This window comes from Akebia trifoliata, chromosome 12 (assembly GCF_017979445.1).
Source record: "Akebia trifoliata isolate Shusen 1 chromosome 12, ASM1797944v1, whole genome shotgun sequence".
NCBI lineage: Eukaryota > Viridiplantae > Streptophyta > Magnoliopsida > Ranunculales > Lardizabalaceae > Akebia > Akebia trifoliata.
The window spans coordinates 7,375,719-7,447,807 of record NC_141386.1 but is presented as its reverse complement, the minus strand read 5'-3'; the positions used below and the strand labels follow the sequence as shown (position 1 = coordinate 7,447,807).

At 34.6% G+C, this 72,089-nt stretch overlaps 1 protein-coding gene across 5 annotated transcripts; it reads right to left on the bottom strand.

Moving 5' to 3' along the window:
* Positions 1 to 27,799: 27,799 nt before the first annotated feature.
* Positions 27,800 to 64,045, bottom strand: CIP111 (Cam interacting protein 111). 5 transcript variants are annotated; one of them, XM_086419216.1, is made up of 11 exons: positions 63,605 to 63,743; positions 56,525 to 56,678; positions 47,748 to 48,628; positions 43,374 to 43,578; positions 36,378 to 36,585; positions 34,009 to 34,454; positions 32,339 to 32,765; positions 31,871 to 31,951; positions 29,379 to 29,569; positions 29,102 to 29,289; positions 27,800 to 28,997 (listed from the first exon to the last, which is right to left on the bottom strand). In XM_086419216.1, exons 2-11 carry the CDS (start codon positions 56,615 to 56,617, stop codon positions 28,967 to 28,969), a joined length of 2,751 nt encoding a protein of 916 aa, XP_086275342.1. In that variant the 5' UTR covers positions 56,618 to 56,678; positions 63,605 to 63,743; the 3' UTR covers positions 27,800 to 28,966. The 5 variants fall into 5 exon arrangements, 4 of the variants coding, with proteins under 4 accessions (XP_086275342.1, XP_086275341.1, XP_086275343.1 ...); XM_086419215.1 differs by having other exon boundaries at positions 27,804 to 28,997; positions 56,520 to 56,678; positions 63,605 to 64,043; XM_086419217.1 differs by lacking the exons at positions 27,800 to 28,997; positions 29,102 to 29,289 and adding an exon at positions 29,688 to 29,736 and having other exon boundaries at positions 29,426 to 29,569; positions 56,520 to 56,678; positions 63,605 to 64,045.
* Positions 64,046 to 72,089: the final 8,044 nt, after the last annotated feature.

Sequence of the window (72,089 nt, the reverse complement as noted above, 5' to 3'; positions counted from 1 at the left end):
AGCGCATCTCGAGAAAATTCATAGGTTAACAAATACGAGAAAAATTTTGAAGTTGTAATTTTTCAAAACCAATTACACCATTAGATCTGCACTAAAAAATTAACTGAAATAGACTATAAGATCGCGAAAATCAGAGTTTGGGACACATAATTTTTAATGAAAACAAAATAATGTAAATAATTACTATAACGTCCTTTAACATTATAAATACTACGACCCATGAAAATTTTAAAAATTCTTCATCTATTTTCCACGTCCTTTTCTCTTAAAGCAAAACCTTAACCCTAGCCTGCTTTCATTTCCATCAAGGTTTTCATGTATATAGAGATTTCGTTGGGCTTCGACATAGGAGAAGAAATTGATCGGTTCGTCGCAAGTTCCAAGGAGAAGAGAATAAGGAAACCTTTCGATAAAGTTGGGAGGTGAAACCTTCAAGCTTCAAACCTAGATCTAAAGTCATGGAACAAGAACAGTGAATCAATGAATAAGAGTAAATGCCTCATCTTCTCGAGAACTTCAAGTTGATCAAAGGAAATCACATTTTGCTAGAGAAAAATTTAAAGAGTAGACGATGATTATTACTTCAAGACGGATTGGAATCGATCTTTCGTAAAAGATGCGATTAGATAGGATGCCTTCCCTTCTACTTTCTAGTTATAAGAATTTTTGTAGAACTCCATCTTTAAATTATGATATTGATTACATTTTCAATTTATGATCATTCTCTAGAAATATCATACATGATTAGATGTTTTGATTTGTGAATTTTGGTTCAAACTTGTAGATCTTGTGTTTAATGGTATCAATTGAACAAGACCATGATTACAAAATAATGGGTAGAATTGTGGATGATTTTTGGACAAAAATTTGAATAATATTTTAAGAAAACTTGATTCTAATCGTATATTTTTGGAGACATCGACACCCCTTTTGGTGGCACCGAAAGAAATATATATTTGTCAACGAATTTTTGTGGCATCAATTGCCACCAATTCTATTTTTTCGATGATACCAAATATGTCACCGAAAAATCCCTTCATTCAGAATTTCAGTACTGAATTTTTCCTACAACTTATACACTCTCTGCATATCTTATTTCCATTAAAAAAATTTTAATGAAATATGAAATTAAGGAATTACCCTCCCATCAAAAAATAATGGGAATGATTTAAAAGTCTAAATCTTTACATATCAAAATCTAATTTTTGATTCTAAGAATAAAATGAAAATTACAGCATTTTTGTCAGATTTTCAAATCTTAATATCTTTTACGTTACTTTGAATTAAGCTATAAAAATTACTTAATGTTATTACATTTATTCAGAACTTTCATTCCCAAAAACCCATTTTACGTTTGGAGAACTTTGAAAAATCACATTTTCAAACACTTAGCCAAATTTTCATAACTTTTACTATTTATGATTTTATCACAATTTTTGAATATTTTCTACTCAACCAAGACCATCACAAGAGATTGGTTGATTAATTTGAAATCATATATATATATATATATATATATTTCGAAATCATATACTTTGAAAAATACTTATAACAATAAATGTTTATCGATTGATAGAGAGAACTTATGTTTTTAACTGATTGATGGTATAATACTTATAAATTTATGTAGTGACTGCCACATTATGTATGATAAATAGATAAATGGATATATATTTTACATTTCTACGACCACATGACATATTTTTTATGGACATATATATATATATATATATATATATATGCAATAAAATTATTTTTGTTTACTAGAAAATGGTCGTAAAAAATCTAGAAAAAGTGATATGTTGCTACATTTCTAGAAGCGACAGGTCAATTTAGGATATCACTTGACGTCCTATTTTCTTTGGTAGTATGGGATATCTTAAAGAGTAGTAAAGCTCGTAAGATCTAGGAAGTTTTCATTTTCTTTCCTAGGGAACAACTATGTGTGTAAAGACGATCTTTGTATAGTGTAAAGAAAGTCAAGGTTCATATGTATTGCCTTTTGATAGGTTTAGACATAAAGAGGTCGCTCTTAGGCTAGTTAGTAATTATTAAGAGTTTGTAGTCATCAAACGAATAATCAATGTAATTAGTTCAACCGTTTGAACATTGGTCAATAACTAATTCTGAGTCAAATAAATGATCACCCAAGCGTGGTAACACAACGACTGGCCACAAAAATCAAATGCTAACCATGAGATTACACATCAAAGAAAATTTAAAATATTTGATTAGCCATGCCGAAGCTGTTGTATCAACGTATTCATCAACATTCTTATTGATTACACTGTCGTGTTTGTATTATGTATCTTTTATTTGTATACTAATAGATAGATATTTACTTTGAAAGCATATTTGAACTGACAACGATATATTTGATAGAACTGATAGATTGATAATTATCTAAATTGTTTTATATTTTTTTTAATCCTTATTCGAATGTTATGTTATATCAAAGCTTGCATGATTTAAATTTTAATATGTTTATTCGTTGCATATTTTAACTAGTTGTTAGAATGGTAGATATCCTTCTGAGTAGTTCTCATTACTCACCTTACCATTCACATTTTTAGATCATATGACTTTAGATGAGTCAAGCTTTGAAGAAAAGATTTATGAGGAGGCACTAGAGATAGAGTATGTGAATGAATAATTGCCCCCGTTAATTTGAATAGTCTTAGAGTTTAGTAATTGTTTCAATTTTATGTTTCATTTTGAGAGATTTATGTCAAGCCACTGTGTGCCATTTTTTATTTCAGTATTACTTATTAACTATCTTTATATACCAATTTTAAAGTCATCAATTTATGATATCATCAGATTAAGGATTATGGATTATTATTCAATTGATAGCTTCCGCGAAACTCTTATATAATATTTTTAGTAATTATTCTGCTGCATTATAACTGTTAAATAAGATTTATTTTGTTATTATTGTATGTAATAATGGGATGGGTTAGTTAATCACACCTAGAGATTCTAACACTCTTTCATGGGGATTCGTGTTAGAATTTTGGGACGTGACACAACCTACGAACTCTCACTGCTTATTGGATTTGAAGTTGCCATTGAGCCAACCCCTCGGGGTTTGACCACATTCTTCTATAATAGAGTAATATGAAATGACCCAAACCTCGACCTTTAATCAAAAAATCCTAGATTTTTTTTTTCAAAAACCAGTCATCTTTTAGTTTATAAGATTGTATCTATGGCCTTCAATCGTCAATGTAAGATAAAATTTTGAAATGTAAAAAAATTAGAAAATTTTGGTTAGAAGAACTTAGGACTTTCTACAAAAGATTAAGACAACATTAAATAATTAAGGTTGATAGATTATAAATAATTCACTATAAAGAAGAGAGATAGTTATGAATGGAAGATTATGGTCAAGGGTTATGGGTGGTTATGTCATCAATTTTAATATATAGAGATATTTCAAGTATTCAACAAAATGTGGAGAGGGATGTCTAAATCACCATTTGTTTGATTGTGTGTGGAAAATGGACCAAAAAATGAATCTTTTAGAAAATATAATTTGATTATAGTCATAGATTATGTCATCAATTTTAATATCTAAAGATATTTTAAGTATTCAATAAAATGAGGAGAGGTATGTCTAAATCACGATCTGTTTGATTGCACATGGAGAATGGACCGAAAAAAGCAATCTTTTAAAAAGTATAATTTTTTAGTACTTGATTATTTATTTTTGTTAGAATTCAAATTTAGCACTATAAGTGATTTTTCCATCTTGGGAGGGAAAATGGATCCCTATCCCACTAAGGGAAATGAATTTTCTACTTCTTAATGTTATTCTCTTGAAATTATTTTCACCTCCATAACTAAAAACATAGATTTCAAATTCAAAATCTTTGACTTTGAATGTACATTGAGTCAAATCAAGTGGGCAATTGGCAAATTGATTTTAACAAGTTAAAAAAAATAAAATAATAATAATAATAAATAAAAAAATATTTTTATTATATTTTAAAGAATTATATTATTATTATTATTATTATTATTATTATATATAAAAATGAATAAGTTGATAGAATTTCAACTTGGCTGAGGTGAATTGTAGAAGTAACTTGATGAATGGCTAAATTGACTCATGCCTTAAGTTGGTTAGAGCAACTCCAATTGGTGTCTCTATTTTTTATCTCTATTTTGGCATATTCTCACATTTTAGAGATAATTCTCTTTTCGAAACCTAAATAGACTCCAATGGTCTCAACCTCTAAATCACTATTTACGTCTCTAATTCATTATTCACATAATAAAAAACAAAACAATAAACTTGCTATTGGCATCCTATCTTTACTTACTACACCCTAAATTAAATATATAAAATTTGTTATTCGCAAGTCAACTTTACTTGTTACACCCCAAGATAAATATTAGAAAACAAGAAAAAAATGCTATTTGCAACCTAACTTTACTTGCAAAATATAGATATATAGAGATTGGTTGAGTGGTTGGAGTTGCTCTTACATTGAATTTCGAAGCCAAGTCATCTCAAAACCCACTTAAATCAAGTTGACAAATTTTAAAATTATGTTAAAATTCAACAATTTTTTTTTTTTTTTTTATAATTATTTTCCCACGAACATTCTGTCAAGAAATTCATTCCCCCTTTACAGCGAATTTAATGTTCTTTTAAAGATGCCACGTCATCATAATAAATCTCGAAATAATAGTAGTTAGGGATATTATGCCACGTAACACTCTATGCCAAATTGAATCTGACAAAAGACAGCCGGCATGACAACTGTAATCCTTTAAGTGCCATTAGCAATTAGAAGCAACGAGACAAGAAAAAATGGGGCCCACGAACCCACCACAAGTTGCTCAGATTGGTTGTTATAGGTTGACCAAAGTAACCTGCAGAGTTGTTTAAAGCTTAAACTTTTAGATATCGGTTCAAAGAAAATTTAGAAAGGAATTCTAATTTAACTCTATTGTGGAAACCAAATATGAATGGACCTGGTCCAAACTTATATCAAAATGACCAAAATGTCCTCCATACTCCTCTCAATGGATTGGACCAGATCCAAAACCGATCCAAATTTCAGATGAGAAACTGGTTGATTAGTTAATGTTTGAATTCGATCTCTTATTGGATCGATTATGGATTAAAAATATTTCGATCGGATACGGACCTCATTTTATATCCATTTTTTTAATGTTATTTGCAATACCACCGTATGCCATGGATATTGTAAAATGGATGACATCTTGGTGGTGTAAAAAATATTGTATAAAAGTTGTCTGCTTCGATTCTAACTTATGACTTAAATCCAATGTCTAGCCCATTATAATCCCATTACCCATGTCCAAACCCTAAAAGTGATGGTCTTACATATTTTCTCAGAAAATAGACACATGTCACCTTCTAATTGGTTTAATTTTATATTATTTTTAAATTATTTATAAGAGAATCAAAGTCTACTTTGCACCTATCACATTACCTTTACAGATGTCATTCTCCCATCCTTCATCCCAAAAATATTTTTTTACATTTTTTTTATTTACTATTATTTTATGTGTTATTTACAAACGAAACAAGATCTACTATTTTACTCACTACATTACCTTTATGCATGTCACTCTCTCATTTACCCTTCAAAAAATATTTTTTGTTTCTTATATTTATTTACCAAAAAAATCAAAGGTCAAATAATATTTTAAGGTTTCACCTCCCAAATTCCACATCTACTCTCATGAAGATGAAAATTTTCAATAGAAACAACCAAAATCCCATGTCTTTTCTCTTTGATTTTAGGTTGAACCATTTTATATCAATTTTTTTTTTTTTTAATTCTATAAATATTCTTACTTTTTATGAGCAACTCATGTCCTAAAGCCCATCTCTCTCAACCTAAAACTCTAGAAAAATCTATACCCAGTACTTTCAACATTTTCTCAAGCTACCACTCAACTCAATAACCGTCAACCATCTTCTAATCTTCAACCCTCCATACAACAATTTTCAATCCCTTTACCATAAACCACATACTATTAACCCTCAACTTATCATCCACCTTAAAACTCAAGCTTAATTAAGAACTCAAGAAAGCATGTTAATGGACAATGTGGATTTAAGATGTAATTTGCTTTTAAATACTTGCATTCTTTCTTTTTCTAACCCTCTCTTTTATTTTCTTTGTAGAAAGTCCTACGATGTTATTAAACACCCTCTTCCATTCCTAATAAGTTAGACTTCAACCTTGGGCATATAAATCTTAAGACAGTTTGACCGAAAAGGGTGGGGGTCGATGGCTTTTTAGCTTATTTATCTCGCATGCATCATAATGTACACAATGCACATACCACACATGCTTAACTATGATGATGAAATGTGTCACCCTTTTGTTAGGATTGAAGCACTAAATTGTTATTCAAATATACATGCATCAAGGTCATGAGTCCAAGCGAATTCCGTCCATGGAATTCCCTCTTTCATATATTCGAGTCTTCCCATTATCTGACTTTCCTTCTTCCAACCTCTCTTTGTCCGATCTTATCAAGAAGTGAGATTTGATAGGTTGGATTCTTCTTGTGTTCTTGAGTATCAAGGTTCGACATTTTCTCTTTTATGATCCCAATGTGCCACATGTCTTTCTCTGATGTCATACGAAAAATATTCTCCATATATATATGAGAAGCGTCTGGAGGTCCTAAAGAGAGCCAAACATTTTTCGAAATAGGGGTTAGAAGTTTTGGAATGGGCTGATTTTTTGTGAGGATGATCTCTATGGTGAACATCATCCTCATAAAAAATTAGCTCATTCCGAAACTTCTAACCCCAGTTTACAAGTTAAAGAATCGTGACGTTTGATTTTTATAAACAACTTTTGATGGGGTTACAAGTTTCAAAATAGGCTGATTTTTGGTGAGGATGATCTCCTCATCAGAGATATCACCCTCACAAAAAATCAATCTATTCCAAAACCTTTAACCCATACATTGAAAAAAATGTTTGGCACAATGTTTGACTCTTTTTAAGGCCTCCGAACGCCACTCTATATATATATATATATATATATATATATATATATATATATATATATATATATATATATATGTTTGAGTTCAAGTCTTAAGATAATTTTTTTTCATGTACCAAAAAATCCTCTTATACGAGGGCATTCTTCATCGAATACTAGAAGTTGGAATGTGCAAATACACATGTATCAAAATGACTTATATGTAATTTAGAAATATTGATTAAGGAGTTCTTGAAGATTTTTTTTAAATACCTAAACTACCCTTTCAAATATTTGGGTTGCAAGAAGTCTTAACTTATTTTAGGTGCCCCTATGTTTTGGTGAATGTTTGTGCAACCCCTACTTTTAAAAATTGATGGCATGCACCTCGGCCTTGATCTTCTCTAATAGTTTTAAGGAAAATCACACAAATGGTCAAAAACCCGTTTTTTTTTTTTTTTTACTTTCCAAACCTAATCATTTCCAACCCACCAGGATGATGACATTGAAGATGGAAAGGCAAGGATGGGGGTGATCGTGAGGATGATCATAATCATAGTTACGATGATAATGACAATGACAATGATGATGGTGGTGGTAAATCTCTCTTCTTATAATGTTTGTCCATTATAGTCCATATTAGCTTTTGTTGTCATTGTCCCCTCCCTATGAAAAAAAATAAAAATAAAAAAATAAAGGATTTTACCTTAAAAGTTGGAAGACAATGGATTTTTAGAAAATGTGGAACGCGAGACTATTTTAGTTATTTTGTTTTGACTGAAAGACCAAAGTCAAGGTGTGTGTGTCCAATTTGAAAATATGGTACCTTCAAGTTTCATCAAAATCACAAGGGATTCTTCAAAATTACCCAATTGGTGTGCAATCAATGTATCTTAAGTTTGGGATGTATGATCAAACTAGAGTTGTGTGGCAATGTCACAGATCTTATTAAATATTAATTTAGATTTTTAATATATTTGGTGTATGTTAATAGTTGACTCATGTTTAATTCAACCGATTTATAGAAAGTTTATGGTCTTTAATTAATTTATGTATTTTTAGAAATATTATAGAGAAATTGAATATTTATTAATCTTAAATTTTCTTTTCTTAATTTTTTTATATATTTTATTTTAAGAACTGGTCACTCTATAATTTCATAACTTAGTTCTTAATTTAGAATAAGAGCTAGTCAGAAATAAAACAAAATGGTGAGATTTCCAAACTTAATTGAAACTTGGAGTTAACATACTCAGACAATCTTGTTTTTGTTGTGATTTCTAACAAATTTACATCCATTAAATACTCAAGCCATTTTCTTTCTCCAAGTGGAATTTTTTCTTTACATGGGAAACTTAGGTCCACTTGAATGTCCACAAAGAAGTAAGAACTTCATTTTTTTTTTCTGAGATATTTACGAAAAAGTGATCAACTTTTGATGAATTTACGATTCTGGCTCACGGTTCATATTAATTACCAAAATGTGAATGATAACCAATTCGGAGGTTTTTAAAGTGACTATTTTGCTTCACTTTGAACTTGCAAAATTGTCACTTTAAACCTGCGAAATAGTCACTTCGTTACCTAAAGTTGAAAAATCATTTTGGATTTATAACTTGAAATTCCTAGGCCAATGTGATCTAAAAAAACATCTTTACCTAAAGTTGTTTATACTCATAAATATTATTCTATGGGATAAAGGTAAAGGTGAGTAGATGAAGAAAAACATGGACTGAACAAATGGAGGGATTTATTTTTTATTTTATTTTGTAGTGAAGATGTGTATGTAATTCTTGTTTTTTTTTTTTTTCTTTTTTTTTAGGGTTAAATTGGTTAAATTAATTTTCTAGAATTTAAAGATTTAGGAGTCTGGAATCTTAAAACAATAAAAATGCACTTTCCATGGAAGAATGAATGGTAAATTAAAGTACTATGTAAATATTCTTTAAAGTTTAAAGTTAAATGAATGGAAATGCACTTTCCATTAATTTATATTTTTTAAAGTTTTTCCCGTGTGGACCCAAAATTAAAGTACTGTTTAAATATTCTCTTAAAAGTTGAAATAGCTTCTTCCAAACCTTACTTTTCTTTATTAATATATTATAATAATTATAGAAGGTTGAGTATTTTCAAACTAATGAGATACTCCCTTGATCTATGTCTTCTCTTATTATATACTAATGTTAAATGATTCAAGTATGAAATACCCTTATCTTTAAGCACTTTAAACTCTGCGGTAAGTTTTATATTTAACTTATTCAATCTCATCTTCAATTAATCATTTTTCAACTTCTCTTAAATCGTCGTAGAAAACTCTTGATGTTTCCAATTAAAATTTTAAATTTCTATCTTGCCTTGAGGTTTGAAGGTAAAAGTAGTAAGAATCTTATGATTGAAGATTATCAATTTTTGAAGATGAAAAATTAAGGGTTGAAGATTACTTGTTTTCGAAAAAAAAAAACAAGGAATTTTGGCCATAGGTTGAAGAATTAAATTATTTATATTAAGGAAAATACTGAAGTAACATTAAAATTGACATCGATTTTTACATTGTTGACATGGATGTATGTATAGAGCAATAGACACTTTTCATCGGGATACGAGTGAAAAGCAATTATGGTTGTGTGTGCACCTACACATCAGTAGTGTGAGAATCAATGTCAATTTTAATGTTACTCTAGCATGACTCTTATATTAATCTATCACAAAAGATCGAATGCAAGGGCGCTTACCATTCCTTTGAAAACATTGGGGGGATATCACGCCCTGAAATCCTAACACGAATCCCTTTGATTCATCAGTCAGAATATCAAGGTGTGAAGTAATCAATCACACAACCTGATTGAACATTCACAAATAATAATACTTATGAAAAAGAAAATATACGCAGCGAAACAAATATTGGACTAACATCTAAACAAGAGTCTAGAGTAAATGGTAACAGCCACTAAATATTTATATCATAAAAATCATCAATCTCATAATACATTAGATTTCAAAAAAATTCAAACTAATATAGTTCTTATCTACAAGCAAAAATTGCTAGGATTCTCTACTAATCTTCAAAGACACGGTGGTGGCAAAACATCAATCTAGTCTTCCTCAAAGAATGGTTCTTTAATAGTTGAATAATCTGAAAAGTAAATGATAGGGTAAGTAATAAGGAAATGTTACTCAGTAGGATGAACGTCATTCTAACAGCGAGTCATACATGCACGAGTAATCACCAGAACAATTAAATAATGTAAGTTTTTCATAATGTAACATACGATAAATATCTAATCATACTTAATAAACAATTATAAAAGTTTTCAATCTATCATTTCTATCATTTAAAGTAACGTGTGCATATTTCAAATGAAAACATCTATCAACATTACAAAAATTAAGAAAAGATACATAATAAGAATACAACAGCAGAAGAACACGCTGATATAACCGCCTCGACTATGGCAATTCGTTATTCTAGACTTCTAATCCGACGTAGAATCCCATTGTTGTAATCTGATTTTGTGGCCAGTCTAACATACCACAGTTGGATAACCATTAATCCGGCTCAGACTGGCCGTTGACCAATAACCCAATACTAACTTCAACTAACGGTGAAGTCGATCGTTTGACGACTACAGACTAACAGTGATCACTAACTAGCCCAAGAGACCTTTCGCATCGAAGCCTATCAAGAGGCAATATATGTGAACCCCGTCTATCTCTATACTATAAAGAAATCGTCTTTACATACAACATTTCCCAGGAAATAAGTAAGAGAAATTCTCAGATCTCATAAGTTGTAATATGCTTGAAGGTATCCCATACTACCGAATAGCATATGACATCTAACATTATTCTATATTGACTCACCACTTTTAGATACACAACAACACGTCACTCTTTGTGAGTTTTCTACTAATTTTTTTGGTAAACAAAATAGTTTATTTTGTATATAATATATCATTTCTTTTAATCGAAAATACAAATAAGGTCTAGTAGTGTCCTCTAGTGACAATCATCTATCATTTTCATCCATCAACCATCACATCCCTCTATCTATCTATCACGTTTTACGTGGTAGGACCATTAAGTAGAACTGGAAGCACTATCCCATTAATCAGTCGAGAACATACGTTCTCTCTATCGATCGATCAATCAAATCGATCAATCTATCATCTAATTTTCTATATATCTATTAAAGTAATATCACTTTTAAAGTAATTTGAAACTCATAAGATATCAACAAATTTCATTCGATTGCTTTGATTGAGTCAAAAGACTCAGAAAACACAATAAAATCATAAGACGTAAACGCTGAAAATCTATGAAAATTTGGCTAAGTATAAAAAAATGATTCTTTCAAAATTATCGAAATTGAAAATAGATTTTTGTACATGAAAACCCTCGATAACATGAAAAACACCATACATTTCTTTATTACTTAATTCAAAGGAACACTTAAGATTTCGCGTATTGAAAATCGAGAAAAAACGTCGAATTTTACGTTTTATTTTTTAAACCAAAAATCACATTTTGATACGATAAGATTTGAATCTTAAAACCATTCCCAACGTTTTAAAATGGGGCGTAAAACCTTAAAGAACTTAAAGTAATTGAAAATTACTTAATTGTTTTTAAAGAAATAAAAATAAAAAATAGATATACATACTATATAGAAGCAACATAAATAAAAATTGGAACTAAACTCAATATTTAGATTTATTTATTTATTTTTTAATTGTTGATTTTTCGTCAAAACTTGACAAAAATCGATACAAACCTTATACTACTCATAAAATGCATAAAATACATTAAATGAACTAAAATAAATAAAAAATAATCATGCAAACATGATCCAATACGTTCAAATATATATAAATATAATAAAACAATCGATCTATCGAAAATCACAATAATTTTCTATGAAATTATTGCATGACTAGAAGGTAGAAGGGAAGACAACCTACTTTCAGCTATATTTGACGGTTGAACTTCTAACCAATCTTCAAATTTTTTTTTGATAAAAATTGAATTTCTTTGCGTCCACGCATAGTCCTTGACGACGTGCACAACTTTCTTTCTTGCAACAAAGCTTAAATCATTCTAGTTCGACATAAATTTGAGTTGTAAATTTTAAAGAAAAATGGATGAGTTTTGTTTGGAGAGGATAATAAAAAAAATTAGATTTATCTAATAGAATTCAGATATTTATAACTTAAGTGGGACGTAAGCATCATTTTGGGAGTTATTTTTCCCTAATGTCGATTTAGATAATCTTATACTCTATTTTGGGTTATTTTTCGATATGAATCTAATGATATGATCGGATTTCTCAAATTATATCTTTAAAGTGTCGTTTATCAATTTGGTAATTACTTTATGCAAAACTCGAAGATTTAATAACTTTTTCAATCGACTTCTGATTAAGTCGTGCTTACAGGCTAAAATATGTTTCTCGATCATTCTAAATCTATTGGTGAAGTTAATTTTTCTTAAATATTAGAAATTAAAGACTAATACTTTTGAATTAACGTAAAAACTTAAAATTATTTTATTGGGATACATATTAAGATTTTCAGGTCATTATTTCCTCCCCACCTTCATAAGAATTTCGTCCTCAAAATTAAACATACTTCAATTAAAGATTAATTTCAAAAATTGAGTACACATTTCCATTTCTTTATCCCAAATCGTTTCCTTAACATTGTGATGTCTCTAAAGCACCTTATCCAGCGGAATAGTTCGTGACCTCAACATTTTCTCCTTACAATGAATCATCTATACTGGCCCCTCCTCATACGATATGTTTTCCTCTAGATTCAAAGACTGCTAATCCATAACATGGGATAGGTCTGGTTCATATTTTCTCAACATTGATATATGAATTATATTATGAACCCTTTCTAACTGAGCGGGTAAAACCAATTTGTATGCAACCGTGTTAACTTTGCTATGATCTCAAACGGTCCTACATACCTTGACTTTAGTTTACCCTTAATCCCAAATCTACTGATTTCTCTTCTAGGAGAAACCTTCAAGAATACAAAATTACCGGCCACGAACTCTAACGATCGTCGACGATGATTTGCATAACTTTTCTGCCTGCTCTGTGCTACCCGCAACTTTTCTAGAACTATCTTTTGCCCCAGCATAATACTATCCCGACTTTTGCCCAATAATTCAGCGATATGCACGGTCTACCATATAACGCTTCAAATGATGCCATGCTTATACTAGATTGGTAACTATTGTTATAGGCAAATTCAGTTATTACCAAATGATTCTTCTAGTTACCTCCAAAATCTAGTGCATAAGCCTTCACACATGTTTTTCAATATTTGAATAACATGTTCTGACTGCCCATCAGTCTGTGGGGTGGAATGCTGTATTCATTTTCAATTTTGCACCAAATGCAACTTGAAAACTCTACTAGAATTAAGATGTAAAACGTGAATTCCGATCAGATACAATATAAATTAGGACTCCATGTAACTTCACAATCTCTGAGACATAAATCATGCTCAGCTTATTTACAATATAGGTCATCTTGATAGGTAGAAAATGAGTAAATTTAGTAAGTCTATCTACAACCACCCACATAACATTAATCCCATTACTAACCTTCGGCAACCCACTAACAAAATCCATAGTCATGTGCTCCCATTTTTATTCTGGAATACGAAGTGGTTGCAACAGTCCTATAGGTCTCCTATGCTCAGCCTTTATTTGCTGACATGTCATACAACGACTCACATACTAGGTAATATATTTTTTCATCCCTGGCCACCAAAATTTTCTCATGTCCTGATACATATTGGTACTCTTAAGATGAATAGAAAAATGTGACTTATGGGCTTCATTCATTATGTCTTTTCTCAATAAAACGTCGCAAGGAACCCAAAGTCTACTTTTGAACCGTAGGCTACCATCATCATGAATTCTCCAATTCTGATCACCAAGGTCCTCGACTTTCTCTTAATACCCTTCCAATTCTATATCCATCTTCTAGGCTTCAATAACCCTCACAACAATCTAGGATTGTAATCTCATGTAAGCTACTTAAACGTCTGCTATTATATTGGCCTTATCAGGATGGTAATGGAATGTAAAGTTATAGTATTTTAGGTATTCCATCCATCAACTTTACCTCATGTTTAAATCCTTCTTCGAAAATAAATACTTGAGGCTCTTGTGATCTGAATATACTTCGAAAGTCTCCCAAAATAATTAGTATCTCCAAACCTTGAGTGCGTACACTATAGCCACCAATTCTAAATCATGGGTATGACAGTTCTTCTCATGGATCTTCAACTGTCTCGACGCGTAAGCAATTACCCGACCATCCTGTATTAATACACACCCAAGTTCCGTATGAGAAGCGTCGGCATAAATAATATATTTCTCTCCTGATTTAGGGACTATCAAAATGAGTTCGTGGTCAATCGAGTCTTCAACTCTTGGAATGATGTTTCACAGTTATCGGTCTATTCAAACTTGATCCCTTTCTGAGTTAACTTCATTAATGACGAAGATATCTTGGAGAATCCTTCTATAAACCTACGATAATATCCCGCAAGTTCAAGAAAACTCCTGATCTCAGTAATTGTAATCGGTCTCTGCTAGTTCATGTATGCTTCAATCTTTGAACGGGTCCACAAATATTTTATTCTTGGAAACCACATGACCCAAGAACTTTACTTCATCTAACCAAAATTCATACTCAAAGAATTTCGCATAAAGCTTCTCCTTGTGCAACCTGTGAAGTATGATATTCAAATGATCCTCATACTCAAACTCTATTTTCGAATAGATCAAGATATCATCAATAAAGACATTCAAGAAATTTCAAAAGACTCGTTGCATAAGGTCTATAAACATTACAGGTGCATTAGTCAAACCAAACAACATTACTAGGTACTCAAAGTGCTCTAATCGTATTCGGAATACTATCTTCGAAATATCCTCATCTTTGATCCTCAACTGGTGGTATCCCATTCTTAGATCAATTTTTTGAGAAGTACATTGAACCTCTTAGTTAATCAAAAAGATCATCAACCTTGGGGGAACGGATACTTGTTCTTTATAGTTACTTAATTCAATTTTCGATAGTCAATGCATAACATCATTCACCCATTATTCTTCTTCAACAATAAAATTAAAGCACCCCAAGGCGAGCTACTCGAACGAATGAAACCCAAACTTATCAACTCTTTCAATTGACTTTTTAGTTTCTTCATTTCCGTTGGGGACATTCGATAAGGTGGAATCGATATGGGTCTAAATCCTGGGATCAGTTTAATCAAAAAGTCATTCTTCCTAGTTGGGGGTAACCTAGGTAACTCTTCAAGAAAGACATCGGAATAATTGCATACTATTCAGATTGTCTTTACCTTCAGTGATTCTTCTTTTGTTTCACTAACGATAGCATTCATACCATACAATCTATCCAAATCAACCCCATTCCTAGATAGTTCTATTACTTGGATTACACGATTCTGAATTCTCTTAAACTTAAACTTAAACTTCAACTCTAGCTGTCCCGGCATACCAAACCTAACTATCTTGGCATAATAATCTATAGTTAGGATGATGTTGAAATCTCGAAATTTTAAGACTATCAAGTCCAATTCAAACGAACTATCTCATATCTTGATAATGCACGCGTTACACACCTGATGTGGTATTGTTTTGTTTCCCAGGGGAGTCATCAACGAAAATGTTCTATTGGTGTCTGTTGTAGAAAGTTCTAACTTCTTTACTATGCTAGACGGTACAAATGAATGTGTGAAACTCGAATCAATCAGTACATGTGCTAAACAATTGTATAACATGATTATACCTCACACGACATCCTTTGAAGCTGTAGCGTCAGCTTGCGCCATAGCATAGCCTGGGTCATCGAATCACGGGTCTATTGGGAGATCTTGGGCATTGTCTTCTTAGATGTCTTAACTCTCTGCATTCATAACATCTAATCGATTCCCTATTGGTCTGACCCATAGGTGTCATCTATGGTGGTAGTGGGGGTCTAACAATCTAAACATGAGGCCTCAAAGTCTGTCCCTAGCCTCTAATCATTTGATTTTGCTCGCGAGTAACTTGTCTCCTGCCTTATATTGGAATAGTTGTCCTTTACGGGTAGTGGCTTATAGATACTGGGGGTCGGAAACTGTCCTGACCCTATGGTTGGCTGGTTCGCTACTGTCTTGAACTACTGGGTTTGTAAATCATCTATCTCTTAGCCGGTGAGGGTACCATCTTCATCATAGTACTCTGTTCGTGGATGACCTTATCTGTCATTTCTATCATTTGGGATCTCGTGACTACTTTAGAGTAGCTAGTAGTCTCAAATGCTGCCATCCTACTCTTGAAGGTGATTTTCAACCCTTTAACGAACTTCTTGACTTTCATCTGGTTGGTGGAAATCAACTCCGGAGCATAACGAGCCAATTCAGTAAAACGAGACTCATACTGGTCCACGGACATGTTGCCATGCGCCAACCTATCAAATTCCATCCTTTTTCTATCCTTGGAGCTAGCGGGAACATACTTCTCTAAGAACATCTCTAAAAGATCATCCAATTGTTCTGGATTTTCGATTGATTGTCCTTCACTCTTATCCACCAATGTGTTGCACCTTTCTAAAACATGAAAAATGCACACAAGACATTTTAGGTGTCTAAACATTTCATTGTGCATAAGTATTTGTCGGACTCTTCCAATTATTCCTTTGCCATGGTGGGATCCGTAATTCCATCAAAGTTGGGTGGCCTCATACTCCTATACTCTCTTAAAAGAGTACCTGCAAGACCTTGATATGATGGTTACATTAACTGCACATATCTCGATATCTGTGCTGGTGGGAGTATACCCTGATCAGGTGTGGAGTCGGGGGTGTGTTCCGGAGCAACCTTAGGTATATGTATACCTGACTAATTCTGCCCCCTATGATCCTAGTTAACTATCTCATCAAGGCCGCCTGATCTTCTATCATTTTCATCTACCTTTCTTGTTTTCTTTCCTAGTTCTAGGACATAACAGTTGTAGCTTGCATCATCAATTCTATCTCTATTGGTTGTTTAACCTCAAATGTCCTTGCATTTGTGGGTTGGGGCCTCTTGCTTGGCCTTCCTCTACCAACCATCTAATAAAATCTATAATTTAAACAATCTTTATTGTGGACACATAATTTTCATCATTTTTAAAATATCCTTCCACTTTGGGGTGTTTTGGAGTCTTCACCATTCATATTTGAAAATGGGTGTGAATGGTTACCCGATGTCATATTTTTCAAAAAGTATGTCATTTTGACATTTGATGACTCTTCTACGGATAAAGTACATGGCCCAAATTTTGATCTAGGTAATTTATGGAGTAAGGAAGGGGTTAGGCACCCTACTCCATCCACCATTGGTGGTAACCTCGAATTCGGTCATCTTTTGAAAATAATATAAAAAAAGAATCGAAAAAGTCCAATATGTGCCCTCAAGTATGAGGGGATTTGATGTTGAATCAATCCATAGAGGGCACTCTTATTACAAAAAGGGCCCTTAAATAACTCAAATCATTGTGGTGTGTGCAAAAGTATAGAGAAAGGAATGAGTAGAGAAGGGGAGTTGGAGGGGGTGTTCTTTTGTCCAAACCCACCTTACTCATTTGTTGACTTTCTTTGACTTTTCTTGATGAATCCCTTTGACCTTCTTGGATTTGCTTGAGAAGAAGTTAAGAGTTGAAGTTGAAGGTAATGGAGGTCAGTTGAGAGTAGAGGTGATTTCTTTTTTTTTTTTTTATCTTTTTTGGGGGTTGGATTTTGATTTTTTCATTAGGGGTTGTGAGTGGAAAATAGGAGTTGAGGAGTTATTTTAGAGGTAAGATTGGGTGAAATAAATAGAAATGGTAGAATGGTGTAGGGTTTAAAAGAAAGGTGGGGTAAATTAGAGGGGATTAAAGGGTATTTATGTAAAAAAGGGTAAATGAGTTGTTTTACAACCCAAATGGGTTGGATCTTTCAACCCATTGGATTGAGTGTTAGGTGAAAGATAATAAATGATGAGGATGGGATATAAGAGAGTGATGGATGGGTTAAGTGTTTGGGGAGTAGTTTTGGATTTGAGAGAATGTGGGGTATAAAAGGGTGGTTGATATTTTGGGAGGATGTGAGAGGTAATGCCATGTGTTAAGATGGGTGAAAATGAAGGGTTGAGATGAGTTGATAGGAGAGGATACGTGTTTGATTTGAGAAGAGGGGTGTAGGTTTAGATTGTAGATACGGATTTTGTAGGAAATGATGATGGTAGATTAGGGAGAGGTATGGGTTAGGAGTGTGGGTAGATTATATTTTTTTAAAGAAAAGCTGATGGGTTGATGTGGGTAGATTAGGGGGAGGTATGGGTTAGGGGTGTGGGTAGATGATGTTTAGAAAAAAGGTGATGGGATAGGTTAGGGATGAGGGAGGTGAATTGAGGTGGTGACATGTGTCCCCCTTGATGATCATAATGATTGGTATGATGTTGGGTTGGGTTGGGTTGAATTGGGTTTGGGTAATGAGTTGGGCTTTGGGATTTGGTAGTGGATTAGATTAAATAATGGTTGAGTTTTTATGTTGCAGGTTGGGCTTAGGTGTATTGATGAATAGGGTTAATTTGAATGGGCTTAGGTGATGGGTTTAGGTTGGGTTGGGGAGTGTAGAAAGATCCACTCATGAACCGTGTAAGTGTGCTTGGGGTATTTATTGAAAGATAGGACTTTTGGAGGTATGGGCTTTGAGATGCAATTTTTACAATTTTTTTAGGCATTTTGCGTCGAGGGCCTAATCAAATTTGGGTGTCTACATTTATAATTTCTCCAAATCCAAAAGACATTTCATTAAATTTTAGGCAAAGTACCCATCAAGCATTTATCCATTCAAACATATTTCATTTAATACTACTCAGTCCATTAATTCATCAAATAATTATTGTCTTATATTTCATATCTTTAATGTATTTCTTACTATTCCTGATCCTATCTCCAATTTAGATTCTAACAGATTTATAAACATCGAAGAGTTCTCGTCCATTCGGAACTAATATTGAGCTTTGATACCACGATGTTATGCCTCGAAATCCCGACACGAATCCCTATGATTCATCAATTAGAATATCGAGGTTTGAGGTAAGCAATCATACAACCTAATAGAACATCCATAAGCAATAATACTTATAAAAAAATATATATACGCAGCGGAACAAACATTGGACTAATAGCTAAACAAGAGTTTAGAGTAAACGAAACAACCACCAACCATTGATATCATCAAAATCCTCAATCTCATAATACATTAGATTTCAAAATTTTCTAAACTAACATAGTTCTTATCTACAAGTAAAAATGGCTAGGATCCTCTACTAATCCTTAAAGACACGACAGTGACAAGACATCAATCTGATCCTCCTCAAACGACTCCTTGAAGAACGACTCTTCAATAATTGAATAATCTGATAGGTGAAGGATAGGGTGAGTAACAAAAGAATGTTATTCAGCAGGATGAACGTTATTGTAACAACGAGTTATACATGCACGAGAAATCACCAGAACAATTAAATAATGCAAGTTTTTCATATTGTATCATACGATAAATGTCTAATCATACTTAATAAACAATTATAAAAGTTTTCAATCTATCATTTCTATCATTTAAAGTAACGTTTGCATATTTCAAATGGAAACATCTATCAACATTACAAAAATAAATAAAAGATACATAGTAAGAACAAGACAACAGAGGAACAAGCCGATATAACCGCCTCGACTAGGGCAATTCGTTATTTTAGACTTTCAATCCGACGTGAAATTTCATCGTTATAATCTGATTTTGTGGCCAATCTAGCATACCACAGTTAGATGACCATTTATCCGGCTCAGATTGACCATTGACTAAGAATTTAACATTGAGTTCAACTAACGATGAAGTCGACCGTTTGACAACTACAGACTAACAATGATCACTAACTAGCCCAGGAGACCCCTCGTATCGAAGTCTATCAAGAGGCAATACATGTAAATCCCACATACCTCTATATTATACAGAGGTTGCCTTTACGTATAACGTTTCCCAAAAAATAAGTAGGAGAAATTCTTAGATCTCATAAGCTGTAATATATTCTAAGATATCCTATACTACTGAAGAGTATATGACATCTAGCGCTATTTTAGATTGGCTCGCCATTTCTGGATACATAGCAAAATGTTACTCTTTATGGGTTTTCTACGAATCTTTTCTAATAAACAAAATAGTTTATTTTGTATGTAGTATATCATTTCTTTTAATCGAAAATACAAACAAGGTTTAGTAGTGTCCTCTAGTGACAATTATCTGTCATTTTCATCCCTTAACCATCTCATATTTTTATTTATCTATCATGTTTTACGTGCATAGCTACTATGTAGAATTGGAGGCACTATTTCATTAATCAGTCGAGAACATACGTTTTCTCTATCAATCCATCAATCAAATCGATCAATCTATCATCTAATTTCCTACATATCTATTAAAGTAATTTTACTTTTAAAGTAATTTGAAACTCATAAGGTATCAACTAATTTCATTTGATGATTTTAATTGAGTCAAAAGACTCGGAAAACACGATAAAATCATAAGACATAAAAGTTGAAAATCTGTGAAAATTTGACTAAATATAAAAAAAATGATTCTTTCAAAGTTGTCGAAATTAAAAATGGATTTTTATACATGAATGCCCTCGACAACATGAGAAACACCATACATTTTTTTATTACTTAATTTAAAGGAACGCTTAAGATATCACATTTTGAAAATCGGGATAAAACATCGAATTTTACATTTTATTTTTTAAACCAAAAATCACATTTTGATACGATGAGATTTGAATCTTAAAACCATTCCAAAGATTTTGAAACCGGGGGGGGGGGGGTAAAACCTTAACTTCATTAAAGAACTTAAAGTAATTTAAAATTACTTAATTATTTTTAATGAAATAAAAGTAGAAAATATGTATACATACTATATAGAAACAATACAAATAAAAATTGAAACTAAACTCAACATTTGGATTTATTTATGTATTTATTTATTTATTTTTGAATTGTTGATTCGTTGAAACTTGACATAAATCGATACAAACCTTATAGTACTCATAAAATGCATAAAATACATCAAATATATCAAATGAATTAAAATAAATAAAAAATAACCATGCAAATATGATCTAATACGTTTAAATATATATATAAATGTAATGAAACAATCGATTTATCGAAGATCGCATAGATTTTTCATGAAATTATTGCATGACTAGAAGGTAGAAAGGAAGGAAACCTACTTCGAGCTATATTCGATAGTTGAATGGACTTTAACATCGTCTCCAACCAATCTCTAAATTTTTCTTCTGACAAAAATCGAATTTCTTTGTGTCCACGTGTAGTCCTTAACGACATGTGCGACTTTCCTTCTTGCGGTAAAGTTTGAATCGTTCTAGTTCGGCGTAAATCTGATTTGCAAATTTTAAAGGAAAAGGGATAAGTTTTATTTTGAGAGGAGAATAAGAAAAAAGTTAGATTTTTCTAATAAAATTCAAATATTTATAACTTAAGTGAGACGTAAGAGTCATTTCGAGAGTTGTTTTTTCCGAATGCAGATTTAAATAATCTTATACTCTATTTCGGATTATTTTTCGATACAAATTTAATGGTATGATTAGATTTATCAAATTATATCTTTAAAGTGTCATTTATCAATTTGATAATTACTTGATGTAAAACTCGATGATTTAGTAATTTTTTCGATCGACTTCTGAGTAAGTCGTGCTTACAGGCTAAAGTATGTTTCTCAACCCTTCTAAATTTATTGGTGAAGTTAATTTTTCTCAAATATTAGAAATTAAATATTCATACTTTTAAAGCAACATAAAAACTTAAAATTCTTTCCTTGAAATACATATTAAGATTTTCAGGTCATTACAGGAGATATCGCAAATATCCTTCAGAATGAGGGCTAGTTATGCCTAAAAAAATATTATATGGTTTAAACTCAATCTCAAATCCAAGTACTATTTATATAATTCCCTAAAGTTGAAACTCTTCCAAACCTTGTTTTTCAATTTCACATAACTATTTATTTTTACATGATAAGATAACCATTGATTACAAGGATAGAGCATAAATTACATTGTCAACAATAGTGGACACAAAATACACGACACCATTAAAACATTATTCATTTTTCAAAAGATGAAAAATACTCTCCATCTACAATAGGATAAGATACAATTGTTTCTTTTAGATAGAATATAAAAGATAATTATAATGTCCTATGGTATTGTACACAAAAGGTCTACCAACATCAAGCTTGTATCATATGTATATTACAAATATGAAATCATAGCAAGTTTCCTAAAAAAAAATTGTGGTCTTTTTTTTTTTTAACAATCATTTCCTCAATTAATACAGATAAATAAGAACACAAAAAATATTATAACTTTTTTCCATTATATATATATATTGCAAAGGATGATTATAGTGTCCAATGGTATGGTACCCAAAAAAGGTCTATCACCATCAAGATTATATCATCTGTTGGTTAAACATCTAAAGATTATGGTAATTCTATTAAAAAAATTTCTCCTTTTTACAATCATGTCCTCAAATAATACAAATAAATAAACTATAAAAAAGGAGAAATTTTTTCTATTATTAAGTAAAATGTTAATAAAATATATTGTCAAATAATTAAAATTAAGTAGATCATAATCTTGTTGCTCTATGTGTTGTTTAGAACTATGATAGTGAAAAAAAATAAAGATAAAAGGGTATAAAGGGCGCCAACATGATATTTAGGTTTATAACATATAATAAGATAACTTGAAAGACTCAACTAAAAATAAAGGATATTTTATCTTCTATAATATGTAATAATTTAATGGTGTTATGGCCACATAATTATTCTTTTGTAATTTATTTATAACTAATGGGTGGCATGTGCCAAATGCATATCTATTAAAATGGTTTATTTGTAATTTAGAATATTAATTAAAGGGGTTTTGAAGATTATATAGTAAAAAAGATTTTTTTTTTTTTTTTTTAAAACTAACTAACGTGATTATAGAGCTGTCGGTTGCAATTTTCTTGATTTTTGATCAAAATGACATTGATTATATTAAGTTTAAATGTAAAGGTGGGGACAATGGTGAGATCCAAATTTTGGTGTCCAACCACTTGTAGCTCGGCCTTCTCTCGTTATAATGGTAAAAGATTTGTATCCAACAATTCAAAAGATGAGTAATATGCATTGAGAATTCTTGAAGGTGACATGTTCAAACACACATATAAAAAATGCTTATATGTAATTTAAAATATTGATTACAAAAATGCTTATTTGTGATTTAAAATATTGGTTAAAGGGATTTTGAAGATTACATAGTAAAAGATAAACTTTTGTAATTTTGAATATTGTTCTTGGTTGCAATTTTTTTTTTACTCAAAATGATCTTAATTATATTAAATTTAAATACAAAAATGAGAGCATTTACGACCACTCACATTTTGGTGTCCAATCACTTTCACTATGCCTTCTCTCATCATAATAGTAAAGATCATAAGAGACAATTGTTTACTATTGTAATGAGAGGTGGAATAGAAGTGGTTTTGCACTACAAAAAAAATTATATTTAGATTTAAAATAATTTAGGTCATTTTGATAAAAAAACAAAAATTACAACCAATGTTCTAATCACATTCATGGTTTTAAATCTTGCGTTGACTTTTTGTCTCAAACAAATCACCTCGTCTCGAACTAGATAAACTATTTAACTCGTTTTATAATTATGTTTTCTTATCTTTATATAAAAATTATTAGAATTTTTTTTATATATAAAATAAGGTTGATTAGAAAATATTTAATCATGAAATCATATTTTATTTAGATAATTTATATTTAAATTTTTAAAAAATAAATTATTTTAATTAAAACATACGAAATGCTAGTTGAGTAGGTCGAGTTTTTCTAATTCAGACAAGAAGTTGAAAATCTTGTCTACGCCATATCGTTTATCTTGCGAGATTTCAAAAACTTGAGACGTCTTGTGTATCCATCTCATTGATGGATAATACCGAGATGACTTTCTTGAATATCTCGATTTTGGTCCAGCTTTGAAACCATGATCACATTACTTAGTTTTCAAAATTCTAAAAATATCTAATTTTTATTATTTAATTTTTAAAATCTTTTAATTAATATTTTTAAATTAAAAATAAACCCTTTAATGGATATGTGTTTTCACATGTGAATAAATTGAAAAAGCAAGATTTGAATGGAGTTGCTTCAACTTTGAGTGAGTACAGGTAAATAGTAGTTGGAAATCGTCGGCAGGTTTCCACCCACATATGGGCCCCATCTGAACTTTTCCTGGTCGCGGGGTCTACGTGTTTCACTTTGCATTCATCTCCCTTGATGGAATTTACCTCAACAAGTGATGTAAGTTCCTCGCCATGAGTACCCAAAAGCTGCTCTACATGTGCCCCATCCCTATCCATGACATACTCATACTCATACTCCTGGTCATATTAGTACATCATCATCACCATGATCGAGGATTGTCACATCCATGCTCCATGGGACCTTAGGCCATTGGCTAAAGTACGCCACTGACTTCTGTCACTTCTACATTATTAAATTATTGATGATTTCCGATTCTCTACGACACATACACGTGAGATCAATTTATAGTTGAGTAGATCGGATATTCTTCATCTTTGTGTGACAATTACTCTTTAAGACATAAGCACACATAAGTTTGGTACCTGCCATAAATAACTTCCCATGCCTAAAGTAGAAAATTAATTAAAAATGAAATAATTCTAATCAATTAAAAAAATTATGGATCTAATTCAATTATTTAGATACTGTTTCGGTAGGAATACTAATGAGAATAAAGATAACCTATTCCTTGAAAATGTGATTTTACCTTCAAATTATAACAGAAACTATCAAAAAGATTCAATCTTCATAGTTCAAATAGGGAATAGACTAGAGAGGTGAAATGGGTATGCAATAATACCAAAGGGAATTCTCTAAGCTCCCTGATGAAGAGACTAGCATTTAACACCTTCGTCCACCACCTATGGTTGGAGAGATGTAGACGATTATTTCAAAATAATTACCTTCCTTTAGAACTTTTGGAAAGTAAGATAGTTTGAGATGTCCACCTCAGAGCTTATAGGTTGGAGAGTTGCATTGTAAACTCACTCTTCATTAGAGCCTTCATGGACTCATGAGAGCTCAATCCCAAATTTACTTATAGTAGCCTAGTGAAATGCTCGTGGGCTAAGCCCTCAGAATGAAGCTATGTGTTTAATACAAATGATTCTCTCAGAGGTAATGATGGAGGAGAATGTGCAATTGTTAGGAACAACAAGAGAGACATGGTGGGCCCTTGCCGTTAACACTAGAGGGAAATCGATCCTCAACTATAAGTTACAAGCTATTTAAAAAGGCTTGAATATGACATTAAGCCTTCACATAAGACACATCATGGTTAAAGTAGACTTGAAAGTGGCAATTAACATCATCAATAGGGAGAACATAATGTCGTGGATTGAAAAAAGAATTCTCAAGACTATTAAAACAGCAGTGCAACAATTCGACAACATTAACTTTTCATTTTGCTATAGGAAAAGTAATCAAGCTGCAAATTGTTTTGACCTCCTACCTCACGTCTCTTGGTAGTTTGATGTTTGATCCATTGGACCTTCCTAGGGAGTTCATAGAAATTATATGTGAGGATGCCAATGGACACATGTATATAAGGATGGAATTGTCTCCTTCTAATTGGGGGTATACCTAACCCCCTCTTATTCTCAAACAAAACAAAAAAAAAAAATCTACCTCTATTTATAGGACTCCCCCTTTCTCTCAGTGTAGTGGTTTTCTTGTGCCACGTTTATTTCCCTAATCTCGAAAATTTCTTCATGATTTTAAGAATCTTTTCTTATTTGCTTCTAATTAGCTTTTTCTAAGAACTTGTGTATGCACGTCATCTTTATTAGAAATCTTACTACTTTTTTGTAAATCATAGAATTTTGTCTTGGTATGGTCAAGGTCACACTATCCCATGTATAGCTTGGATGTTGATTCAATTTTCCTTGATACATTCATAATCGATCGTCAAATCCATATAATGGGGGGTTCACAAATGCTCTATGTACCTATTGAGATTTGCTAAAATACAATACTAACTTTTGTCACTTCTAATAACCATGGAAAGGCTCCAATTATATGTGAATGATAACTTCTAACCATCGAAAGTCTCTAATTACTTCAACGTTTCTAGTGAGAGCAAAATATCTATTATAGAAAATGACTAACCTAACTCATCTCTTGTAGGGTAATTGGTTATAGCCAACCTTTCTTCCATATGATGCCCTAAAATCATTTATATAGTCATTTTCTATGAAATTACAAATATAAAAAAATATATCTAATGGAACACACATCACCTTAACATGTCTAGAAAATCTATTTCCTACTAAAATAAAGAGGAGCAAACCATCAACAAGAACACTGAAATTTTTACGAGACCCCAACTTATCTGCCATGCATCCTCCAATATTGATGATGGACTATTCGTAAAGTGGAGTTGGATCATTTGAAAAAACGAAATAAAATATATATTTTATTTGTTAAATAACAATATGCTGTAAATCTAATTTAAACAAAAAATATATATGTTCTTCGACTAGACCACATGAGTACCCATCATCAAACATGAATTATGCATTAATACTCCCCAAAACCTGATTTGGGATGAGGAACTTAACTATACGCTTTCATTTGTTGAGTTGGAACTTTGGTACCATGTGTCGCTATCTCGTGTGTCACAAAAAGATCCTCCACAATGTCCCTTTGAAATTGGTAACTATCTATAATATGTGAAGCCATTGAACATTCGGTGTAACACACCCAATGTTGTGAAAATCGACAAGAAATAATAACCACACAATGCAAAATAAAGAAGAAGAAAAAAATCAAAAACACAAGAATCACTTTTTTCACATGTATAATAAGGATCTTTTTGTAATTTAAATGTTAGTTAAGGGATGACTGAAGATGAGACTATATTTGTCATTTCAATTATCTAATTTTAGATGAGGAACTGGGTTGGAAACTTGGTAGTAGAGATACCATCATATGGGGGTATTTTGGTCAATTCAATTATTTCATTTTAAATGAGAAACCTGATAGTGGCTAATGTGAGTGATGTCAAACACGTGTATGTTAAGTTACATGCACTAAACAAATATTAGTTTTTCATATAGATATCTTAAGATGCTGACGTGGATGTCTGTATGGAACCATAGATGTTTTTCATTGAGATACACTACTGTAAATCATCTATGGCTATGTGTGCACCTCCACATTAATAATGTGAGAATCGATGTCAATTTTAATGTTACTCCAACACAACTCTTAAAATAATTTTGAGGTTTCATTACAGATGTGGATTCGTTTTTACACAATTTTAAGAAAATTTTCAAGTGTTGGGTCAATTTCAATAATGAAAATAATTGTTGTGGTTAGTCATCCATTGCCTATCAAGACAAGAGAGTAAAACAGGAATAATAATCTGTAATCTTTTTTTATCTTCCTTCCACATGAAGAAAACTCCTTTATATCACTGTTCACATCTTCAAACATAGAGGGGAATGAGAGAGATTTGAAGGCCTATCTTTATCACTTTCACCTTTTTAAAGAATACCTAGTTTTTTTTTTTTCTTTTTTTTTTTTTTTTAATTTTGAATAATGCTGAAGGGACCTCAAGATTGTACCTCGCATTACACTTTCCTGACGTGGAAGTGTCTAAGAATCATAGATGATTATCATGGACATACGGGTGAAAAAGTGTTTATTATTCCTAGACACTTACAAGTCACAAAGGTGCGATGTGAGGTACAATTTTGAAGCCACTCCAGCAATTCATGTTTTAGAGGAAAGAATAGTGATTTGAAGTTTTACATCAATTGGAGTTCAAAGTGGCGTGGAGTCTTCAAAAATGAAGATGAAAATTTGAAGCCCTGGCTGGAGTTGCTCTAAAAGGGGTCAAAATTCCGTAGACTACTTTCTCTAAAAGATAAAAGAGTCAAGAGACCAATTTTGGAAGAGAGAACATCCACCAAAACACTTACCAAAAGGGTGAATAAAGCACCTATGCTAAACAAATTACTTGTGGAATGTTATTTCCCATCTATTTGGATTCATCCTTGAATGCTATAAATAAAAAAATTTTAAAAAAAAAGAAAAAAAGATAGAAATATTCGACCAAAAAATTAGAACATAAAATCAAAGAGAAAGAAAGAATAAAAAACTTTTATCCAAAGGTATTTTTGAGTGGTTTTGGTGTATGGGTAATGTAGAAACCCTAAATCATTTAGCAGTACTTTTTGAATCTTTTCCTATATTAGACATTCATCTCCATCTTCAAACTTCACTAGAACTGACAGATAGACCTACCGACTTTAGGAAACAAAACTAAGCCAATAAATCTCACCCTTCGTGACAAAATAAAAAGACATACTAACTCATTGAACTTTCTTCAAATTCAACCATCCCTTTTCCAATGCACAAACTAAGATCATTAATCAAAAGAAATAATTACCATTAAAAAGAAAAAGAAAAAAAAACCCCTCAAAAATGCCTCAAAATTATAAAATTTACAATTCATCGACCTCCTTAGTACAGAAGGTCGTTGCCATCTCTTCCTATTTTCAAAATTGACAAGAATTATATCTTTTTTCTTCCAAGCTCATGGGAGATTAATCCACCCAAAATCCCTCTAAGGAATTAATGTATAATAAGCACCTTAAATAAACCCATCCATCTATCATTTCAAAATATATGATGGAAGGAATTAAAAAAAAAAGGTATACTTCTAAGCAGATGCTTTCGATGATGCAGAGGCTTGCAAGGAGCCGGAAAAGCATCAACAAGAGACGAGAGATTTTGCCCAGGTCCTGCTTCACCAATTTACGTAAATTGCTTTGATTACAGAAATATAAAACAAACATGTATAGCCGAGAAAAATTAAAGCAGAAATAGAGAGCGAAGAAAGGGTCACCAGAAAGTGATCCAACTGGATGAGCTCAAAATTGGTTGACACTCAACGTTGTCTCTTGTAGCACCACTGCAAACAAGTCTTTGAAATTTTGTTGAGAATTCTTGGTAAGACCGGACCTCTGATGGCTGCACTCGGCCAAGTCCAATCTTGAAATGTGCCATTGATATTTCTGAAGCATCATGGCTCTCCTGATGAATTTGCGAGTTATAAATCAGTAACATTCTCTTTGATAAAGAGTACTTTTATATAAGGGGTGGAACAAGAACTCAGAACATACTTCAATGGCTGCAATAGCTGCTTCCCTGCAGATTAATGATATATCTGCCCCAGTACAACCATTAGAGAGATGAGCCAGATCTGTTACACTGACATCAGAACTACAAGGCATTTTTCTCATATTGATGAGAAATATATCCTCCCGATCGGCTTCATTTGGAGGTCCTACATACAATAACCGATCAAAGCGTCCTGCCAAGAATTTTAGTCCATTATTAGCCATGTTATCTAGACCAGAAATCTTATATATATATACATATAGAGAGAGAGAGAGAGAGAGAGAGAGAGAGAGAGAGAGATTCCCGGTTACCTGGACCGAGGGATCAGGTAGTTGCCTGGACTGCACCAATGAAAATGTGCTATGTGGATAGTTATGTTAACTTGAGTTAGAACCAGATTTCGGTTAATTATGGAATAGATAGGACTTGATTCATGATTTTATTCTAAAAGTAATTCATGTCACTATTCTTAGCACTTGCCATGTCAAGTCTAATGAGGGTAATTTTGTAAATTGAGGATGCCATTCAATACACGAGAGCACGTGTGATTGGTGTAACCCGAATTTCAAGAGAAAATAAGGGCCCAACTAGCCTTACTAAGTTGGCAAGGATTTCACCCTTACTACAGGTTCTTGAGCTCATCTTGTGGCATCCAAACACATGATCTGATGCTTCCAGTTCTAGAGGAAAAAATTCTATGAACTTTGAAAACTAAAATTATTTTTTACCGTTGAATTTTAATTAAGTTTGGGAGTTGAGTTGAAGTTCAGTAGCCGTCCATTTTCAAAACCATGGATGAAGCTCAAAAGAAGCTTTTATTGAATTTTTTTTCATCAAAGTTTTTCAATGAAATTTAGAGGACTATCATGTTGGATTGCTGATGTGGTAATCCATTTGAGCAAATAGATCCTTACTAAGGTTTAAATTCTTACTTTGTTAGTAAGAAAAGTGTGTGCAAAATATGATATATTACCTTTCGTATTTTGGTGCGTTGGGTTTACATTTTAGGACCACTTTCCTTATTAACTTAGTAAGATTTCAAATCTTATTGACGGTCGTTTAGCTCAAATGGATCACCAAATTGGAAATCCAGCACCACAGCCTTTTAGATTTCTTGAAAAAACTTTAATCCAAAAAAATAATAATCAAGAAATAACTTTTTAGGGCTTGATTCAAAGTTTTGAAATTGGATGGCTACTAACACCTAAAATTTAAATATAATTGGTGAAAAGTAACTTTTTATTATTTTTTTTTTTTAGTTCATAGAATTTTAACTTCTACATCTCTATTGCAACATTTTTCCATATATATAATGCTAATGTCCAAGATCTCATGGGGACATTTGCTTTCTCCACCACATTCACTTTTCAATAATACCCGTCTATTTTGTCTTTTAGGAGAAAAATAAGGGTATGTTTGTCATTTACATAATAAATGCTAAGGGCAGTTTAGTATTTGTATTTAAGCATCTTGTTTACAATAAATAATTTAGAAAATAGCAATATATCCTTGTCTTTTTCACTTAAAGACAAAATGGGCAGGGGTATTGGAAAGTGAATGTGATGGAGAATGCTAACGTCCCTATGAGGTCTTGGACGTTAGCATTGCCATATGTATATATATATATATATGGGAGCGGTTCAGCAGCCCCATTCTGGTGCCACACATTTTTCAAAACATGGGTCACAAGCTTTGGAATGAGCTGATTTTCTGTGAGGATGATCTCTATGATGAGGAGATCATCCTCACCAAAAACCAGCCTATTCCAAAACTTCTAACCCCGTCAAAAGTGATTTACAAAAATTGGATGGTCCACGATTCTTCAACTTGTAAACTTGGGTTAGAAGTTTCAAAATGAGCTGATTTTTGGTGTGGATGATCTCTTCACCGTAGAGATCATCCTCACAAAAAATCAGCCTATTCCAAAACTTGTAACCCCATCAAAAGTAATTTACAAAAAATGTGTGGCACCATAAGGGGCTGCTGAACCGCTCCCTATATATATATATATATATATATATGGGAAATGTTCAGCACCCTAAGTTTTACCACACACTTTAACAAACGTTTTTTGTCCTACATGGGTTAGAAGTTTTGGAATGGGCTGATTTTTGGTGAGGATGATCTCTATGATTAGAAGATCATCCTCCCCAAAAATCAGCCCATTCTGAAATGTTTAACCCCATGTTTACAAGTTGAAAAATCGTGAACCGTCCATTTTTTGTAAATCATTTTTGATGGGGTTAGAAGTTTTGGAATGAGCTGATTTTTGGTGAGGATGATCTCCTCACCATAGAGATCATCCTCACCAAAAATCAGCCCATTCCGAAACTTCTAACCCATGTAGGACAAAACGCGTTTGTTAAAGTGTGTGGTAAAACTTAGGGTGCCGAACGGGACCCTATATATATATATATATATATAGATATATATATATATATATATATATATATATATATAGAGAGAGAGAGAGAGAGAGAGAGAGAGAGAGAACCTGGTCTTAAAAGAGCTGAATCAATCTTGTCTGGGCGATTGGTAGCCGCAATGACAGTAACATCAACTCTTTGGTGCAAACCTGAATAAACCATGTCTTAGTTTGAGTAATTATTAATAATCAAAAGAACAACAACAAAATACTCCATTTAGTATATATAAAAAAATATTGATATAGATCTGCTTAAGACAGTATACAGGAATTTTCCAGCACAAGATAATGTCGGAGCTTTTAAAAAATTTGTTTCTAACAAGTTTTTAGGAAGAAAATCCGTACAAAAGAGAGAATTTTAAGAATAATCAAACATACTTCATTATTTGCAGTTTAATGACTCAAAAGGACTAGATGTTGATGAAGTTTAATTATGAAGGAATACTTGAGAGCAGTTACCGATGGATAAGTAAATATTAACTATCAAATGAAAACGAACTTTTTAAGAACCCAATACCTGGTAAACGTTTTGCTTACCATCCAACTCAACAAGAAGTTGACTCATGACTCTATCAGAAACAGAAGCGCCATCATTTTCCTTCCCACGGGTGACAGCAAGACCATCTATTTCATCAAAAAATATTATTGCCGGGGCATTGGCCCTTGCCTTAGCAAACAGGGATCTTACAGCCTTCTCAGATTCACCAACCCATTTACTGAAAAGTTCTGGGCCTTTCACTGCAAGAAAGTTCAGCCCAGCTTCAGAAGCTACTGCTCGGGCCATTAGGGTTTTGCTGCAACCTGGAGGACCAAACAACAATACCCCTGTTGGTGGTCGAGTCCCAATACGCTTAAAAGCATCCTGATGCTTTTGTGGCCATTCTACTGCTTCAATAAGTTGCTTCTTAACCTCTTTTTGGCCACCAACATCTTCCCAGCTCACCTTTGGAATTTCAAGTATAACCTGAAAAATGAAAGCAGGGCTCAGAGATGGCCTCCATGAACTGTTTATAATTATTTATTCATACACATTAATATAAAAATAATTATAATTTTTTTAATAAATCATATTTTATTTAGATAATGTGTATCTAAATTCCAAACAAATGAATTATTTTAATAAAAATATATCAAATCCCAGTTGACTCGGCTGAGTTTTACTGATCCGGACGAAAATTTTAAAATCTCGGCCAAGTCACCTCGTTTATCTCGCGAGATCTGCAGGCTTGAAATGCATGGTCTATCCATCTCGTTGATGGACGATACCAAGATGACTCGGCATCTCGGTCTTGGACAAGATTTGAAACCACGCCATGAACAGACAATTAGATTATGTAACTGAGATCCATCAGTTTTAATGGAAATCTTACCCTATACCAGACATGTAGTCATGAATTCACCAATCTGGACCAGTTGTAATTTGGTTACCTTTTGGATCATAATGTAGCCCAGAGATCAGATAGGTTGAAATAGAATCTTAACCTTCCAATCAAGACACCCAAAATTTGGATGGCCAAAAAAGGGCAATGATTAGTTGGTGTTGCGTAAGGCCCATCATTATAGATCTTAACCTTACAACTAGAATCAAAACATCTGACAATTAGAGGCGTTCACTCAGTTTGATATTTGGGTTATGCTGTACCCAACCGGTCCAGATGGATGAGTTACTGGGGTATGTGAGACCATGACTTTAAATCCCATCCGAGTCATCTCAGTATCGTCCATGAACGAAATGGATAGACAATGGGTCTCAAATGAGCAAAATCTCGCAAGACAAATGACATGACTTGGTTGAGATTTTCAAACGAGATGACTTGGATGGGATTTTGAACATCTCGGTCGAGTCAGTATAACTCATCTGAGTGAAATGGGATTTTGTATATTTTAATTAAAATAATTAATTTTGTTTTAAATTTAAATTCTTAAAATCTAAATAAAAGATGATTTTATGAATAAACATCGTCTAATCTAACTTAATGTATAAAAAATTATAATTATTTTTATATAAATACACATGAATAAATAATTCTAAACTGAGTCTAATAGTTTATCTCGACCGAGAGTAGGCTCATCCAAGACGACTCGATCTCGTCCCATGGATGAGACGAAACATCAAACGAAGTTTTGAAACCATGTGTGGGACATGGAGATTAGCCATCGTGGATGGGGAGAAGTACAGCCAAAAAAGGAGATAAGAAATAAGGTACCTCTCGCATGGCACTTGGTCTCACTTTCATCTTGGCCCTTTCAAAATCTTCAAAAGTCACTTTAAGCGACGTGTCCTCTGGTGACACAGCTAGATCTGACAATGATGACGACAAAGAATCCACCTCATCAGCGGAAAACATGTGTTTCATAGCATTAGAGAGACCATAACCTTCCATTATATCATTTGAACAATCATCATAGCCAACACACGGGGGCTGCACACCACCATCAAGAAGCACAGCTGAAGAATTGGTAGAATTTTTAAACTTGATATGACGCCTTAGACAAACCAATGCTGACTCGTTGCATAGTGCAGCTAGATCGGCACCAACAAATCCATGTGTACTTGAAGCAATATTTTGAATTTCTGTCTCTACCAGGGAGTGATTGATTTCACTGAGAAGTGTAAGAAGTATATTCAACCGCTGCTTTGGAGAAGGGACTCCTGAAATTGTTTTTTTTTTTTTTTTGCATGAGCATCACAAATGTATGCAAGGATTCATCTTGCGAAAAATGTGCTACCAAGCACATATGCTAGAGAAAATGATCTAAAATTCAGTATCCATATTAAAGGACAATAATTGGATGCTTCTATGTAAAAAATGTATGAAGGCTGTATCAATGTTTTATTTTCATTTTAATCATAGTTTTAAAATGCCTTACTTAGATCATAAATTGGAATAAACCACCATGGTAGATACAATGAAGTCGTTAAGCCATCGCATGCATAAATATGCAGCATATGCAACATATATCGAATATGAGATCACATATTTTCCCAATAGCCAGAATTTTGGGCAAAAACTTAAATTTTTATATATAAATACTATGACCATCCCCACTGCTTGGTTCGTTCAACACTCAACTATTTCTATTCTCATTTACAGTAGCTTCTACTCTCATTTTAGCTCATTTCTATGTTTTAATCTATTTATTTTTATAATCTAACTACATTTTTTTTTTCATGAAAATCACATCAGGCATGACACTTCATCAATTTTTTAGTTGTGTGAACTAGATTACAAAAGGCAATTGTTTGGGCTCTCTAACACTTAGCTTTATCATTTTATGAAATCTGAATCTAGAATGCAAGATGCATATTCCTTTATATTTGAAAATAAATTTTAATTAATTAAAAATTATATAATTTTTCTAACCATCTTTAAAATATAAATAAAGAAATAAGTTCTTTATTGACCTTGATTTCTTATATTTCTTAGAGGTTCACATAGTTATAGTACGGTTTGTAGTCAAGTCAATTCTTATCTGGATTTACACCAATGAATGAGTCAACCTATGTTTCTTAGTTACTTCAAAATGAGTAAAATTCACCAAGACATGAGTGACGTGATAGATTCTTAAATTTTAAGTGTAAACTAAGGTAAGAAGTGCCACTTGGCTATGAGGTAAACCATGTGGAGAGTTGTTCCTACATCCAAGGTTCAAAACACCCTTGAACCCATACTTCTTACGCTAACCACTAACCATATTACCTGTCACAAACCACTAATCAAGCATTTACCTATCAAAAAAAAAAGTTGTGTAAACCAAGGTCTGTGAAGTATCAGAGATGCATCCTCAGTCAGTCTATAGTTGCACAAAGAGGAAGCTGTGCGAGAGGGGATGTGAGAGCTGTGAAGAAGCTGTCACAAAAAACCAGTTCAAATAAAATAATTAAGCGAGTGTGGGAGAGGTACCTAGGTAAAGTTCCTACAACTAAAGGCACATCTAGGTGATATAGGAGACTCAGGAAGGGTAGGTCAAGTGTTCGGAACCCCACGAAACAATGAATTCCTTGGGGCCACCCTCCAGGGTCTGGTTGAACCTCGACTCAACCAGCTGCACATAGGACTTTCCAAGGAGGAGGTGTGTGTGACCGAGGGATTAGTCTCACCCTAAGGATGGTGATACCCACGATAAGCGGAAAAAAAAAATGGAGACATAGGAGACACCTGGCGTAAGCAACAATATCACAAAACCAAGTTCACGTCACAAGTTTGTAACCATGAAAAAAAAAAGTTTCCTACTTATTAGTTTTAGAGAATTGCAGGCAAACAATTGCACCTTATAGACTCGAGTAGCAATGTAAGAATCGATAAGCATCAGATTTTTTGACAGGTCATATGAGGAAAAGCAAGGTCAAATAGTGCCCAATATTGACTTGGTAAAATGGTCCCCAATTATGGCATCATGGACAAATCCCAAACAATTGGATTTGAAGAATAAGCATCTTGACTAGGTCAAATAGTCCCAAATATTTGGAATAAGGTGTAAGCTGACGATTATATAATACTACATATCTGTGTCTAATCATGCAAACTAAAGTTCAAACATGTAGAAATTCAAGATGGAAAAGATTGCAAAATACCTATTTCAATTTCTCGGTCAAGTCTTCCAGGGCGTCTCAGTGCAGGGTCAATACTATCAGGTCTGTTCGTAGCAGCAATTACAAGTATGCCATCAGTTCTACCAATTCCATCCATCAAATTCAACAATGTCGCAACCATTCTTTGAGAAAGCTCTTCACCGCCATCTTTTCGTGATGGGGCAATGGCATCCAACTCGTCAATGAATACCTTAAAAACGGCATATTGCTAGTAATGAGTGCACAAAAAACTGAGCCAAGTTCATTACAGAATTTTGTATGGAATATAATGCATTGAAAGGCAAAGGCAGAGTTAAGGTGGCTGGCCTCTGACCTAAGGGAACCCTTGCTTTTGGCACAAGTTATGAGAATGCCAGCTAAATATTTATTTAAATCCAGTGAAAGAAAGAAATTAAAATTGACTAATTATGAAAGGTTTAGTGTTTGATTAGGGTGTTTGTTGTGTAGGGAGGATTGAATGGGGTTTCTTAATGGGGTTAGAGGATTCTTGATGGATTGAGAGAGAGAGAGACCTTCAAATCACACCAAGAAGGATGGCTTCACACCAATCCCGTGGAATCACACCAAAAGAGAAGACAAGCACCAATCAGATTTTTGTATGGAATATAATGCATTGAAAGGAAAAGGCAGAGTTAAGGTGGCTGGCCTCTGACCTAAGGGAACCCTTGCTTTTGGCACAAGTTATGAGAATGCCAGCTAAATATTTATTTAAATCCAGTGAAAGAAAGAAATTAAAATTGACTAATTATGAAAGGTTTAGTGTTTGATTAGGGTGTTTGTTGTGTAGGGAGGATTGAATGGGATGGGGTTAGAGGATTCTTGATGGATTGAGAGAGAGAGAGACCTTCAAATCACACCAAGAAGGATGGCTTCACACCAATCCCGTGGAATCACACCAAAAGAGAAGACAAGCACCAATCACTGGAGAACTCAGAAAAAAAATGTAAATTCTTTTTCATTAACTTTTTAAAAGAGAAGAGAATTACAAAATTTATAATGGAGAAAGTGGGAAGAGTCGAACTTGACTCTCTCACAATGAATTGTGGTATATATATATATGTAACTAAAAAACAAATGAAATTGCACATGTGCCCTTACAACACATATATAAAATATTGATATATCTAACATTCCCCCTCAAGCTGGAAAATACATATCATATAATCCCAGCTTGTTACACAGAAAAATAACCCTATCACTTCCCCACGACTAAGTAAACAGATCAACAAGTTGATCTTCAGACTTGACATACATTGTGGCAATTCACCACTCAGAAGTTTCTCACAAACAAAATGACAGTCCACCTCGATATGCTTCATTCGCTCATGAAGCACCAAATTAGAAGCTATATGCATGATTGCCTAGTTATCACATAAAAGATTCATTGGTGTCTCTACTGCGTAACCAATCTCCTAGAGAAAATATCTCGATCAAATAAGTTCACAAGAAGCATGAGATATGGCCCTATATTCAAATTCTACACTTGATCTAGCCACCACTATTTGCTTTTTGTTTTTCCATTATACAACATTACCTCCTATGAAGGTACAATAACCTATGGTACTCCTGTCTGAGGGAGAACTAGCCCAATCTGCATATGTATATCCCTCAATCCAAGTACGATCATTAGGCTTGTATAGCAAACCATGTCCTAAAGATCCCTTTAGGTACCTCATAATACGCTAAACAACTAACTTACAATGCTAACAACATGCGAGATGTCTGGGTTTGTGATGGTGAGGTAATTCAACTTTCCAACTAACCTCTTGACATGATCATAAGCCTTTTCAATATCTACTTTGCACACAATCCCCACTTAGCCTAACTTCCTCCTAGAGTCTATAAACTTATTAGCCACTAGAACACCATCTAAGATTTGTTTCCCTTTGATAAAGGCCTCGTGCTCTTTGCCAATAATCTTAAGGATAATCAATTTCAATCTTGGGACGAGGACCTTAGCAACAATCTTACAAGTTGAAGAAACCAGATTTATCAGTCTAAAATCCCTCAACTATTCCGCCCCATCAACTTTATGAATAAGCATGATAAACGTGGAGTTGGACCCATTGTCCAAGAAACACTCCTCAAAGAAATCTCCAAAAACCAACATCAAATCCTTATTGACCATTTCCCAGCAATGCTTATAAAAACCCATCGTAAAATCATTGGGACCAAGCACTTTATCGCTACACATACTCTCAATGGCTTGAATTACTTCATCTTCTCCGAAGGGTCTCTCCATTGTGGGTCTTTCCTCACAAACATCTGAATAAAGATTATGATGGTAGTCCATAATGGATTCTCTAATACTCTCTTCGTCCTCAAGCATCCTACCCCCATTAGAAATCCTCCCAATAAAATTTCTTCTATTGTTAGAGTCTGCAATTCGATGGAAAATTTTTGTGTTATTATCCCCTTCCTTCAACCACTTGACTTTGGTCTTTTGCTTCCAACTATTTTCTTCAACAAGGACTCTTTTTGAAATTCCTTTTTCAAACTCACTCACTTCTCTTCAGCAAGAACACCAACCAACTCCTTTTCCCTATCCAAGACAAAGATTTTGTCCAATAGGGATTTCTTCCTAATCTCAAATCTAACAAAACACTCACGATTCCACTCTTTTAGCTTGCCTTTCAATTCTTTCAGTTTATTCCTAAAACTTTCCCTAAGGCGACCAACCTCTTCAAAACTATTCCACCAAGTTCTAACCAACTCGAGGAAACCATTGTGTTTCAACCTCATATTCTCAAATCAGATCCAACGTCTTAAATTGAGACCCGCCTCAAACATAATGGGTGTATAATCAGAGACCGGCCTAGGAATCGCCAATTGAATAACAGAACCAAAGAGCTCTTCCCAACCAATATTCACAAGGAATCTATCCAACCGAGATAAGGTTGGGATATCCTGGTTGTGGGACCACATGAATCTAGCACCCCCTAAAGGTTAGTCAACCAAGTCATTTCTATTAAGCAAATCTAATGACATTAAACTCACCTCCTATACACCATGGCCTATCCCAATAAGTAGCCACATCATCCAATTCCCCCCAGAACTAGTCACGCTCCCCAGATTTGAACAGCCCATTAACTCCGAAGATCGCCATGTCTCACTAGAACTGACACAATTACACAAGATGAACACAGGAAAGGCCTTGATTAAGAATTCACTAACCGTCACAAATCTAGTATCCCACAACACAAGAATACCGCCTACAAAATCGATCGCAAGAAAAGCCACCCATCTCACACTGTCCCAACCCCACATCTCATAGATTAAAAAATCATCAACGGGCTCCAATTTGGACTCTTGAAAGATCACAATGTGCGGATTTTGAAATCTAACAACTTGCTTGACTGTAGCCCTTTTGCAACGATTACCCAACCCTCAAACATTCTAGGATAGGAGCTTAACTACCACTGAGAATTGATTTGCTCCTCTTCCTCCTCCTATTACCTCCAGAATACAAGGGAAACTCATTAACATCTTTTTCCCAACATTTCCACCTCCTTCAACCGTTTTCCTCTACATTTCTTTTGTTTTGAAGCATCCTCAATATCCTTATCCTCTCCTTGAAACTGGCTGACAGTACCTAAGCTATTGAAGTAAGGGCTTTGGATAGGAGATCCACATCGGGTCTATTGCACGCTAAGACAATTGACTTTGAACACACTGCTAGTCCTGGTGTCATCTTCTTTTAGAAACAACATTTTGAATTCCTTCTTACCCAAAACAAATTTCAATAAATTTCAGTACCAAAAAAGTGATCAAACTTCAACACTCCCATGACTACCCCAATATCCAGCACACGGTTCAGAAGTCATTCGGTCATTTCATATGCTAAAGCCTTCCTCCTTGTGATTGCAACCTCCTCTGACCCCTCGACCCCTACTATAAGATCATTCTCCACATACTCCAATTCCCTAAACCGAATTGATCCTTCCCAACAATACAAGTTTTCCTGGCCCTAACCCCTAACCAGAAGGGGTAGAAGTATGAAAAACTGAGGAACCCAGCCTCTCTCTAAAACTACTACCCTCAGACGGAAGCCTATCAACCTTCCACGAGTGCCTAGATTAGGAAAGCAAGTCAAAGACAATACAAAATGATGTGAGCAACTCACCCTAGACCCTGCAATCTTGGGGGAAAAATCTAACAAAAGGCAAAGGGAATCAAAAGACCAAGCAATGGAGCAAGAAATAAATTTTGGAATAAAACAATAACTCCAAGAAGCTAACTCACCTGCCGCACATTTATGGCCATCTACCGAATCAGCCAAAGGAGAAGCCAGTGAAGGAAGGGGCACTATCTCCGATGAGAGCAGAGCCTTTGTCCTGCTACGCATCACCTATCTATCACAAACCTCACTTTGAGCTGCTATTGCACCTTCAACAAACCCTTCTACAAAGACTGGAGCGAGATCCTTACTCAAAATAGAGTATCTCTGTCGAGGAAAGCCCATCCCAAGTGACTTAAACTGCAGATGGGTTTTGGATCCTGGACTCCCAAACCATATGGGTCGTATCCTGGCTACTAGTACAAGCTTCATCCAAGCAATAAGGTTCCAACTAATGAGAATGGGCCTCAGTCCAATCCACACACGAAACACTAATTTGCTTAACATGGGGGGGGGAGGGGCATTGGCCTCTCAAAAGGACAAATGTCCAGTTCAACACTGCTCAAAGAACCCACAAACTCTTTTAGCCCAAAGGAGAGTGATCTGGACTTCTTACGAAAGTTCCTAACGAGGCCCAAAGTCACAAATTTCCGACACATGCTGGCCACAAGGACTTTGCGTAAAGATAATGTATAATCTCCCCTCTTAGACCTAGGTTGTGCCAACTCACTACTGACCTCAGAGCTATAAGGTCAACATCTGTCCTGCACACAATATCCCTACTAGCCTGCACCGAGTGCTTCTCTAGAGGGTTTGTTAACCCAATCGACGAGTTAGGCACGAATGATTTATCCGAATCAAACAAGAAATCCTCCCTCCAACTGCATAACGATGGGTCATGTTCACTCAAGGCCCAAAAATAGTTCGTGTTGTGACATACCCCAATCGCAGGTTTCTTAAAACCCATCTCCTAACTCTTATTTGAATTCAAACCAGAGGGTTGAGTTGCACATAACCACTAATAACTGATGAAAATCCCTTGGTCTATGATCATATTAGGGATATTTTCCAACCACAAAGACAAAATCCTCCAAACAGAGGATTTTAACCACCACGAGGATATTAAGTACAAATCAGATAAGAAAATTCTGGTTTATACCAAGAGAAAAGAAGAAAAAAAATAAGGAAAAAGAGGAGATAAAACCAAAATCTGGACACTAGAAAAGCTTTGATACCATGAAGAAGATCAGATTAAGGCTTAGAGAAGAAAATAATGGAGAAAGTGAGAATAGTCAAACTTGACTCTCTCACTATGAACTGTGATATATATATAAAACTAGAAAACAAATGAAATTACATATATGCCCTTATGGCACATATATAAAATATCGATATATCTAACAAATTCCAACGTGGATCACTAAATAAACCATCAAAGTTTACAAAGATCTCCCCCCCCCCTCTCACCAATAATTAAAATTGAGCCCAAAAGTGGACCACTTAATGAATAAAAATTAATAACATAAAACTAAAATAAAACCTAAATCTGGGTTTGATGTCCTCATCAAATATGGAAGCCAACGCCCCTGAAATAATTTTAAAATTTTCCCGTCAAATATTAAAAAAATTTCCTTATTTACAGAAACTCAGCACTACAAAAGTGACTGCAACCAACATGATGGTGTTTTTATTTACTACAATGGATCAGATTTTCTTCATAAGAAATATTCAAGAATAATGCGCAAGGATAAATTCTAAGAAATTTTATCAAATGGTTCAACAGGGGACATATAGGAATCAGGAATTTTATCAAGCTAGCCTGATTAAGTCACCAAATTAAGCTTTCATAATCAGGTAAGCAATACATTTTTAATATTTCAAGTGGCTCATGTGGTATCATCAAATAAAAGAAGTCTTACATATAAAAAAAATTACCATCCAAAATAAAAGCACTAGGTTGTTTTTAAAAATCTTACTCTAGCGTACAACCAATGGCAAAATCATGTGAGATGTGACCAAAATAGATTTCAATTTTGGGGGCATTTGGGTTCTGTCATAATTCCCGCTGACTAGAATTATTGATATGTAATGGTAACCTAACTTTCCATAAAAGAGAAGTATGAACAGGAAGAAAAAAAAGAAGACAACACAACAAAAATAACTGAAAAATGTGCCCTTTGAAGGAGGGTACATAATCCTTACCCCAAAGATTCCCTCTAACCAAATTACAAATTAGGTATGTTCTTGTCTTAGCCCTAGGGATCTTATAATATAAAGAATGCATAAGGCATAAAGTAGTACAACATGTATAATCTCATGAGGTGTGTGGATGGTGCAAAACGAATCATAAGGGCATTAAGTCATCTTAATTAATCTATAACAAAGGACTAAGGTCAATGGGTTTTCCATCGATTTTGTCTATAAATAATAATCTAAGGCAACAAAGAAAGGGGTAGGAAACCTAATTTGGGCTCTCTCATTTCTTTCTCTTGGAGGGAACCCTTCCTCTTGCTGGGGGGCTTCCCCTTTGATCTGAGGAGCCAACATCTTTCCTCCTATGATGGTCATCATCATTAACATCATCTAAGACCTTATTCACCATTTACCCCTTCTACAAGGTGATTCTCCACATCCAAAATCTGAATAGTTTATTGTCAATCCAAAACGATATATATCTGCCTAAAGAGACAAGAATCGGTCATACATAAAACTAAGAAAAAAGAATTCTTGACAGGATGAGCACACCTATGTAACATTTACATTCGAAAATAAAGTGGTCAACAAATGAGGACAGAAAATAGAACATAAACAGAAGTTAAGAAGTAATTTTTGAAATGGACTGAGAAAAAAGAGAATCCAACCACAGCAGGTGCAGCTTGGCTAGCTGAATCAAAGACCTCATGCAAAGCTTGCTCACTCTCTCCATGGAATTGACTAATGATCTCAGGGCCATTTATTGAGAAAAGGTTGACACCTGCATCATGAACACATGAACGAGCCAAAGATGTCTTTCCTGTGCCAGGTGGACCATGAAGAAGCACTCCCTTTGTAGTTCGTAGGCCTAGACTGAAGCAATTACAGTAGTAATGAACAACTCAAGATACAACCCAGGATATGGTAACCTTTAGACTAATTAAAAAGGATCCATATAACAAATAGCAGTAAAAATAAGTTAAACTTCATGTTTCTTCCATAGTTCAATGTATTAAACCTCATTCTACCAGAACCCACTCTGTTGTATACCCTTTTTTTAATCCAAACCTACCATTTACCATGGAGAAGGTGGAGGGGGGGACAACCAGATTTTTGAAGGGAAAGAAATGGATCCTAGGGGCACTATCATCTCGGTCTTAGCGCTTTTGTTCTACTGGGGCAAGGTCTAGCAGGTGTTTCGAGGGGTTTTCTTTGAGGATTTCCTAGTAAGGTGGGATAGGGTTTGTAATTTAGAGGAGTAATTGCATTTGGTCGGTCTTTCTTGTTTTGTTTTGGTTTGTCTTTTGTACTTTTTTGCTTCTTCGGGTTGGATATCTCGTCCTCCCCTCTGTAAATTCTTTTCCTTGTTAATATAATTTTGTTTACCTATCAAAAACAAAATGTGGAGGCAATCATCCCACCTTAGTCTGAGCTGTTTTAAAATTCAGCCAAGTTCAACAATATCAAAATTTGGAGTTTTAGATTTTATTCTGTTAAAAGGATCCAGAATGTTAAACTAAAAAGAGATGGAGAAGAACTCAAAACTCTAAAGAATAAAGCTTATATATATTGTTAACCAACCAACTACTCCAAAAAAAAACAATTTGTTGAAAAGGTATGAATATAAGAGGGTCCCAGGGCCTAATAGGGGCTATTACAGACCCGAGAGTGGAGGAAAATATACACTCAACATATATATATAGGGGGGGCGTTCGGCTGACACTCTTAGGATGACAAAATGCTGACAAAAGTTTTGTCCTATGTGGCTTAAAAGTTTCGCATTGGACTGATTTTTTTGTGAGGATGATCTCTATGGTGAGGAGATCATCCTCACCAAAAACCAGCCGAATCTGAAACTTCTAAGTCCATCAAAAGTGGTTTACAAATTTTTGGTAAAAAATCGACGGTTCACGATTCTAAACCACTTTTGATGGACTTAGAAGTTTCGGAAAAAAATCAGCTCAATCCAAAATTTCTAAGCCATATAGGACAAACGTTTTGGCAGCATTTTTTCATCCTAAGATTGTCAGCCGAACGCCATAGATATATATATAATACTTGCTTAATTGAACTAACTATTACACATATTCAAAAAAAAAAAAAATTACTTCTAGATATTTATGACTAAAGTATTAACATATATAATGAACAATAACAGGTCTGACTTCAAACGAGTCTAATATCATGAATACCAAAGACAAAGGAAATTTATGTACGAGTCAAATCGTAATTTTAGCCGATCTAGGCCCTATTCTTTGTGGAACCTAACCCACAGCCAGACTGAAATTGGATTTGAAATCTTTAAAAAATGTAAATCGTACAATTCAATATTCGTATTTTATTGGTTTAAAATTTTGTCATATCCATGAGAAATAAAAAGATTTGTAAAAATAGGTATTAATGACATCATGTTGACATCAACATGATGTTATCATCACTTCCCAATCCTTTTTTTTCTACACCTGTGACAGAAGCTCTAATTTATTTTTTATTTTAGAAAATGTGTCACTTGGTTTTTTCTCTCTCTCTCTCTCTCTCTTTTTCTACCTAAAAACGCATTTTGCAACAAATGAAATCTCAGTAATTGAAAAAAAGACTTCACCTCATGCCTAAGCATCTAAAAACACTTATCTAAACTATAGTTTTTTTCCCAAATTATTTTTTTCCCTTCCCTCCATGAGTTATGATAATTTGAAGGTTTTAGGTGTGGGGCCTATGTTTTTCTTTTCTAGAGTTAAAGCTGAAATAAAAAGAAGTTTTAATGTCAAGAATGGGATTCAAACCCATGCCCTTTCGGACCAGTACCTGAAACTGGCGCCTTAGACCAACATATGTGGTATATGTTGAGTTTGATCAGATTTCTAAGTTGATTGTGGCATGTTCTCTCCAAATTATCTTTCTTCTCTTCTTTTTTTCGTCTTTACTAGTTCTAACTCTTTCTTAACCTCCTTAGATCTTAGACTCTAGTATTGTGCAATTTTGGGATATCTACAGTGAAGGTACAATGTGTTTTTTTTTTTTTTTTGGTTTTTGCTCTTTTATTTCTTTTTGAGAAATTCAGTAACGCCTCTTAATTTTCTTCAAATATATATATACACACTAGACAGTTCAAGGGACAACAATTGTAACAACGGATTTTGTCTTAAACGGGTTAGAAGTTTCGGAATGGGCTGGTTTTAGGTGAGGATGATCTCTACTGTTAGAAGTTTCGGAATGGGCTGGTTTTTGGTGAGGATTATCTCTACTGTAGAGATCATCCTCACCCAAAATCAGCCCATTCCGAAACTTCTAACCCCATCAATAGTGGTTAACAAAAAAATTGGCAGTCCACGATTCTTTAACTTGTAAACTGGGGTTTTAAGTTTCGAAATGGGCTGGTTTTGGTGAGGATGATCTTCTCACCATAGAGATCATCCTCACCAAAACTCAGCCCATTTCGAAACTTCTAACCCCATTAAAAGTGGTTTACAAAAAAACCATTGTCACAATGATTGCCATATCTCCAGATATAATAATCAAGATTTTTATTATGTTTAATTCTTAGATTTTTTTTTTTTAACATTATAGTTGTACTGGTAACTTGCATGCTTTAATCATATAAATATAGGGGAGAACTCCCTCCAAAAGGTCACCAGTGCTAATAGGGCTTAAAAACATTTGAGAAATTGTGTTTTGGAAGGGGGTGGGAGTGATCTCTTTTGAAGATTTTACATTTAGATCGGAATATGTTTTGTAAGGTGTGATCTTTCTTTTTTTTATAAATTTGCTTTATCTATCAAAATACCGAAGAATACTTTTTTTTTTATAAGTAAGAATACTTGTTTTGGCTTTGGATTATTCACCTTAGCTTTTTGTTCTTAATATGGAGACGTTGGATTAGGTGAACTAGCTCATTCTCCTACATCCAGATTAAGTAATCAGATCTTATGATCATTGAACTGGTTGATATCAGGCCACATCAGACAATTTGCAGATTCAAGAAGGTTGAAATCTTTGTTCAATTTTCTTTGCTTTTAATTATTTAGAATACCTTAAATGAGTATGTAAGATGATTTAGTGTCTCCTCTTCATTCTTGAGAAAAGTAGATCTTCTAAGTCCAAGTTGGTCTTGACAAACCAACTTTAGAGGGTGACAAGTTTCACAGTAAGTATTTTCTAAGAACCTCGTCCGTGTTTATGTCATGGAGTGGATCTATATTTTTATTCATTGGAATTAATCTTTTGCAGCCAAAGACCTGCATTGGGTTTCTCTTTCTTTGTTGGGGGGATAAGTTTTTCAGTACTAAGCCAGGCCCTCTGTATCCGACCTCAAGCAAAATCTCTGAAATCACATGTGATATACAGACACAAACTGCAATTCCAATTAGAAAACAGCTTACAAAAATATGGACATGGTGTGGCATAGTTAAAAAGAAGTCACACTTGAGGGGTGAGGAGGACAGCAATTCCATCAGTTTTAACATTAATGGTAAAATTTATTTTGAAGATTATGGTTAGAGAAGAGTTTATGACAAACAAATAGTCCAACTCATGTTTACCTTTCTCGTTTAAATTTTGATAAGTAAAACTCTAATCTGCTGTTCTATCATCCCCAAAATCATAGCATAGACTCTAAACCCTATGCTCCAGTGCACTAAAAGCTTCTTGAAATGCCAAGATATTTTATAAGGACTGGTGTTTATGATTAAAAAAAAATTGAACTTAACATGGACATCAAGAAATAGAAGTAAATCCATCAAGTAATCTCATGCAATTATAATCTCCAAATAAAGAACCTTGTGTTCTTATGTGTCCCTCATCTTCATCATAGTTTGGCAATCCAAAAATATTTCAGATAGAAGCTAATCAAGAAGCTGCAGGCCATGCTCGTTGGAATAATAATTCTACACTTTTTAATAATAATGAAGTCCCTTACTTTTTTCTTTTTTTTTTCATCAAAAAGTATGCAAGTGAAACATGAAGTTTGAGACTTGGTATTGAAAGTAAAAGTACATAATATCCGAGAAATCACAAAAAATGAATGGAAAAAAAAAGTGACATACCTTGACAGAGTGTCTTTCACCGATGAGGAAATAATTATTTCCTTCAGGATAGCAAATTCTTTCGATAAACCACCCAATTTTGAAACATGGCTTGCCTCATCCTTGACGTTTCTACATTCGAGCTCCACTAGTGGCAAACTTCTTTCAACTGGAACTTGTGTTCCTATAGGTAGTGATGAACTTAGATGTAATTTTGTTTTGTGGTCTATGACAAAGGCATCAACCACACGATCCTCATCTAGTATTTGAACCTCGTGTATCAAATCCTTGCTATGACATTCAATCGATAATGTATTTGCACCCACGACACGGAAAACAAATGCCTGCCCACTCCTTGGGATGGCCACAAGATTTCCGTGGAGTAAAAGGCGGGAATGTAACCAGAAAGCAGCACATATCTGAAAAACTTCCCTCGACTTTTCATCCACAAGTGCTTCTCCAATATCATAGGCATCAAACAATGTTCCATTTGAATGACATACACTTGACACTGATTCGTGGCTTCGTCTCGAAAGCGGTCGACTAACACCAGGAGAACTAAGCTTTGATTGGTAGAGCAACGGCGTCTTGGGGGATGAAACCTTTCCATTTTCAAATTGATCGTGGTGTGTTTCTGATGTAGAATTAATATGAGACGAAACATCACCATTTATTCTAAGCCCACGCTTTGATGGAACCAGTTCTAAATACAGATCCTTGCAACTGCAGAGAGAGAGACAAGAAACTGAGGTATCAGTTGTGGTATGCAACTTATCGGTCCCATTTAGAAGGCCAGCTATGGAGTGAATTCGAATGGGGGAAACAAATGTAATGCTCCCAAGAGAGGGATTGCCCATTGTGCTAGATAGGCTCCATGACAATCGCACATCATTCTTCAAAACCTACATGAAGGCATGAATCACTAATAAGGAAAAAGCATGAGCTCAAAAAGGAAAAACAACTACATTTATAAGACCAGCCTCTGTAACATGAAAAGGAAATATTAAAAGGGAAAACGTATGGAAAGATTATTTACCAACTCATCTCTCACTTTGCATAAGCAACAAAAATGAGCTGAAATCATACCTCTAGAGATAACATGATCTACGGTCACAATCTTATTCAAAGCTATGTTTCAAATAAAAAAGGATAAATTGGAAGGGACTTAAGGATTTGGAGCATTGTTGGACTGTTGCATAGGGTTTAAAATGGCCAGGATTGGGCCATGGGCTTAAAATTCCAAATTTCACGAGTCATGGGCTTGGTGATGCAGGACAATGAGGGGAGAGAAGAAAATAGAATTTGGTTTAGGATTTGGGGTAAGGATTAAGAATTTGAGATTGGGTTTACGATTTGGGTTAGGATATGTAAGCCCAAAAGGTAAAAATGAAAATTTTATTTCAATTATTTGTAGGATAAAGAAAATGGTTAAGGATTAAGGGTAAAAGATTTGAAAAAGAGATTAATGAAATAAATGTTAAAGAAAATGGAGATGGATTAAGGGTTGACGTTTGTAGGTTTCAAGAATCAAAAATCAAGAAAGGGATTTCAAGAATCAAGAATCAAGAAAATCAAGGACAAAAAACTAAAAGAAAATCAAGAAAAAGCAAAAGAATAAAAAAGAAAAATAAAGATTAAAAGGAAAAAAATGGAGAAAGGGATAGAAAGATAGAACCTTGGAATCACATTAAAAATGGTGGAGAACTCACTTCACTCCATAAAAGAAACCCATTTTTTATTGATCAAAATCTCCATTATTTATTAATATAAAAAAAAAAACCTAATACAAAAATAAATCAAGAATCCTAATCAAACTAAAATACCAAATAAATAAAGCTAATTTTCGTAACTTTCTCTCTCCTAATTTTCAAACCCTAACAAACTTAAATAAAACAACAAAGTAAAGTTACTAAACTACCACTAAATATTAACTCAGACCATGGGTTAATAAAACATCAAAATAAACCCAAAAAATAAAAAATTAAAGCCCTAACACAGAAATTTAAATAAAAATTAAAATCGACTCTTCAAGATTTGATATGCTCATCAATTATCCTCAGCTGGGAAAATTTCGCCACTGGTGAAATAAAATTATGGTAATTCTCATCATCGGTTGCATTCTGCATTATTCTATTCTGGTTGGAGAAAACTCATCCTCAAGTTTTAAAGTGCTTGAGAATGATCATGACAATTCGTGGTTCATCCCTTTTGGTGAAGATTAGTCCTCGTGTCTTGATCTTGTGTTGAATTATTAACTTCAAATTACGATCTTCTATCTTGGCAAAATATTTATTGTACCCGTCTAAGATGATTAAGTCGGTTTGAAGCAGTGATGGAACAATTGCATCATGAACAAAAATTGTAAATGTTATCTCCAAAAGATCTTCCTTAGGCTCTTAGGCTCTTAGGCTCTTTTGACGTATTTTCCCCTTCATGATCTTGTTCTCCCGTTGATTCTAGAACTATAGGCACACCATATTCTGAATTTGATGTTTGATCTGACTTTTCTTAAATTTGCTCTTGGACTGATAGTACCACAGGAGTTGATTTCCATAGGCATACCTTGAGTAGATATTGTCTGTCTAAAGTAACACGTAAAATATTTCGCTCCACATCAAACGTAACTTGTACATGTAAGACCCAATCTCGACCCAACACAATATGACAATTTTTTAGAGGAACCACCTTACATTCAGTACCATGGATAAAACTTCCCTGACGGAACTGAACGACATAGCCATAATCAAGATAACCACAATAAATCTTATTTTCAACATTCTGCAAAATCTTCATAGAAAAATTTGTGGAAATCAAGTATTCCTCTGCACAATACCCTGAATGACTTCCCAGAAGATAAAACAAATATGGTTTTGACTTCCAATATCATCTCTATCTATTCTATGTTTAACTCTGATACCAAATTTGATGCAGGATAGTGAGAGAAGATAAGAAAACGATGGGGATTTTAAGAAATTTGGTTTAGGAGTTTGGGTAAGGATTAAGGATTTAAGATTGGGTTTACGATTTAGGTTAGTATAGGTAAACCCAAAAGTAAAATATTTTTTTTTTCACAATTAGGACAATTTCAGTAGGATAGATGAAATAAGGGTTAAAAAAATATGGGAAGGATTAAGGGTTGAGATTTATAGGTTTCAAGAATCAAATATCAAAAATCAAAAAAGGGATTTCAAGAATCAAGAATCAAGAATCAAGAAAGAGGTCTCAAGAATCAAGAAAATCAAGAACAAGCAACTAAAAGAAAATCAAGAAAAAACAAAATAATAGAAAAGAAAATTAAAGATTAGAAAAAAAAAGAGATAGAAAGAACCTTGGAATCACACCAAGGATTTCTTGGAATTGTTGGAAATAATTTAGTTATTTTTTTTTTAGTCTTTATTTCTTAGTAGTGATAGTCTTTTATTTAATTATTATTCGTAAGGGCTTTTCTGTAATTTGACCTTTTTAATTAATATAAATTTCTGTCAAGCTCTCAAGAAGAGACTTGACAAGATATTATTCTCAAATTCTTCTTGGTATCAGAGCCAAGGAATTTTCTCTCTTCTTTCTTTCTTCTCTTCATTCACTAAATCCTAATCTAGAGTCAATCTCATTCGATCTTCTTCCCTTCGGGGGTATTTTATATATATATTTTTTTTTCTTCTCGTTTTATCACATGCTGCAATAATGCGCTGTGTTTATACCCTATGCTAGGGTTTATTTCTTCGTAACAACCAATTCTTTGTGTGTACGATAACAACTGAGCCACAATAGTGGCTATTTTTTTGTTTTTCAACCACTGTTACTAGAACCTGCGACTGTCCTGCACCCAGACGACAGCCCTAAGAGTACTAGAACCTGTGACAATCCTGTACCCAGTCGACAGCCTTAAGAATTTCAGATTCACCTAACGACAACAGTTTAGGTCTCGTTGTGACCCTACGAATAACCCAGAGCCCTTGATTGAACCTGCTATAGGTCCCTACAACTTCACTGCAGTCAGGCGACAGTCGTTCATCTGTTTTTTGACTTCGTTCTTGGTCCTGTGACTTCACAGCAACCAAGCGATAGTCACTGCAGTCAAGCGACAGGAGTTTTTCTGGTTTTTTGGCTTCATTCTTGGTCCTGCAACTTCGCAGCAACTAGGCGACAGTGGTTTTGACGTCACAGCAACCAAGCGACAGTGATTTTCTGTTGTTTTTTGATTTACTGGTTCAGTTTGGTCCTGTGACAGTGTTTTCCTTTTTTTTTACTTCAGTTTTCTCTTGTTGACCTTGTGGAGGAGTACAACATTAGTAGAATTTTTTTTGTGACTTGCTATTGCAGCAGCAGGCTGTTGACAGAGTTTGTCAGCAGTTTGGACATTGATCTGCTATTTGGGCTACTATTCCTTCCTCAGATCTCCCTTCAAACCAAACCAATGTCTTTGGTACAAGGAATTCCAACTTCTGTTACAATCCTTGAGTCTAACTCCTCAGCTCAACGTATTACCACTGCTCTTCTCGATGGTCAAAACTTCCAGTCATGGTCCCTATCTGTGCCTCTCTTTCTAAGGAGCAGAGGGAAATTTGGATGGCTCTCTGGGACTATTACTAAACCACCTTTAACTGATCCTAAATTTGAATCATGGGAGATCGACAACTATACTATCCTTGGATGGTTGTTCAACTCCATGGAGCAACGTATTTATACCATGTTCATGTACCATGAGACAGTTCCATCTTTATGGTCGGCGCTTACTCGAACATATGCACATGTCAGGAATTACTCGAGGATTTATGAACTTTATCGAGACATTGCCCAAGCTACCCAAGGGACTCAGAGTGTCGCTGATTACTTCGGATACCTTCAATCACGTTAGGAAGAACTTTCTCACTATGAGTCTATAGCTGAATTGTCTTCAGAAGCAGCTGATTATGTAGTCAAACGGATTGCTCGACATCAAACCTACCAGTTTCTTATAGGTTTGCGTCCCGAATTTGAGGCACTTCGCACACAGATCCTCAACACCACTCCTTTACCTTCCTTATTTGAGATATTTGCGACCATTGACAGTGATAAGCGTCGTCGCCATATTGCTTCTCCTCAGACTCAAGTTCCTGGCATTCTTTCTGCTTCAGTTACAGATCAGATGGCATTAGCTATCAACTCGAGTTTCTCCGACCCCCGTACCCCCGGCTCAGGGAATCGTGGTCGTGGTCAAGGGAGTGGTCTTACTTATAGTCATTGTGGGAAGCCTGGTCATGAGAAGGCTCGCTGCTTTCAGCTCTATCCTCATCTGATACTCCGATCTTCCTCCACTTCATCTTTGGGACAGACTATTCCTCGTGCTGCTACAATTGAGTCCTCATTTGTTCATCTCACTGATCCTCCTTCACTTGGGACGATTGATTTGCAACAGCTACAGACTCAGATTGCAATATTGTTCAAGATCAGATCCAAGCTCATACTAAAATCTCTTCGACTGCGGCCTCAGGTATTACGACTCCAAGTACATCCTCTACATTCAATGTCACTCAGTCTTGCTCTGCTCCTCTGACATGGGTTATTGATTCTGGTTCCTCTGATCACATGATCGGTGAGTCTAGCCACTTTACCTCTTCTATTTTTTCTACCACTCATAGGGAGGTTCGCCTTGCTGACGGATCTCTTATACCTATCCACAACAAGGGTGTCATCCCTTTATCCTCTGGGATTTCTCTAGATTCTGTGCTTCATGTCCCTCATCTTTCTCTTAATCTTTTGTCTGTTAGCAGTATTACTAAATCTCATAATTGCTCAGTTACCTTTTTTCCTACTCACTGCATTTTTTAGGACCTGACTTCGAAGAGGATTTTTGGCAAGGGATATGAGAGGGATGGGTTGTACTTGTTTGGATTTCAGCCCACTGCTGCTCCGGCTTCCGTGCTTCCATCATCTGATAGTTATATTTTTACATCATAAACTCTAGACTTATGGCATGCTCGCTTAAGACATGTCAATTTTCAACACTTGTGTGCTTTATTTCCTACTTTAAAAATTGCTTGTAGTGGACATAAATTTCAATGCTCTATGTGTGAACTTTCTAAACACACATACTTCTTATATTCCCCGTATGCATCGATTTAATGCCATATTTGATTTAGTTCATTTTGATGTGTAGGGGCCTGTAAGGAATTCAACCCGAAATTCCAAACTTGTGAGAAACAAGAAATAGAAGAAAAACACACACATCGAAAAAAAAAGCAATCACACGCACAAGACAGTATTTACGTGGTTCGGCAATTTGCCTACGTCCATGGAGTTGTAGAGATTTCACTATTTCGAGAAGAATTACAAAAGTGCGGCTCTAGTCTCAAAGACGACAACCAAAACCTTAAAAAACCCTAATCACCAAAAACGGCTTTTATATACTGCGCACAAGATACACAATGGGTTACAAAACAGGCCCCAAAAATTTTTCCCGGGGGCGTTCCCCCCTGGGCCCCCAGGAGGCTTATCCATGAGCGCTCCGGCTTGGGCCTACCGGCCCAAGCCTCCACTCCATGGATTAAGCCTCAGAAAATATCCCATCAAAATACCACGCAAACATTATTCGGGTCGGGTCGTCAACCGGATCAAAATATAACTAGGCTCCACAAAGCCCAACAGGGGCCTTCCCTTGTTACTGCCTTTACTGGTCATCGCTATTATGTTACATTTATAGATGACTACTCTCATTGCACTTGGGCTTATCTGATGCGTTCACGCTCTGAGGTGCTCCCAATTTTTGTTAATTTTCTTAAGATGATTCAAACTCAATACAATATCACTGTTAAATCTCTTAAATCTGATAATGGGAGGGAATATATTTTTGATGGTATTCGCTCCCATCTTCATGAGAATGATATACTTCATCAGTTGACTTGCCCTTATATTCCTGAACAAAACGGGACGGCGGAGCACAAGAATCGTCATCTCATGAACATTGTCCAATGTCTTCTTTGCAGAATGCATGGTCCAAAGGCATTTTAGAATATAACAATCCTTACTGCAGCTTTCCTTCTTAATCGCGTTCCAAGTCACACCTTAGAGGGGCAGGTGCCCCTTCATATCCTTCAACCTGATAGTACTCTTCCCTATTACACCTCACGTCCTTGGGTGCACAAGTTTCGTTCAAGACAAGATCCCCAATCGTACGAAATTGGACGATAAAGCCATTCGATGTATTTTTTTGGGTTACTCCTCTATGTCCAAGGGATATCGGTGTTATGATCCAGTTTCTCACCGTGTCATCCACACTTTTGATGTTACCTTCTTTGAAAATGTTTCATACTATCATACTACATCTACTTTGCAGGACTCGTCTTCTATCGTGCTACCTTCTCCAGTTTTTCCTTCGTCTCCGCCGTCGCTTCAAGTCTACACTTGTCGCCCTTACCCCTCTACACCCTTGCCAACCTCCTCCTTGGTTTCAGGTATACCATCTTCTCCCTCCACACATGCACCTGTTCTTATTCCGTCTATTTCTGACTCTCACTCACCTATTGCCCTTCGCAAAGGTAAGCAGGGGTGTGTTACTGATCACCCTATTACCCAATTTGTTTCCTATCAGGCCTACATTGCTGCCACTGATTCCATTAGAGTCCCTCGATCTATATTAGAGGCTTTGCGAGACCTTCAGTGGACAAAGGCTATGACTATTGAAATGAATGCATTGCAAACCAATAAAACTTGGGAACTTGTGCCTCTTCAGTATAGGGAACGAACAGTTGGTTGTAAATGGGTTTTCACTGTGAAATATCTCGCAGACGGTACTGTTGATCAGTATAAAATACGCCTAGTTGCTAAGGGATTTACACAAACTCCCAAAAAAGATTTTGATGCTACGTTCGCTCCAGTTGCTAAACTCTCAACTATTCGTCTTCTTATCTCCCTAACTGCGTGTAACTCCTGGCCACTTCACCAACTTGATGTGAAGAATGCATTTCTAACTGGTGATTTGACTGAGGTCATTTATATGGACCCTCTTCCAGGATTTCGTCTTCAGAGGGAGTATTCTGGGAAAGTATGCCGCCTTCTTAAGTCTTTGTATGACTTGAAGCAGCCCCCACAAGCCTGGTTTCAACGTTTTTCTGAGGTTATTATTTCTATGGAGTTTTCTAAATGTCATTCAGACCATAAGTAGGTACATAGGTTGTTCTTTACAATGAAGATGATTTCACCTAGATTTTCATTTTGGTATACTCCTCCCTATAGAAAGAGTTGGAGCAGGGTTGACTTACCTTGCTAAATAACGAGATATATTTGACATGCCTCCCTCGTTTTAAAAATATGTTGTTATGAAAATTGGGCCCACCCTTAGGTAAAAGTACACACCAAAAATCAACATGATTAGTGATGCCTGGCCATTCAGTTCCCTTAGTTTTAGCATCACTGGCTTCAACCTACCGACAAACCTATTCATAAAGTCAAGTTGAAAAAATAACTCAAACCTGACAGCTAAAAGTACCAACTAAGCATTTTTACATGCAAACCTACCTCAATTGGGATAAAATTCAAGGTCAATAGGCCTCAAAGAGTGTGGCATGTAAAGAGAGGGGGTATAAAAACCAGCCAAGTCTTGGGTGTTCAAGATAGAGGCTCATCCTTGACTAGCTAAAGATCAAAGGATTAAGGGGACAGCCCAAATTTGTTTAAATCACGGGAAATTTGCCATGCCTCACTGTCCAGGGAGGTATATCAATAAAGTTGTCCATTAGCAAGGAAAATGGGAGACTGCAAAGCTTAACATTTAAAGGAAGAAACGTAAAACAGAGATGTAATTGATATTCAAACCTTACAAGAATGAAAAGCCGTTGCCAGAGCAAAATAATTCCCAGCAGCACTGGCTCTTTCATCCTCAACATCAATGGCATCATGCCTAGCACACTCATCTGTTAATGAGTCAAGAGGAGAGCCACTTAAAACTTTCTTACTTGAAGAAGCAAGTGAAACCTGTCAATGGGAAAATTGTGAAGAGAAAATCAGCTACAGAAAATCAGAATAGCACAAAATTACATCAGCTCCCAAAAGGAAGTTAAGATTGTGTAGATAAGGCAAATGGTCCAAAGATCAAGTATGCAAAGTTTACAGAACAAAACCGAGGAACAAAGAGGAATTAGAGGCTAATTAAAATAAAAGCATTTTTATTGATCAAAAAAAAAATTAGAGGCTAATTAACAAATTCACTCCTACTAGACCGGCACAAAGAGAACCATCTACCAACATATTTGTGAACCCAACTGTTGCATTTTGCTGAATTATTTTTTTTAATTTATCAAAAAACCAATTGCTGAGTATTTAACTCAATATAACAATCTAGCGAAAAAGAAATGTAAAAAAGACAGCAGTATTTGGTTGTGACATTCAATTATGTCTCCCGTCTTATTATACATAAAATTAAAAGAGAAGAAACTAACCACGAACCAGGTTCTTTCCAGAGTGGCTAACCATGAACCATGGACCCAAATTTGGACAAAACAGGTAAAATAGATTTTGAGGGAGAAATTACTTTTAAAAAATCGAGAAAAAAAAATAGAATTTAAATTTTCAAATAATGGGGATAACACAAGAACAAAATTTAAAAGTAAGGCCAAGTAGTATTCTTTCTCCAAATAAACTGACACCCATAAGGATGAAAAACATTCAATCCCAGACGACTCATTTAAGTCAATTTGATCTCGATGGGTACCAAAAACATTCGGAAAACTAGGTCTTAAAACCACACCAACAAAAGTCATCATGAATGTGAGTGGTCATTATCCATAACAAATACAAAATTTAACCTCTTCATCTTCCCATGTCCTCAAAAGTTGTTTTACAATGTGTCAACCCAACTGACTTATGACATTTTAAAAAGTCATATTTTTTTCGAAGTATGTTTGCTGAAGTTTCAATCCGTAAGGCACTGACTGAAGGTCATTCAAACCTAATTGGTAATTGTTTAACTTTAAATAGTGCCTATTAGACTTGTAAATCATTTTATCTTTTTATTCCTTCTCATCCAATTTTCTTGCTTTATCTGAAAGTGATGGAAAACACCTCTTTATTAATAAAATTAAAAAATAAAATAAAATAAAATCCAGGTGGTACTCTTCTAGCTATGCAGATCTCTATGCCCCTTTAAGTAGTTCATCTTCCATCATGTTCTCTACCAGTTGAGACGCTGACAAAAACCTATTTTCTTTGATTAAATCCAGTATAAAACCTCAGATTGACAATTCCTCGCTACTACCAATACTTGTAAGCATAGTAACCAAGTTCGGATTCGGAAATTATTCGACAGGGCTCAATTCGGCTCAATTCAGATAAATCCAAGAATTTCAGAAGATTTTCCAGAAAATTTGGAGCGATTATTTTGTTGATAAATTGTTTTTGGGGATTATACAAATGATGTGTTTGGAATTCTTCCCCGAAACTCATCGACTTCAACCTCCCTAAAAATCCTATATTGTTCTTCCGATTAATTTTTGATTTGCCAATGTAGTCAGCTCATCCCTTATTAGAAGAATCTCTAGAATTTTTTACTGTTTTTTCAAATAAATAAAAAATAGGGCGAATTTTGTGACTCTATTCATAAGTACACAGATTTCTCAACAATTAGTGGCTGAATGTTACGATCCTCATGCTATGCCATGTGTCATCAGCCCATGTGTCATCATGCTATGCCATGTGCCATCAGCCCATGTGTCATCAGTCCTTAGATTAGTTCAATTCTGTTAAGTCATTATCTTTAATTTTGTTGAGTCAGTCATTATTCTGTTGAGTCAATTCCTGTGTATCAGGAGAAGTTGTTAAGTTAATAACCTCATCCCTTCTGTTGAGGAGCAGAGTTAGGAACCATTAAGTCCTTACATCTTTATATTGTAAAAGGTGTGAGAAGGAAGAGGAGGAAATAAATACTTTCTTTAGTTATAATTTTAATTGTAGCTGATTCTACCATTTTGGTATCAGAGCATCGACCCTTCGACTATGGAGACACCACCACCAGGCTTTGCAAACCCAGATCCCTACCCAACCAATGACTTACAAAAAGAATTAGAATCCCACAGAAAAGAAGTTGCTGATCTTAGCACTAGAATGACAGAACTCACAGACATTGTTCTTACCATTCAGACTAGCTTCACCAATTTTTTTCAACAGCCCAGACCCCCACCAGCACCCCCACATGTTGAAATCCCTCTTCAAATTCCCAGACAACCACCACGCCCAAATCAACATACCTTCAACGGCTTCCAAGGGCGACCTTTGCGATTGGATATTCCTACATTCGACGGCACTGACCCGGAAGGTTGGGTTTTTCGCACTCAACAATTCCAAGGTCTCAATGGAATTCCTGACGAAAATATGGTGGAATTAGCATCAGCACACTTGCTTGGGGATGCCATTCCATGGTACCAATGGTTGGCTAAAACTGTGGGACGACCCACTTGGATCGATTTTAGTCGAGCCTTGTGCGCAAGGTTCGGGACAACAGACGATGAGGATCCTGAAGGGTCATTAGCTAAACTGCGCCAGACCACTACTATTAGAGACTATCAAGCTAAATTTGAACGGTTAGCCAACCGAAGTCTCATCTTACCTGAGCCCTTTCTCATCCGTTGTTTTATCTCTGGCTTACATGACGATATCCGAGCTGGTGTGAAATTGCTAAACCCTCGCACATTAATACAAGCCTATACCATTGCCAAACAACAAGAAGAGGCCACCAATGCTATAGTTTCTGCTGTTTCTAAAAGGCAAACCCACAGAATGTCATTCAACAAAACACCTTCTCCTCAAACACCTCCACTACCACTCCCACAACCTCCATCTAAGTGGACAAATCTTACTCCTTCTCCATCAACAAACATTCCACCTGGAGTTAAGCGCCTTAGTGTTGCTGAACAACAAGAAAGACGGGCTAAAAACCTTTGTTTCAACTGCGATGAGCAGTACCGTCCTGGTCACCGTTGTCAAAAACCCCAGCTACTACTCTTAGAAGTTGATGATAATGCTGAATTCCTCAATGCATCTACCACTTGCATAGCGGAAGAGTCAACTGTGGAAATTTCCCTTCATTCTTTATGTGGTAACAACCGTCCAGAAACTATGTGTATTTTGGGCAATATCAAAAGACATTCTTTGAGGGTTCTAGTTGATTCTGGTGCAACCCATAACTTCCTCCACCCAAAGCTTGCAAAACGTTGTGGGTTGGAGATCGCACAATCCAAACCTATATCGGTTCAGGTAGCCAATGGTACTATGGAACAGAGTCCTGGGCGTTGCAATCGTGTCATGCTAAGATTACAAGGACATACATTCTATCCAGATTTTTATCTACTACCTGTGTGTGGTTATGATGCAGTGCTTGGCGCTGAATGGCTACGTTCACTTGGAGTTATCTCGTGGGACTTTAACCAAATGAAGATGAGCTTCAACCAAGGCAAGCAACAAGTCATTTTAACTGGTATAACACCTGTTGTTGGTACAGTGAAGAACTCAAATGAGTTCCACCAGCTAGTGTTGAAGCAAAGGCTCGGGTTCTACATCCACCTCATGCAATTTCAGCCTACCCCACAACAGGAACTATGTCCAGAGGTTTCTTCCTTGATACAACAGTATTCAACTCTATTCGAGCAGCCACACGGGTTACCTCCATCTAGAAGTCACGACCACCACATACCACTATTACCTGGCAGCTCACCACCAAACATTCGGCCATACCGGTACCCGCATTTCCAAAAAAATGAAATTGAAAAGCTTGTGCAAGAAATGCGCGACTCTGGTATTATTCGGCCTACTACAAGTCCTTTTTCGTCTCCGGTTCTCTTAGTCAAAAAGAAGGATGGCAATTGGCGAATGTGCGTGGATTATCGTGCTCTCAACAAAATTACTGTAAAAGACAAATATCCCATCCCAATCATTGATGAGCTGCTTGACGAGCTACATGGAACTACCGTATTCTCTAAACTAGATTTACGATCCGGATATCACCAGATAAGGGTAACAGAAGCCGACATTCCAAAAACTGCTTTCCGCACTCATGAAGGCCATTATGAGTTTCTCGTCATGCCCTTTGGCTTATCCAACGCACCGGCCACTTTCCAAGGGTTAATGAACGAGGTTTTTCGGCCTTTTCTTCGACGGTTTGTGTTGGTATTTTTTGACGACATCCTCGTTTACAGCAAAAGTTTGACGGAGCATTTAGATCATCTCAAACAAGTATTTAAGTCCTTACACAGACATCAATTATTTGTCAAGAGGGAAAAATGCTCTTTTGCCCAATCTTCAGTTGAATATCTTGGCCATATAATTTCAGCCAATGGAGTGCAGGTGGACCCTTCAAAAATCGAAGTCATGAAGCAGTGGCCTAAACCATCTACCCTCAAGGCACTACGTGGGTTTTTGGGACTTACTGGGTATTACCGAAAGTTCGTCAAGGATTATGGGAAGATCGCTGCACCATTAACTCATATGTTACGAAAGGACTCATTTAGTTGGTCACCTAATGCAGAAACAGCCTTTGAAGCTCTCAAAGAAGCATTATCCACTACTCCTACACTATCATTGCCTGATTTCTCTAAGGAATTTATCATCGAGTGTGATGCCTCTGGTGCGGGCATTGGGGCGGTACTCACACAAGGCGGTCAACCGTTAGCTTATCTTAGTAAATCATTGGCCGAAAAGCACAAGAAACTCTCGATCTATGACAAAGAAATGCTTGCAATAGTCTTTGCTATCTCTAAATGGCGTCCTTATCTATTGGGTAGACACTTCAAGGTCCTCACTGACCATCGTACATTGAAATATTTTATGGATCAACGACTGACCACCATGGAACAACAAAAATGGCTTACAAAACTACTTGGGTATGACTATGAGATAATCTACCGCAAAGGCAATGAAAACACTGCTGCTGATGCCCTTTCACGTCTACCCGAGTTGCTAGCCATCTCTACTCCAATTTTCAATTCCATGAAAGACATTCTTGCAGATTGCTCCAAAGATGACAGCATCAACAAAATTGCTCATCAGGTGCTTCAAAGTCCTTCTTCTGTTCCACATTACTCACTCCAAAATGGCATCCTTCGCTACAAAGGACGAATAGTACTTCCACCAACTTCTCCATGGTGTACAAAAATCCTACATGAATTTCACACTAGCCCGATGGGGGGACATTCCGGGTTCCTTCCTAGTTACAAACGGATTTCCGTAAATTTTTATTGGAAAGGACTAAAGCAAGCAACAAAGAAGTATGTGGCTGAATGTGATATTTGTCAACGTGCGAAAGCCGAAACAATGGCTCCACCAGGACTGTTGCAACCCTTACCAATTCCTGCTGAAGTTTGGGTTGACATATCGATGGATTTTATCGATGGACTTCCTCTCTCCAGTCGTATGTCTTCAATTATGGTGGTAGTTGATCGATTTAGTAAGTATGCACATTTCTCACCATTAGCTCATCCTTACACAGCATCTAGTGTGGCTGAAACATTTGTGCGTGACATTGCTAAATTACATGGCATGCCACGATCAATTGTTAGTGACCGCGACCCGATCTTCACCAGTCAATTTTGGGAGGCATTCTTCAAACTGCAAGGCACAAAGTTATGCAAGAGTTCTGCCTATCATCCGCAATCAGATGGTCAAACCGAGGTTGTAAACCGCTCTGTGGAACAATATTTGCGATGTTTTGTAGGCTGCCACCCTCACCAATGGACTAAGTGGTTACCTTGGGCAGAATTCTGGTACAACACCTCATACCATAGCTCACTTAAAATGTCCCCATTTCAGGTTGTCTATGGTCGTACTCCGCCAACAATTGATACATATATTCCGGGTACGACGAATGTCCACATAGTGGATACAACACTACAAGATCGGGACAAGCTCCTTCGAATGTTAAAAGAAAATCTCCTTTCTGCCCAGAATCGGATGAAAATGCAAGTTGACAAGCATCGCACAGAGCGCACATTTGATGTGGGCGATTGGGTTTTTTTAAAGCTTCAGTCATACCGTCAAGTATCATTGCGCAAAAACAAGGCTTACAAGCTTGCCCCACGTTTTTATGGGCCATTCCAAGTCGTTAGCCGCATTGGACAAGTAGCTTACAAACTTGCTCTACCACCAGAATCACGAATCCACCCAGTTTTTCACGTCTCTTTACTGAAAAGGAAGGTGGGCAATTCTGTTAGTACCAGCCAAACTATTCCTCCCATGGTTGACATAGAAGCACAAGGGCGGCAACCGGCTAGAATTTTAGACCGTGGCATTTTCAAACATCACAATCAGGCAATCACCAAGTTACTTATCCAATGGGAAGGCCAGTCAACCGATGATGCAACTTGGGAAATCTATGATGATTTTGTAGCCTGTTTTCCGCACTTCACGACTTGAGGACAAGTCGGATAAATCGTAAGGGTGTAATGTTACGATCCTCATGCTATGCCATGTGTCATCAGCCTCATGCTATGCCATGTGTCATCAGTCCTTAGATTAGTTCAATTCTGTTAAGTCATTATCTTTAATTTTGTTGAGTTTGTCATTATTCTGTTGAGTCAATTCCTGTGTATCAGGAGAAGTTGTTAAGTTAATAACCTCATCCCTTCTGTTGAGGAGCAGAGTTAGGAACCATTAAGTCCTTACATCTTTATATTGTAAAAGGTGTGAGAAGGAAGAGGAGGAAATAAATACTTTCTTTAGTTATAATTTTAATTGTAGCTGATTCTACCACTGAATTTCCAAATTCTAGTTGACCAATTTACTCAGAAATTGAACCAAGTTCTTAAAAAATCCACAGTTAATCGATTCAAGTACATAAACCCATTGATGAGATAAAGAATTAAGGCTTCGATCAGTTTAAAAATCAAATATTGAGATAGAGAAAATTGGAGAATTACCGAAACAATGGAGCCATGAGTAATAGAAGAAGCAACCATGGCGGATTCAGATAGCCAAATAGTAGCCGAATATCCAGAATTGGAGGACTCGACATCAGTAATTCGACCAACTAAAGCAGAATTAGAGATCAAAGATGGATACTTGATTGATGCTTCTTCGAGAAGAGAACAATATATGTCTTCTTCATTGATTTCTCGTTCTGAAGGAGACGTAGATTGGTCTGAATATGAGAGCTTTAATGGAGTTTTGGATTGTTTCTTCTTCTTTGAAGGCATCTCTCTCTCTCCCAAAACCCTAACGAAACAGGTAGAAATTTTGTTTGCTTTCTTTTCCTCTGTAGTTTTTCTCTCTTGTGGGCGTGGTGAGGAGAGAGAGAGAGAGATGGCGTCGATCGTAGATCACCGTTGCTGTGGGGTTTAGGTTGAACGAAGAAGTGAGAGAGATCGATTGGGGTTTTAGGTCGTGGGACTTACGTTGGAAACACGTTATTTGATGAAGGGTATTACGGTCATTTCACATGAGCCGTTTTGAAAATCACCGCGTTTTAACCGCAAAAAACTATGAAAAACTGCTTTTTGAAACACTCACAAGGATTTTAAGACACAGGTTTTAGTTTTACTCTTTGTATGACAAAGGGGTCTGTTTGGCAACAAAAAGAAAATAGAATTGGTTAACAGAGAAGAAAACGATTATTTCGTATGAAAGAGAGAGATTGGGCGATTTAAAACGAGCCCTCCAAAGTTTGGTGAATATTTGAGATACGAATTTTTTTTTAAACTGTTGATATGCCCCTTTGACCTCGGTCTTCTCATGTAGATTATTGAAATTGACTTAAAACTCTTATTTTCAACCCTTGTGATTAATCTTCACTATTAAAATATGAGAATACAAGAAGAAGTAGGTGTTTGATAACCCTTTAAACTGGCTCACCTGGTCTAGATATCTGAAGAGGCAATAATGGTAGTACTGTCAGGGTCTCGATAACAACTTTTAACTAATCTATGACTCGTCTATAAACACCCATCTCACGGATGTAAAGACTCAAAGTACTAAGAACATCAATCTGAAAAATAAATTAATACATTAAATATATATTTTTTATTTATAAACTTTTTAAAAGTAATTAAAATAAATGTTATAACTTATTACATTATAACATCTATCCATGTATAATGTATACAAGTTATTCATATAATCATGAGGCATATATTGTGACTTAAGATAGTGTGATTGATGCTTTTAATAGTTGCAGAAATGTAAGATTGAACAAATAAAGAGATAAAACTTTGATAAATAAGATTCGTTCCATAAGAACAAAGGTGATTTAACTTTTCTTTTGAATTGAAATCAAAATAAATTTTTAAATAGAATAGAAAATTTGCAGGTAAGAAGTTAATGAAATTGAAGCAAAAATAAAGATTACAGCAAGGTAAAAGCTAGAGAGATCAATTCAACATTCGCAAGTCATTTTGATAGTCTAAACAATCCTAATTCGATCACAATCCACGTAACAAACCATTATTCGTGAATCGGAAGAAGATTCGGTTAACACCCTTATAGATGAATCCAATAATAAAAGTGATTAGTGAATCAAAATGGTATTATCAAATTTATATCTCAAATTGTCATTAAACATAATTAAATTTGATCTTATCCAAGAATGAATCATCAAAATGAGAACAATCGATATAAATCGGATAATCCAAACTTAATAAACTTCTCACAAACACAATTAAAATAGTTATAAAAGAATTATTTAAGTAGGATCAAAATAGACTCATTTTGGCATCATCGATCTCCTTATGGAGAGTCTAGCCGATCATCGTAAGGAACAAATTATAGTAATAGTGAAATAAAGAAAACATAGTAGAAAAGATGATGAGATAAGTCTATGTTACAATTTGATTCCCAACTTGATGATCTTTTAATGGAGTTACAAGGAGAAATTAAAAAATAAAAATGAAAGAAAAATACTCTTGAGATCTCACACTTTTACAAGAACTCTTTCTCAAAGAAAAACTAAAAAATTACAGAGAATTTGAAAGAAGAAGAGGGACCCCTTCTCTTAGGGACAAGCCCTCAATTTATGGCTCTTCTAATCGGGTTATTGGGACGGGTTTTCGCTTGAATCGATTCTAGAAAGACCTCAGTTACAACGGTCGAAGAGTCTGAAAATTACAACTTGAATCTCGAGGTAAAATTTCTTGAGATTACCGCGATGTAGTGACATGGCATTCTTTGGTTCTAAAATTTGGCTGGCTACTCCCTCTTGACTTGTACATTGTAACAAAAATTATTGCAAAAATATTTGTGTTCGAATTTATTCTTTAACCATGTAAATAGTTAGAAAAACTATTAATTTCAATATTTTGATAAATTAATGTAATTTATGATTATTTGAGACAATTAGCGATTCAGTGTTAATCATCTTTGTGTAATTACTGTCCCAAAAAGTGATTTTACGGGACCTTATCACACCCTAAACCTCAATTTTGCTAGTTTCGAGCAAAAATTAATATTTACATAACTCCTCTTTCATGAGATTCCCGATTGTATATAGTATATGCAGTAAGCCCTTGAACCCCTAAGTTACCCCTAGTAGACGAGTTTGACTCGTGAGGGTTTGCAGAGAATATACCCACAAAATTTTAATATTTTACAAAAATATCAAAATCAAAATATGCAAGGTGAACATAATGACATTTCACAATTCAATCAAATGTCATTTAGGTTTGAACAAAGTTCTAAGTTTACATTCCTCAATTTAGAAAATTCCAAAAATATCTTGAGTACTTGAGTAATTTTTTTTATTTATTTATTTTAAAAACATCTTTTTCAATAACAAGATTTCACCTCTTAACTATTAAGAATAGTCGATTTTACCTAAGTTCTAACTCAAAACTAAGCATCCTATCTGGGATAGTGAGAAGTGTGAATGTTCACTTAAATATCTCTAAGGGGTTTTATCTATGATATTCTAATGTATTCACGTTTTTATTATTAACGGCTTTCACCCTACTGCACTATTTGGTTTTATTGGACTCTTTTATCATTTTTACAGTTATAGTCATTTTTGACATCTTTCCTACATGTTTCTGCTTTTTTTTCAAATTTTTTCATACATCACCTTTTTTCTAGTGTTCTTTTTCAAAAAATAGTAGCATTTTTCAATGTACCCAATTTTATCCTATGGTTGTTGTCCAAGTCCTACTAACTCCAGTTCTATTTTTCTTCTAACCAGCCAACCAAGGGACAAATAAGTCATAGTTCACTAGATTAAGTTTCCCCTAACACTCTAAATAGAGAAGAGGATCAACTCTTGTTCCATAAAATCTTATTTTTTTAAGTACTCAATCAAAAGTGAATTTTTCAAAGTAATCTCTTCATGATTTTCTTAATGAGGAATAACCAAAAAGAACTTATAATCAAAAGTATGACATAAGCCTGAGTTTGGAAATTCATATGTAAAAAATACATACAAAGATTTTGAAGAAAATATTTTGAAAGTGTTGTATAATTTTTTTGATTTTTTTTTCTAAAAACATGAAACTAAACTAGAATGAAATGCAATGCAATTGAGCTAACTTAATACCCCCAAACCTAAATGAAATATTATCCTCAATATGCAAGTAGTAAAACAAGAGAGAAAAATGTTAGATCATACCTGAAATGGATTGAGCATTAATGTGTAAAATCTTGTTACTATTGAGTTGAAAAGATTGAAAGTTATAACAATTATAATTTCCAAAATAGTTTTGCATAAATGAAATCCTACCTAAGATTAAGAAACAACCTAAAAACGTCTTAATCTAAGAATTAAACCCATCCAAATTTGAATTTGAACTTCCAGTGGCCCATACCTTTTTCTCTTTAATATAGGCCAACATCTGTCTCTGCTACTCAATCAACAATTACTAACTAGTCTGTAGTCCTAGTAGCGCTAATTGATTAGATTGGTTGAGAGTTGACTTAAAGAAGAAGAGAATAAGAAATGGACTTAAGCTGAAGGATTTTTTTTAGATAGTTTGTTTCCTAACTACACTACTTATTAAAACAAAAACACATGGATTGCCTCCCAAGCAGCGTTAAGTTTAACGTCTTCAGTTGAATCTATTAAAATGTTCAAATCCTAGATATTTTTTTAGCATCTAATTTGATAGACATGACGATCGATTTCCCACCCCAAATGATAGGTAGACAAATTTTTATCATTGTTGGGACATGAAAATGACTTATCCTCAGTTCTTAGTGTCATCACCTTTTCGAAACAGTTTTCAACCATCGTATTTCCTAAAAGAATAGAAGTTATAAGACAGACAGGGTCTGTACAATATTGTGAAAGGATAGAATGGATAGGGTATGAGGTTGGATCGATAGTAGTCGGAATTGGTGTGACTAACAAATTAAAGTTGATCATTGATTCCTCTTAGATAATAGTATCCTCAGATTATGGATCAGTTTCCTTAGCCAAAGTATAATTGATTAATTCATTAGAAATTTAAAACATTGGTTGGTTCTCAGAGGTTATCTCATTTGAAAATTGACTATTCTTTATTTCTTTTAAGGGCATAGTAAGCTTACCTAGTTGCACTTCCATCATTGCTTCAATTGGAACTGTAACCTCATTGATTTGAATTTAAACTTCAATTGAGACGGGACTATCAATTATAGATGGACAATCATCAAAATCTTCAAAATAGTAGAATTGATTGCTAAGGTTATTTTGAAAAAATGATAGATTGTCTAGGATTGAAATATCCTCATTTTTAAATTTATCAAATCTTTCTTCTTCTAAAAATAACGTTAGGTAACTCAATTGAGTTCCTATGCTGACTAAGGCTTGACCTATGTCCTGTTGTTGTTTATGGAGCTGTTGTTGTTGAATGAACTGTTATTATTGATTTAACAACTTAGTCATCAAATACTCTAATGACGAAATTGGAGGAGATGAAAAAATGAGTAATTATATGATGACTCTAGTTCTATAATCATATATTCAAAGAAATATTGAGAATCATAGGATTATTGGAGAATTATGGTTGGATCCATCATCGAGGTGTCGTACATATAAAAATTATCATGGTTACCAAAATGACTACCCTGAGTGAACTCGTTCTGACATGATATGGTATCTGAGCAAAATCAATTATCTATGTGGTATGGTTAGTCGAACGAAGTAAGTGTCGACATCCAATGAGAGTTTTGAAAATTATGCATATTGGCATGTGTAACATGAAGCATGGGCAGACTCGGACAACACTCGGGAGAATGACCGTAATTATCACATAAGACGCACAGGATCCATGATTCTCTCCTAAACTTCATGACGATGTAAATCTATTTGAGATTTTGTATTTATACATTATTGATTTGCACACAAGAGATCGATGAATTTACACATGGAATTGGGTTTTTATGACTGACAGCTCCTAATTGTTTCAAAGTGATAATCTTAGCCTCCAATCCAAATCTCTAAAATCGTAAACAATTAGTTTAATTTCTAGTTGAGAGGTGGCGCACGATGCTAAGCAAATGCACTTTTAAGTCACATCTCATCTAGAATAGACGTCGTTTATCCCCCTAGTACACGTGATACAGCGAGGAAGGATCTCGCTTAGACACTGTTTATGACCAAGAAGTACAATTGTTGCAACTTAAATTAGGTTTACTTAATGAGCTTAATGAGGCCTAGAGTTGAGTCTAACCAATTTTAATTAAATTCGTGGCTGTGAATTTAATTTCTTAAAAGGGTAAGATATCGGTGATGAAATCCTATTCTTATCTTATAGTGTTATTCTTGTAAGAGTACTTTTATTACTATGTGCAAATCAATGTGTACAAATTAATCATTCAAAGTCAATACAAAAACTCACTAACAAGAGGTACGTGAGTAGTGCGAAAATTACCTTCCGTTATAAACGGGGGATGAACAATTTGAGTCGACTTGAGCCATCGACACCAATTTCGGTGTACGAATTCGAGGGGCCAAGACATAATAGTCTCACTATTGTCCGTCCCTAGATCTATTACAATCCAAGCCCTCTTAGATGAAATTAAAAATTATTACAAATCAAGTTCCTAATACAAATTGTTTTATAGTATAAATAAATAAAATGAAAATAAAGTTTGCAAATTGTTATCTTCTTGACGAAGAAACCGATGCGGTGGATAAAAATTCTAGATGTCGCCTTTCGTTGATTCCGTTAAGTCCTTCACTTGAAAATAACAAGATTTATTCAAATTAGAATGCTAAAAAAATAAATATCACCACTACAATTAAAAAGATATCAAAAACTTGCTCAACAAAAATCAATAGCAAAGGCTTCCACGTCACCGTGACATACTAGAACTCTACCGCGGCGCAGTGAAATTTTGATTAAAAAAAAAAAAATTCTTGAAATAATTTTCTAATGTCTCATAGATTGTAATAAAAATATTTTCAATTTTTTTTATATCTGTTTTGCTTTTGTTTCAAGCAAATAAGTCTCGGTTCTGTTTCAAATCTATTTCAAACTCTTTCAAATTGAAAATGAATTGAATCGATGTCCCCGGTAGTAGCGCCAATTTGATCAATGCTTTTGTTGATTGCATAAATGAAAGATTGAACAAATACAGAGATAAAACTTTGGTAAGTAAGATTCGTTTCTTATGAACAAAGGTGATTCAATTTTTCTTTCGAATTGAAATTAAAACAGATTTTAAAACATAATAGAAAATTTACAACTAAGAAGTTAATGAAATTGAAGTAAAAAAAGATATTACAACAAGATAAAAGTTAGAAAGATCAATTCTACATTCGTAAGCCATCTTGGTAGTTTAAACAATCTTAATTGGATTAGAATCCACACAACAAATCATTGTTCGTGGATCAGAAGATAATCAAGTTAACACTCTCGTAGATGAATCTAATAGTATAGGTGATTAGTGAATCAAAATGGTATTATCAGATTTTTATCTCAAGTTATCATTAAGCATGATTAAACTTGATCTTATTTAAAAATGAATCATCAAAATGAAAACAATCAATATAAATCGAATAATCTAAATTTGATAAACTTCTTACAAACACAATTAAAATAGTTATAACAGAATTGTTTAAGCAAGATCAAGACAAACTCACTCCAGCATCATCGACCTCCCTATGGAGAGTCTAGCCGATCATCGTGAGGAACAAATTACAGTAATAATGAAATAAAGAAAATATGGTAAAGAAGATGATGAAATAAGTCTATATTGTAATTTGATTCCCAACTTGATGATCTTTCAATAAAGTTACAAAGAGAAATTAAATAACAAAAATTAAAGAAAAACACTCTTGAGATCTCATACTTATACAAGAACTCTTTCTCTCAAAGAAAAATTAGAAAATTACAGAGAATTTGAAAGAAGAAGAGGGACCCCTGCTCTTAAGGACAACCCTTCAATTTATAATTTTTTAATCGGATTGTTGGATTGAGTTTTCACTTGAATGAATTCGAGAAGGACCTTTAGTTACAATGGCAGAAGAATCTGATAATTACAGCTCGAATCTGAAGGCAAAATTTATCGAGATTATCATAGTGCGGTAAGGACCCACTACGACGCAGAGACGTGACACTCTTTGACTTCGAAATTTGATTGGCTGCTCCCTCTTGACTTTTACATTGTAACAAAAATTGTTACAAAAATATATGTATTCGAATTTGCTCTTCAACCCTGTAACTAGATAGAAAAATTATTAATTTCAATATTTTGGTAAATTAATGCAATTTATGGTTATTTGAGATAATTAGAAATTCCATGATAATCATCTTTGTGTGATTACGGTCCCAAAAAATTATTTTATGCGACCTTATTATAATGTAATGTCAAATTATGCATCCGAGGACAATCATGTCATCTTCAAAACTCCTTGTGTAGTTAATCAGATAAAATTTTTAAAAATTACCTCTCAAATTTTGAAATAATTGACTATGTATGCGAAATCTAGCAAATTTTTCATCCCAATCTCTTGTCACCATGGGTTGTATTGTTCCTATCCTCCCTCATGTAGCCCGCACTATGATAAAACATAAGATAATATGTTGTAAACTGAACTGTCTTATGTATCGATCCGCGAAATGGTACAAGACAGTGTGTAAAATAATTTATACATGATCGATGTAGGCTTAGATTACGGGCTATATGCATAATCTCTATCATCTACAATATGAATATATAGGGTCTATACAACTTTAAAAAAAAAATAATAAATAAGGAGGAATAATTAAATATAAAAGATTATAATAATAATATTTGAAAATTTTAATCAAACATATAAATCAAAAGTGCTTATATTTATCATAGAGAGAAAAAGAAAATCTAACCCGATCCAGTAGAGTGATACGTTATGATGCTAATCCCCAATATATGTCTTATTATGCCTCATCTATCTACATGTTTTAGGGAATATAAGATTTTGACCTGTAAGTATTAATATTTCAATTGGCAATTGCTCGTGCGTTC

Coding starts and splice junctions, on each gene's coding strand:
- CIP111 (XM_086419215.1), bottom strand. CDS start 63,880: ATGCCTTCAAAGAAGAAGAAACAATCCAAAACTCCATTAAAGCTCTCA. Junction 34,455..36,377: donor TGACCGAGAAATTGAAATAG/GTATTTTGCAAT, acceptor AAACAATTTCAG/GAGTCCCTTCTCCAAAGCAG. Junction 31,952..32,338: donor ACTTCTTGTTGAGTTGGATG/GTAAGCAAAACG, acceptor TGGTTTATTCAG/GTTTGCACCAAAGAGTTGAT.